The following is a 60,948-nucleotide window of genomic DNA, read 5'->3' as shown; positions in this document are numbered from 1 at the left end:
CTGTCACATGATTCCTGTTACGAGTCTCTGCCTCAGTTTATCAACAGAAAACAGGCCGACCGGAAGGGACTTCACCTTACATTACAAAATAAAACTTTTTATACTCACAAAACACAATAAAGTTCGTTTTTCTCCAGAAGTTTTTCCTCCTTTTCAACAAGTGTTTGTAAGTTTTACTGGATAATTGTTGGATGTAGGGATGAAAATGTTATTTTTGTCTGTAGTGTCTTCAGGTCTTTTCTCATCAGTTTGGTTCTAGTGTTGAACCACACACACACCGTGTGTATAAACCACACACACACACCGTGTATGAACCATAGACAGGACTTGTCAACCTGTTTTCTGGCTAATTCAGTTCAGATTTGTTACGCCTTCATCCAATGTAAAAACCAATGATGGGAATAACACCGTTAAAATGAACAAAGTTATTTTTTCTGTAATTTTTCCTGTCATTAACTTCTGTTCCAATGTTTTAACACCTTTACTGCCAGTCAGATACGGAGTAGGCTATGATTAATAATCTCTTTTTCTCAACTGGGGCTTAAAACAACCAAATGCTTAACATTTCTTTTCCTTCACTGAGTTTAAAAAAAAAACCTTGTGAGAAATGTTCATTATGTCAGAAATGGAGTTTTTCTGGGATGGTTGAAAAATATTCTGACCTCACAAAGAAAGAGATGAAAACTCAACATCTAGACAGAGAAACTTTATATTCCATGTTTTCTGTTGTATTTAAGGTATACAGACCTTTTTTCTTATTGGCTGGATTTTAATCAGAATTTCTGACTGTAAATTTACAGTTTGAACTTGAGCAATTACATTTTTCTATTCAAACTTCAGTTTTGGACTCTTGACATTGAAACAGTGAAAAATAGCAACGAGAACAAATGACTAGACTTCTGGACAGTTTATTATACAAACATTCATGAAAATAATTTCATTTCATAAAACTTTGCGGTTTGAAACTCAGAAGCTTATAAATCTGTGGAAACAGATTTACTTCTGCTTACTTTGGGAGGACATAAATAATGACTTTAGAAGGAGAAGAAAAGCTGATGTCCAGAGGAAGCCTTCTCAGGCTTTTATTGTGACAGGGTGCTGGCTTGTCATCCGATGAATGTCCTCTGGTTTGACGTCCGTGGAGTGGGCTTACATCACGCCGGGAGTCGGTGTTTGTGCCGGGGAGCATGCAGCAACATCTCCTCTGGGCTCCGGCGGTCCAGCGTCTCCTCCCGTCGCTTCCAGCCGCAGACATGTCGCTGTCTCTGGGCTGGCTGTCCGCCCTGGCGGCGGGGCTCTTCTCCGCCTGGGTTCTGCAGAAACTCTGCTTCCCGTACTTCTGGAGGGACCTGCTCTTCCTGCTGAAGGTGATCCGCTACGGAGTGAGGCTGGAACTCTTCAAAGTGACATCCCGGGTGCGCACGGTTCTGGACCGGTTCGTGGAGCAGGCGCAGCGCATCCCGGACAAGCCGTTCGTCATCTATGAAGGAACCGTCCACACCTACCGGGACGTGGAGCGGCGCAGCAACAGGCTGGCCCACGTCTTACTCAGCAAAGTGGGCTTAAAGAAGGGAGACTGTGTTGCCTTGCTCATGAGCAACGAGCCCGACTTCCTCTGCGTCTGGTTCGGCTTGGTGAAGGTCGGCTGTTCGGTGGCTTTCCTCAACACCAACATCAGGTCCAGATCCCTGCTGCACTGTTTCCACTGCTGCGGAGCCAAAACGGTCATCGTGGGTTCAGGTAAAGACTTCCTGATCCAGTCACGTTTAATAAGCTGCTGTTCTTATGCTGGGATGGCTGAAATATTATAAACCAAAGGATTTTTACACAAAATGATGCTTTAATAATGAAATCAGAGGATTAATATCTAGTTAACTGACTGACCGACTGACTGACTGACTGACTAACTAACTAACTAACTGACTGACTGACTGACTGACTTTAAACCAAGTTCTGCAGAGATCATCAGCTGTTACTTCTGGATGTAATTGTGTTTATTAGGCTGCAACGCTTTTTTCCCGATTCGATTTAATTCCGATTTCTTTCGGCGCTGATTTGATTTAAATTGCGATTTTCACAATCCTTTAATATTGCTGATTTTTGTAGATTAAAAACCAAGAAAATGTATAAAACCTTATTTTGCTCATCATTTTTCTTGATTTCAATGAGGAAAAAACAACCCAGCAGCCAGATCATCATTCTGCTGCTATAACGCCCAAGAGGACGAGTAAAAAGATCAATAAAAACAATAAAAATGACAAAAAATTTGATCATGGATCATTTTTATTTATTTGGAAAAAAAATTGATTGTTTTTTTTTTAAACAAAAAAATATTTTAAAATTGTCAAGCAAAAAAAAAAAAATCCAGATTTTCGATTTGTTTATTCAATTTTCCCAACCTGAGTGTTTATTATTCAGTGGGACAAAGAGGTAAAGATGATAAATGAATAATATAGTTTAAAGTGTCTCCTTTTCTGTCCAGAACAACAATTATGAACAAAGTAAATTCTCTGTGAAATGGCAATAAACCAGAACACAGTGATTTCCCAGGATCATCAGGTCTTATTTTATTCCCAGTAAAAGATATGCAGGCTGATAACAAGCTGGATGCTCCCTCTCCTCTTTAGTCTGCAGGACACGCCGTCCCAGTTAAACCAGTCCTGTTACTGACCTGTTCCCAGTGAAACCAGTCATGTTACGGACCTGTTCCCAGTGAAACCAGTCATGTTACTGACCTGTTCCCAGTTAAACCAGTCATGTTACTGACCTGTTCCCAGTTAAACCAGTCATGTTACTGGCCTGTTCCCAGTTAAACCAGTCATGTTACTGACCTGTTCCCAGTTAAACCAGTCATGTTACTGACCTGTTCCCAGTTAAACCAGCCATGTTACGGACCTGTTCCCAGTTAAACCAGTCATGTTACAGACCTGTTCCCAGTTAAACCAGTCATGTTACTGACCTGTTCCCAGTGAAACCAGTCATGTTACCGACCTGTTCCCAGTTAAACCAGTCATGTTACCGGCCTGTTCCCAGTTAAACCAGTCATGTTACCGGCCTGTTCCCAGTGAAACCAGTCATGTTACCGACCTGTTCGCAGTGAAACCAGTCATGTTACCGACCTGTTCCCAGTTAAACCAGTCATGTTACCGACCTGTTCCCAGTTAAACCAGTCATGTTACCGACCTGTTCCCAGTTAAACCAGTCATGTTACCGGCCTGTTCCCAGTTAAACCAGTCATGTTACCGACCTGTTCCCAGTTAAACCAGTCATGTTACCGACCTGTTTGCAGTTAAACCAGTCATGTTACCGACCTGTTCCCAGTTAAACCAGTCATGTTACCGACCTGTTCCCAGTTAAACCAGTCATGTTACTGACCTGTTCCCAGTGAAACCAGTCATGTTACGGACCTGTTCCCAGTGAAACCAGTCATGTTACTGACCTGTTCCCAGTTAAACCAGTCATGTTACTGACCTGTTCCCAGTTAAACCAGTCATGTTACTGACCTGTTCCCAGTTAAACCAGTCATGTTACCGACCTGTTGCCAGTTAAACCAGTCATGTTACTGACCTGTTCCCAGTTAAACCAGTCATGTTACCGACCTGTTCCCAGTTAAACCAGTCATGGTACTGACCTGTTCCCAGTTAAACCAGTCATGTTACAGACCTGTTCCCAGTTAAACCAGTCATGTTACTGACCTGTTCCCAGTTAAACCAGTCATGTTACTGACCTGTTCCCAGTTAAACCAGTCATGTTACTGACCTGTTCCCAGTTAAACCAGTCATGTTACTGACCTGTTCCCAGTGAAACCAGTCACGTTACTGACCTGTTCCCAGTGAAACCAGTCACGTTACTGACCTGTTCCCAGTTAAACCAGTCATGTTACCGACCTGTTCCCAGTTAAACCAGTCATGTTACCGACCTGTTCCCAGTTAAACCAGTCATGTTACCGGCCTGTTCCCAGTTAAACCAGTCATGTTACCGACCTGTTCCCAGTTAAACCAGTCATGTTACCGACCTGTTCGCAGTGAAACCAGTCATGTTACCGACCTGTTCCCAGTTAAACCAGTCATGTTACCGACCTGTTCCCAGTTAAACCAGTCATGTTACCGACCTGTTCCCAGTTAAACCAGTCATGTTAATGACCTGTTCCCAGTTAAACCAGTCATGTTTCTGACCTGTTCCCAGTTAAACCAGTCATGTTACTGACCTGTTCCCAGTTAAACCAGTCATGTTACCGACCTGTTCCCAGTTAAACCAGTCATGGTACTGACCTGTTCCCAGTTAAACCAGTCATGTTACCGACCTGTTCCCAGTTAAACCAGTCATGTTACCGACCTGTTCCCAGTTAAACCAGTCATATTACTGACCTGTTCCCAGTTAAACCAGTCATGTTACTGACCTGTTCCCAGTTAAACCAGTCATCGTACTGACCTGTTCCCAGTTAAACCAGTCATCGTACTGACCTGTTCCCAGTTAAACCAGTCATCGTACTGACCTGTTCCCAGTGAAACCAGTCATGTTACCGACCTGTTCCCAGTTAAACCAGTCATGTTACAGAGCGGTTCCCAGTTAAACCAGTCATGTTACTGACCTGTTCCCAGTGAAACCAGTCACGTTACTGACCTGTTCCCAGTTAAACCAGTCATGTTTCTGACCTGTTCCCAGTTAAACCAGTCATATTACTGACCTGTTCCCAGTTAAACCAGTCATGTTACTGACCTGTTCCCAGTGAAACCAGTCATGTTACTGATCTGTTCCCAGTTAAACCAGTCTTGTTACTGATCTGTTCCCAGTTAAACCAGTCATGTTACTGACCTGTTCCCAGTGAAACCAGTCATGTTACTGACCTGTTCCCAGTGAAACCAGTCATGTTACTGATCTGTTCCCAGTTAAACCAGTCATGTTACCGACCTGTTCCCAGTGAAACCAGTCATGTTACTGACCTGTTCCCAGTTAAACCAGTCATGTTACTGACCTGTTCCCAGTTAAACCAGTCATGTTACTGACCTTTTCCCAGTTAAACCAGTCATGTTACTGACCTGTTCCCAGTTAAACCAGTCATGTTACTGACCTGTTCCCAGTTAAACCAGTCATGTTACTGACCTGTTCCCAGTTAAACCAGCCATGTTACGGACCTGTTCCCAGTTAAACCAGTCATGTTACCGACCTGTTCCCAGTTAAACCCGTCATGTTACTGACCTGTTCCCAGTTAAACCAGTCATGTTACTGACCTGTTCCCAGTTAAACCAGTCATGTTACAGACCTGTTCCCAGTTAAACCAGTCATGTTACTGACCTGTTCCCAGTTAAACCAGTCATGTTACTGACCTGTTCCCAGTTAAACCAGTCATGTTACCGACCTGTTCCCAGTTAAACCAGTCATGTTACCGGCCTGTTCCCAGTTAAACCAGTCATGTTACTGACCTGTTCCCAGTTAAACCAGTAATGTTACTGACCTGTTCCCAGTTAAACCAGTCATGTTACTGACCTGTTCCCAGTTAAACCAGTCATGTTACTGACCTGTTCCCAGTTAAACCAGTCATGTTACTGACCTGTTCCCAGTTAAACCAGTCATGTTACTGACCTGTTCCCAGTTAAACCAGTCATGTTACCGACCTGTTCCCAGTTAAACCAGTCATGTTACAGACCTGTTCCCAGTTAAACCAGTCATGTTACCGACCTGTTCCCAGTTAAACCAGTCATGTTACCGACCTGTTCCCAGTTAAACCAGTCATGTTACCGACCTGTTCCCAGTTAAACCAGTCATGTTTCTGACCTGTTCCCAGTTAAACCAGTCATGTTACAGACCTGTTCCCAGTTAAACCAGTCATGTTACTGACCTGTTCCCAGTTAAACCAGTCATGTTACCGACCTGTTCCCAGTTAAACCAGTCATGTTACTGACCTGTTCCCAGTTAAACCAGTCATGTTACTGACCTGTTCCCAGTTAAACCAGTCATGTTACAGACCTGTTCGCAGTGAAACCAGTCATGTTACTGACCTGTTCCCAGTTAAACCAGTCATGTTACTGACCTGTTCCCAGTTAAACCAGTCATGTTACCGACCTGTTCCCAGTTAAACCAGTCATGTTACTGACCTGTTCCCAGTTAAACCAGTCCTGTTACTGACCTGTTCCCAGTTAAACCAGTCATGTTACTGACCTGTTCCCAGTTAAACCAGTCACGTTACTGAACTGTTCCCAGTTAAACCAGTCATGTTACCGGCCTGTTCCCAGTGAAACCAGTCATGTTACCGACCTGTTCCCAGTTAAACCAGTCATGTTACCGACCTGTTCCCAGTTAAACCAGTCATGTTACCGACCTGTTCCCAGTGAAACCAGTCCTGTTACTGACCTGTTCCCAGTTAAACCAGTCATGTTACTGACCTGTTCCCAGTTAAACCAGTCATGTTTCTGACCTGTTCCCAGTTAAACCAGTCATGTTTCTGACCTGTTCCCAGTGAAACCAGTCACGTTACTGACCTGTTCCCAGTTAAACCAGTCATGTTACTGACCTGTTCCCAGTGAAACCAGTCACGTTACTGAACTGTTCCCAGTTAAACCAGTCACGTTACCGACCTGTTCCCAGTGAAACCAGTCATGTTACTGACCTGTTCCCAGTTAAACCAGTCATGTTACTGACCTGTTCCCAGTTAAACCGGTCATGTTACTGACCTGTTCCCAGTTAAACCAGTCATGTTACTGACCTGTTCCCAGTTAAACCAGTCATGTTACTTACCTGTTCCCAGTGAAACCAGTCACGTTACTGAACTGTTCCCAGTTAAACCAGTCATGTTACCGGCCTGTTCCCAGTTAAACCAGTCATGTTACCGACCTGTTCCCAGTTAAACCAGTCACGTTACTGACCTGTTCCCAGTTAAACCAGTCATGTTACCGGCCTGTTCCCAGTTAAACCAGTCATGTTACCGACCTGTTCCCAGTTAAACCAGTCATGTTACTGACCTGTTCCCAGTTAAACCAGTCATGTTACCGGCCTGTTCCCAGTGAAACCAGTCATGTTACCGACCTGTTCCCAGTTAAACCAGTCATGTTACTGACCTGTTCCCAGTTAAACCAGTCATGTTACCGACCTGTTCCCAGTTAAACCAGTCCTGTTACTGACCTGTTTCCAGTTAAACCAGTCATGTTACTGACCTGTTCCCAGTGAAACCAGTCATGTTACTGACCTGTTCCCAGTTAAACACGTCATGTTACTGACCTGTTCCCAGTTAAACCAGTCACGTTACTGACCTTTTCCCAGTGAAACCAGTCCTGTTACTTACCTGTTCCCAGTTAAACCAGTCATGTTACTGACCTGTTCCCAGTTAAACCAGTCATGTTACCGACCTGTTCCCAGTTAAACCAGTCACGTTACCGACCTGTTCCCAGTGAAACCAGTCACGTTACTGACCTGTTCCCAGTGAAACCAGTCATGTTACTGACCTGTTCCCAGTGAAACCAGTCATGTTACTGACCTGTTCCCAGTGAAACCAGTCATGTTACTGACCTGTTCCCAGTTAAACCAGTCATGTTACTGACCTGTTCCCAGTTAAACCAGTCATGTTACTGACCTGTTCCCAGTGAAACCAGTCACGTTACTGACCTGTTCCCAGTTAAACCAGTCACGTTACCGACCTGTTCCCAGTTAAACCAGTCACGTTACCGACCTGTTCCCAGTTAAACCAGTCACGTTACTGACCTGTTTCCAGTTAAACCAGTCACGTTACTGACCTGTTTCCAGTTAAACCAGTCCTGTTACTGACCTGTTCCCAGTTAAACCAGTCATGTTACCGACCTGTTCCCAGTTAAACCAGTCATGTTAATGACCTGTTCCCAGTTAAACCAGTCATGTTTCTGACCTGTTCCCAGTTAAACCAGTCATGTTACTGACCTGTTCCCAGTTAAACCAGTCATGTTACCGACCTGTTCCCAGTTAAACCAGTCATGGTACTGACCTGTTCCCAGTTAAACCAGTCATGTTACCGACCTGTTCCCAGTTAAACCAGTCATGTTACCGACCTGTTCCCAGTTAAACCAGTCATATTACTGACCTGTTCCCAGTTAAACCAGTCATGTTACTGACCTGTTCCCAGTTAAACCAGTCATCGTACTGACCTGTTCCCAGTTAAACCAGTCATCGTACTGACCTGTTCCCAGTTAAACCAGTCATCGTACTGACCTGTTCCCAGTGAAACCAGTCATGTTACCGACCTGTTCCCAGTTAAACCAGTCATGTTACAGAGCGGTTCCCAGTTAAACCAGTCATGTTACTGACCTGTTCCCAGTGAAACCAGTCACGTTACTGACCTGTTCCCAGTTAAACCAGTCATGTTTCTGACCTGTTCCCAGTTAAACCAGTCATATTACTGACCTGTTCCCAGTTAAACCAGTCATGTTACTGACCTGTTCCCAGTGAAACCAGTCATGTTACTGATCTGTTCCCAGTTAAACCAGTCTTGTTACTGATCTGTTCCCAGTTAAACCAGTCATGTTACTGACCTGTTCCCAGTGAAACCAGTCATGTTACTGACCTGTTCCCAGTGAAACCAGTCATGTTACTGATCTGTTCCCAGTTAAACCAGTCATGTTACCGACCTGTTCCCAGTGAAACCAGTCATGTTACTGACCTGTTCCCAGTTAAACCAGTCATGTTACTGACCTGTTCCCAGTTAAACCAGTCATGTTACTGACCTGTTCCCAGTTAAACCAGTCATGTTACTGACCTTTTCCCAGTTAAACCAGTCATGTTACTGACCTGTTCCCAGTTAAACCAGTCATGTTACTGACCTGTTCCCAGTTAAACCAGTCATGTTACTGACCTGTTCCCAGTTAAACCAGCCATGTTACGGACCTGTTCCCAGTTAAACCAGTCATGTTACCGACCTGTTCCCAGTTAAACCCGTCATGTTACTGACCTGTTCCCAGTTAAACCAGTCATGTTACTGACCTGTTCCCAGTTAAACCAGTCATGTTACAGACCTGTTCCCAGTTAAACCAGTCATGTTACTGACCTGTTCCCAGTTAAACCAGTCATGTTACTGACCTGTTCCCAGTTAAACCAGTCATGTTACCGACCTGTTCCCAGTTAAACCAGTCATGTTACCGGCCTGTTCCCAGTTAAACCAGTCATGTTACTGACCTGTTCCCAGTTAAACCAGTAATGTTACTGACCTGTTCCCAGTTAAACCAGTCATGTTACTGACCTGTTCCCAGTTAAACCAGTCATGTTACTGACCTGTTCCCAGTTAAACCAGTCATGTTACTGACCTGTTCCCAGTTAAACCAGTCATGTTACTGACCTGTTCCCAGTTAAACCAGTCATGTTACCGACCTGTTCCCAGTTAAACCAGTCATGTTACAGACCTGTTCCCAGTTAAACCAGTCATGTTACCGACCTGTTCCCAGTTAAACCAGTCATGTTACCGACCTGTTCCCAGTTAAACCAGTCATGTTACCGACCTGTTCCCAGTTAAACCAGTCATGTTTCTGACCTGTTCCCAGTTAAACCAGTCATGTTACAGACCTGTTCCCAGTTAAACCAGTCATGTTACTGACCTGTTCCCAGTTAAACCAGTCATGTTACCGACCTGTTCCCAGTTAAACCAGTCATGTTACTGACCTGTTCCCAGTTAAACCAGTCATGTTACTGACCTGTTCCCAGTTAAACCAGTCATGTTACAGACCTGTTCGCAGTGAAACCAGTCATGTTACTGACCTGTTCCCAGTTAAACCAGTCATGTTACTGACCTGTTCCCAGTTAAACCAGTCATGTTACCGACCTGTTCCCAGTTAAACCAGTCATGTTACTGACCTGTTCCCAGTTAAACCAGTCCTGTTACTGACCTGTTCCCAGTTAAACCAGTCATGTTACTGACCTGTTCCCAGTTAAACCAGTCACGTTACTGAACTGTTCCCAGTTAAACCAGTCATGTTACCGGCCTGTTCCCAGTGAAACCAGTCATGTTACCGACCTGTTCCCAGTTAAACCAGTCATGTTACCGACCTGTTCCCAGTTAAACCAGTCATGTTACCGACCTGTTCCCAGTGAAACCAGTCCTGTTACTGACCTGTTCCCAGTTAAACCAGTCATGTTACTGACCTGTTCCCAGTTAAACCAGTCATGTTTCTGACCTGTTCCCAGTTAAACCAGTCATGTTTCTGACCTGTTCCCAGTGAAACCAGTCACGTTACTGACCTGTTCCCAGTTAAACCAGTCATGTTACTGACCTGTTCCCAGTGAAACCAGTCACGTTACTGAACTGTTCCCAGTTAAACCAGTCACGTTACCGACCTGTTCCCAGTGAAACCAGTCATGTTACTGACCTGTTCCCAGTTAAACCAGTCATGTTACTGACCTGTTCCCAGTTAAACCGGTCATGTTACTGACCTGTTCCCAGTTAAACCAGTCATGTTACTGACCTGTTCCCAGTTAAACCAGTCATGTTACTTACCTGTTCCCAGTGAAACCAGTCACGTTACTGAACTGTTCCCAGTTAAACCAGTCATGTTACCGGCCTGTTCCCAGTTAAACCAGTCATGTTACCGACCTGTTCCCAGTTAAACCAGTCACGTTACTGACCTGTTCCCAGTTAAACCAGTCATGTTACCGGCCTGTTCCCAGTTAAACCAGTCATGTTACCGACCTGTTCCCAGTTAAACCAGTCATGTTACTGACCTGTTCCCAGTGAAACCAGTCATGTTACCGACCTGTTCCCAGTTAAACCAGTCATGTTACTGACCTGTTCCCAGTTAAACCAGTCATGTTACCGACCTGTTCCCAGTTAAACCAGTCCTGTTACTGACCTGTTTCCAGTTAAACCAGTCATGTTACTGACCTGTTCCCAGTGAAACCAGTCATGTTACTGACCTGTTCCCAGTTAAACACGTCATGTTACTGACCTGTTCCCAGTTAAACCAGTCACGTTACTGACCTTTTCCCAGTGAAACCAGTCCTGTTACTGACCTGTTCCCAGTTAAACCAGTCATGTTACTGACCTGTTCCCAGTTAAACCAGTCATGTTACCGACCTGTTCCCAGTTAAACCAGTCACGTTACCGACCTGTTCCCAGTGAAACCAGTCACGTTACTGACCTGTTCCCAGTGAAACCAGTCATGTTACTGACCTGTTCCCAGTGAAACCAGTCATGTTACTGACCTGTTCCCAGTGAAACCAGTCATGTTACTGACCTGTTCCCAGTTAAACCAGTCATGTTACTGACCTGTTCCCAGTTAAACCAGTCATGTTACTGACCTGTTCCCAGTGAAACCAGTCACGTTACTGACCTGTTCCCAGTTAAACCAGTCACGTTACCGACCTGTTCCCAGTTAAACCAGTCACGTTACCGACCTGTTCCCAGTTAAACCAGTCACGTTACTGACCTGTTTCCAGTTAAACCAGTCACGTTACTGACCTGTTTCCAGTTAAACCAGTCCTGTTACTGACCTGTTCCCAGTGAAACCAGTCATGTTACTGACCTGTTCCCAGTGAAACCAGTCATGTTACTGACCTGTTCCCAGTGAAACCAGTCATGTTACTGACCTGTTCCCAGTGAAACCAGTCATGTTACTGACCTGTTCCCAGTTAAACCAGTCATGTTACTGACCTGTTCCCAGTTAAACCAGTCATGTTACTGACCTGTTCCCAGTTAAACCAGTCATGTTACTGGCCTGGTTCCAGTTAAACCAGTCATGTTACTGGCCTGTTCCCAGTTAAACCAGTCATGTTACCGACCTGTTCCCAGTTAAACCAGTCATGCTACCGACCTGTTCCCTGTTAAACCAGTCATGTTACTGACCTGTTCCCAGTTAAACCAGTCCTGTTACCGACCTGTTCCCAGTTAAACCAGTCATGTTACCGACCTGTTCCCAGTTAAACCAGTCATGCTACCGACCTGTTCCCAGTTAAACCAGTCATGTTACCGGCCTGTTCCCAGTTAAACCAGTCATGTTACTGGCCTGTTCCCAGTTAAACCAGTCATGTTACTGACCTGTTCCTAGTTAAACCAGTCATGCTACTGACCTGTTCCCAGTTAAACCAGTCATGTTACCGGCCTGTTCCTAGTTAAACCAGTCATGCTACTGACCTGTTCCCAGTTAAACCAGTCATGTTACCGGCCTGTTTCCAGTTAAACCAGTCATGTTACTGACCTGTTCCCAGTTAAACCAGTCATGTTACTGACCTGTTCCCAGTTAAACCAGTCATGTTACTGACCTGTTCCCAGTTAAACCAGTCATGTTACTGACCTGTTCCCAGTTAAACCAGTCATGTTACGGACCTGTTCCCAGTTAAACCAGTCTGAGAGAAGACCATGGTCTTCGTCGACTGCTTGTTAGGGTTCATTATGAAAGCAAACCTCTGCAGAGGTCAGTCAGGTCGCCTCTGTTGCTACGGAAACGAGAAACATCAAGTTTCCAGTCAACAGATTCCTTCATCTGCTCTGAAAAGCGGGTCCAGTCTTCAGAGTGGAGATGGAGGGTAGAAATGTTTGCTTCACTCCGAGGCTCCTGCTGGTGCAGCTAATAGGACTCACCACGCTGCAGCCATGTGACAGGACGGCAGGCCGGGATCATTACAGCTGGACCAGGATGCAGGAAAGTCAGGAACTTTTCTTCTCCTGCTCAAGTTCTCTCTGTTTATGTAAGCAGCTCACGTGTCTTCCTGACACAGATGAGCATCAAACTACAGACCATCAGAGGCCAGAAGTGGTCGTTCACAGCAGCTGCAGGAAGTTTAAACACATTTTCCTCCAACTTACTGCAGGTATCGTTGCAAAGATCCGCAGACTTCTTATAAAGCTGCTCGATTATGACAAAAATTATAATCAGGATTATTTTGACTAAAACTGAGATCTCGATAATTTAACACAATTATCCAGTATTTATAAACAACGCTGCGCATTGTGGTGTTCTAGACTCCGTGTCGTGCATTATAACCATTTAATGGACGGTTCCGAGTTGTTTAAATCGCTTTTACCGCTTATATAGGAACTATTTTATGTTTTATACCAAACAACCGCTGTCAGGCTGCAGCGCGTTTCTCTCATTCACCTGTTAAAAGACGGCTGATCTGAACCAGCTGGTTAACGCGTTGCTATGGTAACGCCCCGTAACGGAGGGATATTACAGTGTTTAACTGGCCGAACTATGTATAGGAGAATAATGCAGCCAGTTGTCACTGACAATGGTATAAACTATGTTTCGGTGAACTTCCACAACCTACTGCAGTTATTCTACATTGACCTGCAGCCGGAGCCGACTGAGACTGGCCGCCTGGGAGTGCTTTAGGACGGGAGAGGCTCCCGCTGCTCCTTCCTTACAGTAACTGCAGAACAATATGTGCCTTCAAGTCAGTCGCCAAAACACCAGAAAAGTCTCTAATAACTCCAGTAAAAGCTGCTAGATTTGTCGCTTTTAACAAAAAAAGTCTCCAGATTTAGCGAGAAAGTCTCCAAGTTGGCAACAGTGTCTGAATGAAAGCAAAGCGGCTGTGGGAGGAGTTTACAGCACAGCGCTGCAACGCCAGAGACGCTCGATTAGCAGCTGAAGACAGCAGGAGAGGAAACTGCAGAGAGAAAAATAATCACACCCTTTTAGTTTTATGGTCGATGGAAACCCAGATCGTACTGAGATTAAAACCCCATTAATCGCCCAGTCCTACCTTCTTATGGACGCAGGTCTGAGGGTAAAAGAAGATGAAGCAGATGATGATGCACGGATGTGTGACGGATTAAAGGCTGGATATCACCACTGATCAGTTACATTCACATCAGTCCCAGTTCCTTTCACTTACAGATATTTATGTGACAACATCATTTTTCTTGAATACTAAAGACATTCTTAGATAAGTGTTTTTGTAAAACCATAACCCCGTTACATGACTGTGAAAATCAGGTCTGGGAGTAATCAGATTACTGTAATGATAATTGGACATGTGGTCTGAACTGTGGGGTCGGGTAGGCAGGGAGTCGCTAATGATGGACACACAGATGATCATTTATGTATGTAGGCGGGTGAACTGAAACAAAATCAAGATGTAAGACACCAATAAAAACTAAATGATTCAGCAGCCGTCTTCAGACTCTCCCAGTTAACTTTATATGTCCTGACAACCAGCAGCATCTTCCTGAAAAGAAAGACGGGGATATTGTTGAGGCCTGTCTGGCGGCATCATCCTGACGGTGCGCCGTCGGCTAGTTGACAGCGAAGCATCGGTTCATTACTTCGCTGTGAAAGTTCGGAGGCCGTAACGTAAAAAGGCAGCGCAGCTACCAGCTGTTTTACGTAAATGATTTTATTTTGGAAACTGACTGTATGTGCGATGATATGAGAGCAAACAGCAGAATGAATTCAGTAGGGGGCGTGGCCTTGGCTGTAATCCAGCACAAGGTGAGTTACCTGTGCAGCTTCTCCACCTGGCCAGGAGGAGGTGCTGTTTGGTCATTTTATCGCGCTATAAAAAGCACTAAATGCCATTAGTTTTAACTCGATAAATATTACAAGCTATTGAAAATTATAACATAAAAGATTATGTGAAAATAATAATTTTAAAAGAAAGTTGAAAAAATATTTTTTAAAAAACTAATAAAAATGGAAAGATTCAGTTTATTCTTTTCTGCCGTGGGTCGGCACTGTTTTCCCGACTGCACACCTCTAAAAATCAGATCTGGCGCGTCTTCATACACTTCTAGGAGAATGTGTCAAAGGCGGTTCACTTCAGGTTAAATATGTGCACTGACATCACTTCCTGTTATTTTCAATAAACTATTGTAAGAAAATGGAAAAGTCCATGGTCTAACATGCTAATGTCAGAGCTCACGGCCTTGGCATTTAGCTGTTAATGTGCGAACCATAGACCGTATATGAAAAATGGACGGAGCCTCCGGCGGTTAAAAATGAAGTCTATGCAGAAGTGCATAAAACTGCAGTTCCCCCTTCATCCACTAGGGGCTGTAAAACAGATCAAATCCCCATAGACTCCCATGTTAAAAAGACCAACTTCACAGCAGGAATAAACATGTTTAAGCAGAAATAAACATGTTTACAGCAGGAATAAACACGTTTACAGCAGGAATAAACACGTTTACAGCAGGAATAAACATGTTTACAGCAGAAATAAACATGTTTACAGCAGGAATAAACACATTTACAGCAGAAATAAACATGTTTACAGCAGAAATAAACACGTTTACAGCAGAAATAAACACGTTTACAGCAGGAATAAACATGTTCACAGCAGGAATAAACACGTTTACAGCAGAAATAAACATGTTTACAGCAGAAATAAACATGTTTACAGCAGAAATAAACATGTTTACAGCAGGAATAAACATGTTTACAGCAGGAATAAACACGTTTACAGCAGGAATAAACACGTTTACAGCAGTAATAAACATGTTTACAGCAGGAATAAACACATTTACAGCAGAAATAAACACGTTTACAGCAGGAATAAACATGTTTACAGCAGAAATAAACATGTTTACAGCAGGAATAAACATGTTTACAGCAGGAATAAACATGTTTACAGCCTGGTTCAAAAATCCATTTTAGGTTTAATAGGTCAGGTTTCATGACAACTGTGGGGGGAGGGAACTCGTCCGTTTAAAAGTAATTTAATCTTAAAATTCGGCACATTTAGGGGCGTGTCCTTTTGATTGACAGGTACCTGATCTCCCGCTTCAAGTCAGAAGAACGTAGAACAACCGCGGTTTTAGCTGGTTAGCAACGTGATCTAGCTTTAGCCCGCTTACCTCCGTTAGCTGGTTAGCTCCCGTTATCTTGGTTAGCTTTTAGCTACAGAAAGCTCGGAGTTCGCTCAATGTCAATCATCCACCATGACGCTCACAGCCCCCCTCTCAGCTCCACCTCTTTGCCCATATTTGTATTTTCTGGGCGAGACGACACGCATGTCCCTGCCAAGATGGTGATGGTAGGAACCGCCCACCGAGCTTCAATTCAGCTCTTCAGAAACCTACGGGTGACATCACGGAGGCTCCGCCCATCTTTTTATATACAATCTATGGTGAGAGCCTATTAGCATTAGCTGTTAATGTGGGACCTACAGTCTTAGCGTTAGCCGCTAAGATGAGACCTGTGGTCTTACCGTTAGCTGCTAATGGTCTTTAAGTGGGCTGAAGCAGCACAAAAGCCTTTCAGTTGTGTTTACAATCAAAGATCTCCCCAGGAGTCATATAAGAGTGTGGCTGATGTCACAGGAAAAGGAAATGTGCGCTCAGAGGTGTATCCAGGAAATCTTTAATGGGGTGTTAAATCAAGAGATATCACTGATGGCTAAGTTCATTGCTTGGTCAGAATCAGTGTGTGATACATGTGGATTCTTGGTTATCTGGATAAGACTGAAAGACGAGTCATCACACCAAGAACTATGAAGAGACTCTGATCTGGTTCTACTATGGTTCAGTGGAAATCATTGGTTATACGACCACATAAAAGTGGTAGAAAAAAAGTCTGTTTTTGTCTGAAAGAAACTTAATTATTTAATTAAAAATTAAACCAGACACTGGCCTCCATGTGGAAATTTGACCAACAGTGTTCATCATACCATAAAATAAAATGTGGAGCATCTCAACCCTCTGCCTTTGCTCACCGATCTCTGCTGAGGCCTTCACAGGTGTGATGTAAGTTCAGAGAACAGTCTGAGTGCATTTTGTTGTGGTCTGAGGACCCAGTGAAGCCGTTTATTATTCATAAAGCCGCTGTCGGTCCATCTCTACAGCTTCTCCATCATTCCAGGCTGGACGTTAGAGCTCCTCTTCACATCTGTGAGAATCAAGAGTCTCTCTGTCAAATGCTCAGAGCACCATAGAACCGGTTTTCTACCTGGTTCTGGTGGAGCTTTTCTGTCCTGGTCCTGATGGGGTTTTCACACTTTGCCTGAGATAATTTTAAATGAGCTTTGGTCCAAAGATTACAGCAGTGTTTCAGGATCCTGTTCACACATGGCTTCTTTCTGCACGATGGAGCTCTGACCTGCATTTGTGAAATACTTCTTGGGTCCACGCAGTGATTTCCAGCAGAGAATCATGTCTGCTTTTAATGCAGAAGAGCCAGCCTTATCCCCAGAATACAGGGATTCCTTCTGATTCTCTTAATTGTTGAGAGTATTTTTCTGAAGAAGTTATTGATAAGGATCTGAAAATCGTTACATTTCGGTTTTATTTACATCTTCCAGAGAGACCTGACTTCTTTTTGGTTTGGGTTTGTAAATGCTTCAGACCAGGAAACATTCTGGCGTTTTGGTTTGGGTTTGTAAATGCTTCAGACCAGGAAACATTCTGGCGTTTTGGTTTGGGTTTGTAAATGCTTCAGACCAGGAAACATTCTGGCGTTTTGGTTTGGGTTTGTAAATGCTTCAGACCAGGAAACATTCTGGCGTTTTGGTTTGGCTTTAGAGGTGAAACATGGAGCTGGAGGCTGAAGCTGAGTTCAGTTCAGATAAGAAGCAGATAAAACAGTGGAGACTGTGTCAGAGTCTACGGTGTGGGAACAAGGCGAGGCTGACGGCGTGGATGCAGCAGAACAGGTGGAGCCAGCATGGCAGGAATGTTTCTTCGAGGTAATAGGAAATGGAAAACAGAGATACATGTGTATCTCAGAGACAAAGACACAAATACAACCTGGTAAATGACAGGAAACAAAAACGGTTCTGGACACACCTTTTCCTCCACATAATCTGTTTTTTACACACCTAACACACTCTACCTACCATCCACACTCGTTCCTACTCCTGACAGAAACAATGGAGCAACTTCACCAAGAGGCAGATCTGGTTCATTTAACAAACCCAAAGAAAATGCATACATGACTTTTTATAACGTAAAAATCAGGACAGACCATTAAAGGAACCAGTTATTTACTAAGAGATGTATAAACATTATTCAGTGTCCGATCTGTTTTTATTTATCTCTGGAAAAGAAAGGGATTTAATAAAGAACAATAAAAATGAATCTTTTCATCATGAAGGTTGCTGTACAGGAGGCAGCATGAGATACATGTTTGTACCAGTTCGGACCAGTTTATACCAGTTCAGATCAGTTCAGATCAGTTCAGATCAGTTCGGATCAGTTCGGACCAGTATGGACCAGTTCGGACCAGTATGGACCAGTATGGACCAGTTTGGACCAGTATGGACTAATTCGGACAAGTTCGGACCAGTATGGACCAGTGTGTACCAGTTCAGACCAGTTTGGACCAGTATAGACTGGTTGGGACCAGTATGGACCAGTTCGGACCAGTTCGGACCAGTTTGGACCAATATGGACCAGTTCAGACCAGTTCGGACCAGTTTCTGTCAGTTTGGACTAGTATGGACCAGCCAGATCACCCATCATGTCTTGCTCTTGCTGTTTTGTAGTGAAAAGTTTTCTTCCAGCTCAAAACAAACTCAGCTAATGTGTCTCATGTGAGTTTGAACCTGTGGATTATAGACAGTGACTTCTGGAAGTTTCCTGAGTCCATGCAGTGATTTCCAGCAGAAATCTGCTTTTAATGCAGAAGATCACAAGCATACAGAGATTCCTTCTCTTTATTGGACACCCGTCCATGTTTTCTTTTTACAGACGTGTTGCTGCATCAGATTCACAATCAGCTCATACTTTACATCAAATGACAAAATGTCTCAGTTTCATCATCTGACGTGTTTCATCTCCTGCTGGGAGGAAAATATGGCCGGATGGATTTATTGGTTTTATTTCCATCTGGTGATTTCTGCAAACTCTTCACTTCTCTGTATGTTGTAAAAGATTTAGTTAATCATGGTGGAGGTCCTGAAACCTCCACCGTCACCACCGTCCTCTACCGTCCTCCACCGTCCTCCAACTACCTCCACCGTCCTCCACCTACCTCCACCGTCACCACCGTCCTCTACCGTCCTCCAACTACCTCCACCGTCACCATCGTCACCACCGTCCTCTACCGTCCTCCACCGTCCTCCACCGTCCTCCAACTACCTCCACCGTCACCACCGTCCTCCACCGTCACCACCGTCCTCCAACTACCTCCACCGTCACCACCGTCCTCCACCGTCACCACCGTCCTCCAACTACCTCCACCGTCACCACCGTCCTCCACCGTCACCACCGTCCTCCAACGTCACCACCGTCCTCTACCGTCCTCCACCGTCCTCCACCGTCCTCCAACTACCTCCACCGTCACCATCGTCACCACCGTCCTCTACCATCACCACCGTCCTCCAACTACCTCCACCGTCACCACCGTCCTCCACCGTCACCACCGTCCTCCAACTACCTCCACCGTCACCACCGTCCTCCACCGTCACCACCGTCCTCCAACTACCTCCACCGTCACCACCGTCCTCCACCGTCTCCACCGTCACCCACCGTCACCACCGTCCCCACCGTCACCACCGTCACCACCGTCACCACCGTCACCACCGTCACCACCGTCCTCCAACTACCTCCACCGTCACCACCGTCCTCCACCGTCACCACCGTCCTCCACCGTCCTCCACCGTCCTCCACCGTCCTCCACCGTCTCCACCGTCACCACCGTCTCCACCGTCCTCCACCGTCACCACCGTCTCCACCGTCCTCCACCGTCTCCACCGTCCTCCACCGTCACCACCGTCCTCCACCGTCCTCCACCGTCACCACCGTCTCCACCGTCACCACCGTCTCCACCGTCCTCCACCGTCCACCACCGTCTCCACCGTCCTCCACTGTCCTCCACCGTCTCCACCGTCCTCCACCGTCACCACCGTCTCCACCGTCACCACCGTCTCCACCGTCCTCCACCGTCACCACCGTCCTCTACCGTCCTCCAACTACCTCCACCGTCACCACCGTCACCACCGTCCTCCAACTACCTCCACCGTCACCACCGTCCTCCACCGTCACCACCGTCCTCCAACTACCTCCACCGTCACCACCGTCCTCCACCGTCACCACCGTCCTCCAACTACCTCCACCGTCACCATCGTCACCACCGTCCTCTACCGTCCTCCACCGTCCTCCAACTACCTCCACCGTCACCATCGTCACCACCGTCCTCTACCATCACCACCGTCCTCCAACTACCTCCACCGTCCTCCACTGTCCTCCACCGTCTCCACCGTCCTCCACCGTCACCACCGTCTCCACCGTCACCACCGTCTCCACCGTCCTCCACCGTCTCCACCGTCCTCCACCGTCACCACCGTCCTCCACCGTCCTCCACCGTCACCACCGTCCTCCACCGTCTCCACCGTCCTCCACTGTCACCACCGTCTCCACCGTCCTCCACTGTCCACCACCGTCTTCCACCGTCACCACCGTCCTCATGAAGACATGAGGAAGGATAAGTTCCACTGCTCTATGACACAACTTTAGGTCAGAGTATCTGTTGGGAGAAAGTTTTACATGCTGCAGACTGGTTCCACGGGTTTTATCTCTGTGAAGGTAGAAGAAATAAACTGTCCGCTTGTCTCCATCTCTCAGATTTACTGGAAAGTCTGGACAGCACTCTGTCCAGCCTTCTGGAGGACAACATTCAGGTGTGGACCATGAAGGACCAGAGTGGACACACGCAGGTCCACACGCTGCTGGACAAGCTGGACGCGGCGTCCGACCAACCTGTTCCTGCTGTGCTGCGAGCCACCTCCTCCCTGAAGACCCCCACCTTGTACATCTTTACCTCTGGAACAACTGGTGAGCCTTGTGAAAAACCAGTAAAGTGGAACTGGACATTATTAACAGTGGTCCAGTTTAACGTCTGACTGTAACTGGAATTTACATGTAAAGTGTTTTACAAACTGCGTGTTTCACTACTTTTACGTAAAGTTCTGGAAAATATTCTTCATATTAACTAGAATCGTCTCTTATTCATGCAGAACAAGAAAAATAAAGTGTTATCTCTTTGAAGAATCATAAAGTTGTATCAGTGTGCTCACTATCTGTCTGTAAACATCAGGGCTGAGTGTGTCCACAGAATACGTGGTAACCACACTGATAATGGTTAATGATCAACCGGTCTGGGTTTTACTGTGTAAGACGTCCAGATTGTTGTAGTGTAACAAGTTTCCACCGGGGGCAGAAGACCAGATACGGATTAGATATAACATGTGATTAAACAGGCCTCAGAAACAGAATGAATCAGATATCAGGCATTAAGGAGTTAATTTATTTTGTTTTTCCCAGGACTCCCGAAGGCTGCAGTCATCACTCACCTCCAGAGCCTGAAGGCAGCGGCTGGATTTTGGGCATTTGGAGCAACTGAAGATGATGTGATTTACATCCCTCTGCCGCTGTACCACAGCGCAGCATCTCTAATCGGAATTGGAGGAACCATTGAGTTGGGTATGTCTCTGCTCCCACTGCATGTGGTAATCCTGGACAATAGCACAGGCCTCGGTCCTGGGTCTCCTGTTGTTCTCTGTTTCCATGCAGTTTCATATAAAAGGACATTTTTATGCTGATGACTCTCAGCTGTACATGCTAATAAAACCCACAGATACCAACTGCTTTATAACTCTCCTAGTTTTTCTCCATGACATAATGTCCTTGATGGACCAAAATTAGCTTCTGTTGAGTTATGAAAAAGTTAGAATTAAGTTTATTCCCACAATTCTGTCCCTGCTTTTTTTTCTAGTCGAGCAAATTGTTCAGAAAAAATCATGCAAACTGCTGAAATCTGGCAGACATAGTTTGGTCTAACCTTTAGTTTTGATGCTGAGGACAAACATGGACTTCAGTGTATTTTTTCCAGCTAAAATCAGCTCATTTCTTTACGCTGCTGACTTATAAGACTTTCTTTGGTTTTTTTCTCTTGTTAACTGAAAACTCTGCAGAAAGACTCATTACTGGTTAAAAAAGCACGATTCCACCAATCTCACGCTGCTTCCCTTCACTGACAGTCCAGTTCAACCCAACTCATACTACTCCAGTAAAAATCTAATTATTTAAAAAAAACAATTTATGACAATAAATATTACTTTACTTATCCTGGTTGGGAAATTTACCCATGTCAAGATGTGCTTGAGAGCGGTGGGATGTCCTGTTTAGCAACCCGGTTAAAGGATTGTTAAACGGCCTACAGTGGTTCACGTATATATATATATATGTATATATATATATATATGTATATATATATATATATATATATATATATATGTATATATGTATATATATGTATATATATATATATGTATATACATATATATATATATATATATATATATATATATATACATGTATATATATATATATATATATATATATATATAAATGTATATATATATATATATATGTATATAAATGTATGTATATATATATATATATATATATATATATGTATATATATATATATATATATATATATATGTATATATATATATATATATATATATATGTATATATATATATATATATGTATATATGTATATATATATATATATATATATATATATGTATATATATATGTATATATGTATATATATATATATATATATATATATATGTATATATATATATATATATATATATATATATATATATATATATATGTATATATATATATATATATGTATATATATATATATATATATATGTATATATATATATATATATGTATATAAATGTATGTATATATATATATATATATATATATATATATATATATATGTATATATATATATATATATATATATATGTATATAAATGTATGTATATATATATATATATATATATATATATATATATATATGTATATATATATATATATATATATATATATATATATGTATATATATATATATATATGTATATATGTATATAAATGTATGTGTAGATCCTTTTGACAGGTCATTTCATTAGTAGCTTGCGGCTGAAAAAGTGTGAGCACCCCTGATCTAGATGTTGTGTTCTTGTGTCTTCTGGTTTTGTGGAGGTGTCTTTGTTATCTGGACCCAGTGAGATGTGAGCTCAGGTCCATGTCAGATATGGAGGAGGAAGCTGTAATCAGGGGCTGCAGATGAAGCCCGCCGCTGACCACAGACCAACTGCCAAATTATGTGACCCCTCTGAGGACCTGCTGTTTCACTTCAACAAGCACTTTAATGAGAGGCAGGAACACTGGAGGTTATTATGGACAAGTTAAGAATTGTTCCAGATCTTTGCTGCTTGGTTTCCACATCATACAACCAGCCACACTTCAGGCTGCAGTTTTGTTCAGTGAACCTGATTCCAGGAAGGGTTTCTGCAGCAGATAGAGTTCCAGTGTGATGCTGCTGTCCCAGAATGAGCCTGAAAAGGCAGCAGGTTCCAGACAGACATGTTTCTGCATCAGTTCCACGAGGTCAAAGGTCAATGACCTTCATTGGTTAACAGCAACATCCCAACGAAGTGAGCAAACACTGGTGAGGCTGATGTCCTGAACTGTACTGAACATGTTTAACCTTCATCGCCTAAAGTAGGACAGAGGTTCTGACTGTCGGACCTCCTCACTTCTTTATAAAACAGGTTTCTTTGACCTGGATGGAAAATATTCTGATGTTAGGGAAAGATGTCAGGAAGCAGCCGAAGATCAACAAGTGATCAGAAAGAACATGATCCTCAGAGGGATTCCTGATCGTTCCAGATGGTTGGAATATTTCAGGTACTGGAACAAGGCAGGGTGCTTCCTGGACAGAACACATGACTTCTTGTCTGATTCCGTCTGGGGATGAAAAAGGTGCTGAAGAGTCCAACATGTGGGACTGAGCAGGTTTCAGAACCATCTGGTCCTGCATCCAGTTTCTCCAGTTGTTTCTTCTACTGACTGTAGGAGACAGACAGGCTGGAGGTGGAGACGGAGGACGTCTCAGGAGACAGACAGGCTGGAGGTGGAGACGGAGGACGTCTCAGGAGACAGACAGGCTGGAGGTGGAGACGGAGGACGTCTCAGGAGACGGACAGGCTGGAGGTGGAGACAGAGGACGTCTCAGGAGACAGACAGGCTGGAGGTGGAGACGGAGGACGTCTCAGGAGACAGACAGGCTGGAGGTGGAGACGGAGGACGTCTCAGGAGACAGACAGGCTGGAGGTGGAGACGGAGGACGTCTCAGGAGACAGACAGGCTGGAGGTGGAGACAGACAGGCTGGAGGTGGAGACGGAGGACGTCTCAGGAGACAGACAGGCTGGAGGTGGAGACGGAGGACGTCTCAGGAGACGGACAGGCTGGAGGTGGAGACAGAGGACGTCTCAGGAGACAGACAGGCTGGAGGTGGAGACGGAGGACGTCTCAGGAGACAGACAGGCTGGAGGTGGAGACGGAGGACGTCTCAGGAGACGGACAGGCTGGAGGTGGAGACAGAGGACGTCTCAGGAGACAGACAGGCTGGAGGTGGAGACGGAGGACGTCTCAGGAGACAGACAGGCTGGAGGTGGAGACGGAGGACGTCTCAGGAGACAGACAGGCTGGAGGTGGAGACGGAGGACGTCTCAGGAGACAGACAGGCTGGAGGTGGAGACAGAGGACGTCTCAGGAGACAGACAGGCTGGAGGTGGAGACAGAGGACGTCTCAGGAGACAGACAGGCTGGAGGTGGAGACGGAGGACGTCTCAGGAGACAGACAGGCTGGAGGTGGAGACGGAGGACGTCTCAGGAGACAGACAGGCTGGAGGTGGAGACGGAGGACGTCTCAGGAGACGGACAGGCTGGAGGTGGAGACAGAGGACGTCTCAGGAGACGGACAGGCTGGAGGTGGAGACAGAGGACGTCTCAGGAGACAGACAGGCTGGAGGTGGAGACGGAGGACGTCTCAGGAGACAGACAGGCTGGAGGTGGAGACGGAGGACGTCTCAGGAGACGGACAGGCTGGAGGTGGAGACGGAGGACGTCTCAGGAGACGGACAGGCTGGAGGTGGAGACGGAGGACGTCTCAGGAGACGGACAGGCTGGAGGTGGAGACAGAGGACGTCTCAGGAGACAGACAGGCTGGAGGTGGAGACGGAGGACGTCTCAGGAGACGGACAGGCTGGAGGTGGAGACGGAGGACGTCTCAGGAGACGGACAGGCTGGAGGTGGAGACGGAGGACGTCTCAGGAGACGGACAGGCTGGAGGTGGAGACGGAGGACGTCTCAGGAGACAGACAGGCTGGAGGTGGAGACGGAGGACGTCTCAGGAGACGGACAGGCTGGAGGTGGAGACAGAGGACGTCTCAGGAGACAGACAGGCTGGAGGTGGAGACGGAGGACGTCTCAGGAGACGGACAGGCTGGAGGTGGAGACAGAGGACGTCTCAGGAGACAGACAGGCTGGAGGTGGAGACAGAGGACGTCTCAGGAGACGGACAGGCTGGAGGTGGAGACGGAGGACGTCTCAGGAGACAGACAGGCTGGAGGTGGAGACAGAGGACGTCTCAGGAGACAGACAGGCTGGAGGTGGAGACGGAGGACGTCTCAGGAGACAGACAGGCTGGAGGTGGAGACGGAGGACGTCTCAGGAGACAGACAGGCTGGAGGTGGAGACGGAGGACGTCTCAGGAGACAGACAGGCTGGAGGTGGAGACAGACAGGCTGGAGGTGGAGACAGACAGGCTGGAGGTGGAGACAGACAGGCTGGAGGTGGAGACGGAGGACGTCTCAGGAGACAGACAGGCTGGAGGTGGAGACAGAGGACGTCTCAGGAGACAGACAGGCTTGAGGTGGAGACAGAGGACGTCTCAGGAGACGGACAGGCTGGAGGTGGAGACGGAGGACGTCTCAGGAGACGGACAGGCTGGAGGTGGAGACAGAGGACGTCTCAGGAGACGGACAGGCTGGAGGTGGAGACAGAGGACGTCTCAGGAGACAGACAGGCTGGAGGTGGAGACAGACAGGCTGGAGGTGGAGACGGAGGACGTCTCAGGAGACAGACAGGCTGGAGGTGGAGACAGACAGGCTGGAGGTGGAGACGGAGGACGTCTCAGGAGACAGACAGGCTGGAGGTGGAGACGGAGGACGTCTCAGGAGACAGACAGGCTGGAGGTGGAGACGGAGGACGTCTCAGGAGACAGACAGGCTGGAGGTGGAGACAGACAGGCTGGAGGTGGAGACGGAGGACGTCTCAGGAGACAGACAGGCTGGAGGTGGAGACAGACAGGCTGGAGGTGGAGACGGAGGACGTCTCAGGAGACAGACAGGCTGGAGGTGGAGACGGAGGACGTCTCAGGAGACAGACAGGCTGGAGGTGGAGACAGACAGGCTGGAGGTGGAGACGGAGGACGTCTCAGGAGACAGACAGGCTGGAGGTGGAGACGGAGGACGTCTCAGGACAGTAGCTGACAAACTGTTGGGACGTAGCAGGAAGGGAGACATGGCCGAAGGCTCCACAGTCAATGCATTTGGACGCCGCCGCCATAAATCCGAAGTTCCTACCTGCAACGACCGCAGACGAAACTCTGGCAAATGTTTTTCATTCATGCAGTCATCGGTGTCAAAGACCGTTCAGACTTCTGCGCCTCTGAAAAATATTTGTCCAAATTCTAGTTTGGACTTCTGTTGCAACTTTCTCCAGAGTTGACATTTGTGTGTCGTCCACCTGTCCAACTCCCAGGACAAACAGAGCTCAGTGGGACAACCTGTATGTTTGGGTTCAGACCTCACTTCAACCTGACTAAACCTGATTCCAGGAAGGGTTTCAACAGCAAACAGTCCTCCAGCGGGACGTTGCTATCAGGATGAAGAGGGCATGTTTCTGCAGCTCTTCCACACGTTACCAAAGGTCAGAGGTCAGTGACCTTTGATAGTTCACGGCAGCGTCACAGCAGACTGAGTAAACACACCTTGATGTCCTGACAGGTGGAACCAAGAACCTTGAACACACGTGAACCTTTAGATCAGGAGGATCAGACTCGTCCTAGTCCAGGTACAACATACATCTGGTCTCCAGTGAGTTTGACCAGTGCAGTACCATAAAGTACTGTTTAGTACAAAGTACAAGTACATGACGGGTATTTACATTTAATGAACTCAACTGAACCTGGTTGCTGGGATGAGCTCCGGCTTCCTGCAGCCCTGGACTGGAACAAGTGGTTAAGAAACTGAATGGATGGATGAAGTCAAATTTAAAGTTATTATTAAACAGAATCGTGAACAAACTGAAATTTCAACTATATCTCACCTCAGTTACACTTTTACTTTATTTGATTTATTTATTCAAATTTATTTATTTTATTTGATTAAACGACACTTTTCGAACTAAATGTCAAATTAAAATTTATTACATTTTTTTACTTGCATATTATATTTGACATTCATTTAAACATTTATTCCAGCTTCCAGATTGGCATTTATTTATTAAAAAAGCAAATATTTTATTCCAGGTATCTGCAGTTAAAAAATCTAGTATTTCACATGATGATCAGAGTAACTTTCCCACATCTAGAAGTTATTTTAAATCTACATACGTGTACATTTTCATATGAGTGTGATGATCCTGAACTGACTTACAGCAACATACAAACTAAAGTCACGTCTAGAAGAGCTGAACGTGTCGTGCTGGCTTGTCGTGTGATGAGGGAACGTTTCCGTTTCTCCTCCTGCAGCGCCCGTCTGATGCGCTGATACTCAGCATGCAGGGGATGAGAGGGATCTGCATTAGTCTGCAGGACAGAAACAGCTCTCCACAGGTTGACCTACGACCTCAGAGCAGATGTTTCTGAATCCTGGACAGAGAGTCCACAGAGCCATACTAGACCTCCATAGAGCAGGAAGGGTTAGTACGGTTGCGTTGCAGAGGATCTAGCTGCTGGCTCCAGACCTGAGTTTCATCAGGAAGTAGATCCTCTGCTGTACTTCGTTGCAGATGAAATCCACACGATGGGACCGTGAAAGGACAATGTTCACGTGCGTTCCCAAACATTTAAAGAGGACCTTCTGTGTCTTGGTGGGATTCAGCACGAGGACATTCAGTCACACCACATCGCTTCACTGCTCACGCCATCAGGGAAGGCGTTTCCCCTCCTCAGTCAACCGGAGCCGTGTCATCAGAGAGTTAGATGAGATGGTGGTCAGGAGGTGGGACTCCACTGCTGGCTGCGACCCGGGTGGAGCGGGCGGTGCTGACCCAGCTGCACCAGCTGCTGTCTGTTGGTGAGGAAGGAGCGACACCAGTGAATGGGATGGAGATTAAAGTCCAACTGCTGCGTTTAGGAAAGAAGTATATCTGTTTTGACTCTATTGAGTGCAGAGACACCAGCTATGATCTGCCAGCAGATTCCAACTCTTTAGAAAACTCATCCAACTCATTGAGAAAACCTGAATCATTTTCTCATGTTTTCTGTTGAATTATACCGTAGTCCAGCAGCACATCTCCAACCTCCCCTGTCTGGTCCAGATTCCCACAGAGAAGCTGTGATTCATAATAAAACCCTCTCGTTTAGCCTCATTGGAAGGACATCAGCTGGTGACTAAAAGCAGCAAACTCAACCCTAAAATAATTCTGTAACTAAGTTATTTCCTCGTGAATGATTCCCCCTGGGCTGATCAGAGCAGACGAACAGGAAAATTTAGGTTTTATATAGAAGTCTGACAACAGCAACAGGACCTGGATCAGTAAGTCTCAACGACAAGCTGCAAATGTGGATCCAAATCAGACTTTTTTGCCATTTCTAGTACCGGGTCGGACCTCTGTGGTAGATTCACCAAAGTTCTAGAAACATTACTCATAGGCTGTGCTCCGTATTGACATGAAGACACATGCATGATGAGAATCTCCCGTTCCACCTCATCATGATGAGAATCTCCCGTTCCACCTCATCATGATGAGAATCTCCCGTTCCACCTCATCATGATGAATCTCCCGTTCCACCTCATCACCATGAGAATCTCCCGTTCCACCTCATCACCATGAGAATCTCCCGTTCCACCTCATCACCATGAGAATCTCCCGTTCCACCTCATCACCATGAGAATCTCCCGTTCCACCTCATCACCATGAGAATCTCCCGTTCCACCTCATCACCATGACAATCTCCCGTTCCACCTCATCACCATGACAATCTCCCGTTCCACCACATCATGATGAGAATCTCCCGTTCCACCACATCATGATGGGAATCTCCCGTTCCACCTCATCACCATGACAATCTCCCGTTCCACCACATCATGATGAGAATCTCCCGTTCCACCTCATCACCATGACAATCTCCCGTTCCACCACATCATGATGAGAATCTCCCGTTCCACCACATCATGATGGGAATCTCCCGTTCCACCTCATCACCATGACAATCTCCCGTTCCACCACATCATGATGAGAATCTCCCGTTCCACCTCATCACCATGAAAATCTCCCGTTCCACCACATCATGATGAGAATCTCCTGTTCCACCTCATCACCATGACAATCTCCCGTTCCACCACATCATGATGAGAATCTCCCGTTCCACCTCATCACCATGACAATCTCCCGTTCCACCTCATCACCATGACAATCTCCCGTTCCACCTCATCACCATGAGAATCTCCCGTTCCACCTCATCACCATGAGAATCTCCCGTTCCACCTCATCACCATGAGAATCTCCCGTTCCACCTCATCACCATGAGAATCTCCCGTTCCACCTCATCACCATGACAATCTCCCGTTCCACCTCATCACCATGAGAATCTCCCGTTCCACCACATCACCATGACAATCTCCCGTTCCACCTCATCACCATGACAATCTCCCGTTCCACCTCATCACCATGACAATCTCCCGTTCCACCTCATCACCATGACAATCTCCCGTTCCACCTCATCACCATGAGAATCTCCCGTTCCACCACATCATGATGAGAATCTCCCGTTCCACCTCATCACCATGACAATCTCCCGTTCCACCTCATCACCATGACAATCTCCCGTTCCACCTCATCACCATGAGAATCTCCCGTTCCACCTCATCACCATGACAATCTCCCGTTCCACCTCATCACCATGAGAATCTCCCGTTCCACCACATCACCATGAGAATCTCCCGTTCCACCTCATCACCATGAGAATCTCCCGTTCCACCTCATCACCATGAGAATCTCCCGTTCCACCTCATCACCATGACAATCTCCCGTTCCACCTCATCACCATGACAATCTCCCGTTCCACCTCATCACCATGACAATCTCCCGTTCCACCTCATCATGATGAGAATCTCCCGTTCCACCTCATCACCATGACAATCTCCCGTTCCACCTCATCACCATGACAATCTCCCGTTCCACCTCATCATGATGAGAATCTCCTGTTCCACCTCATCACCATGAGAATCTCCCGTTCCCCCACATCACCATGAGAATCTCCAGTTCCACCTCATCATGATGAGAATCTCCCGTTCCACCTCATCACCATGAGAATCTCCCGTTCCACCACATCACCATGAGAATCTCCCATTCCACCTCATCACCATGAGAATCTCCCGTTCCACCTCATCACCATGAGAATCTCCCGTTCCACCTCATCACCATGAGAATCTCCCGTTCCACCTCATCACTATGAGAATCTCCCGTTCCACCTCATCACCATGAGAATCTCCCGTTCCACCTCATCACCATGAGAATCTCCCGTTCCACCTCATCACTATGAGAATCTCCCGTTCCACCTCATCACCATGAGAATCTCCTGTTCCACCTCATCATGATGAGAATCTCCCGTTCCACCTCATCACCATGAGACTCTCCCGTTCCACCTCATCATGATGAGAATCTCCCGTTCCACCTCATCACCATGAGAATCTCCCGTTCCACCTCATCACCATGAGAATCTCCCGTTCCACCTCATCACCATGAGAATCTCCCGTTCCACCTCATCACCATGAGAATCTCCCGTTCCACCTCATCACCATGAGAATCTCCCATTCCACCACATCACCATGAGAATCTCCCGTTCCACCTCATCACCATGAGAATCTCCCGTTCCACCACATCACCATGAGAATCTCCCGTTCCACCACATCACGATGAGAATCTCCCGTTCCACCTCATCACCATGAGAATCTCCCGTTCCACCACATCATGATGAGAATCTCCCGTTCCACCTCATCACCATGAGAATCTCCCGTTCCACCTCATCACCATGAGAATCTCCCGTTCCACCTCATCACCATGAGAATCTCCCGTTCCACCTCATCACCATGAGAATCTCCCGTTCCACCACATCATGATGAGAATCTCCCGTTCCACCTCATCACCATGAGAATCTCCCGTTCCACCTCATCGTCATGGTGGAGATGATGTGAGCTTTGTGACATGGTGGATTATCTTGCTTGAACCATTATCTGCTTCCAGGTTGGACGCTCTGTGTTCAGAGATGCTATTCTGTATACCTTATTTGGAGCCACCCGTTGTCTTCCCATCATCTCCACTGTGCTACGTTCAGTCACTTAAAGTGTCTCTATGATGAACATTTCAGTCTAATTTATTTTAATATGCAAGTCCAGCAGGGCAAGAAATAATCAAGCATTTTTCACAAACCTCTTCAATCGTGTTGGATCGATCCTCTCAGATCAGCCTCTGCCAGAAACAAGCTAACAGAGAAAGCTCTGCCCTCTGTCCTGCGGGCTGTGTCTGATTGGTCAACTGCTAGGAGTCGTTATACTGAGCAGTGAAGGTGGGCGTGGCTTTATTCTCGTGAACATGCACAACTTACAGAAGATGACCAATCACTGAGTTCCTCCCCCGGCACGTCACTAAAGTTTTGAAGTGGAAAAAACTTTAAAACCAAAAGGGTGTTCTCAAAAACATTAGCAGCTAATGGTAAGATGCTTCCACATTTTTCTGGCAGGGAAATGACAGGAAGTTGAACATGTGGAACTCATAAAGTAGATTTTGGATATCATGGTATTACAGTGGAGCACTTGTTGGTCCATTGAAATAAATCCAGTAGCCTAAACTGCAAACCAGGAGAATATTTCTGGAGAATCTGGTGGGTGTCTATTAAGAAGTTGTTTCTGGGTAGATTTCATTCTAGGTTCCATTCCATTCTAGATTGCGCCGTCTGATGGCAGCAAATTGTAGTACCTCTGAATTTCTATCTTGATTTTTTCTTTTAAAAGTATAAAGTCTTCTCACATAGATATTACCTCAAATTAGGTCTTTTTTTTCCTGAGGATTTCATGCCGGTTCGGAGGGTGTGTTGCAAGGAGGATTTTTTTTTGCATATTTTTGGCTCTTTCAAGACTTGTTATGATGAGTCTCCATGGCAACAAAAGACTTGTTTACAATCGGGATCAACTGATTAATCTCTCCCAAATCAGGATTATCAGTAAAACAACACATCGAATCCCGATGGAGTTGAAAAGAAAGAGAAGAGGATGCAGAGCGGGAGTGAGACAAAAGAGAAAGCGATGGAGATTTAAACCATTTCTCCCGACCGTCCTCATGGGTAATGTGAGATCGCTAGCTAACAAAACGGACGAGCTCGAGATGCTAACAATGTCTCAGAAAGAATACAGAGAGTACAGTATTATGTGCTTCACCGAGACATGGCTGCATGAACACATCCCTGACTGTAATGTGTCTGTACCGGGCTTTAAAACGGTCCGTGCAGACCGCAGTAGACAACACAGCGGAAAGCTAAAGGGTGGTGGAATTGCAGTGCTGGTTAACCAGCGTTGGTGTCATCCTGGACATGTTACTGTCAAGGAGAAGATATGCACAAGGGACATGGAACTGTTAGCTGTGAGCTTCCGTCCATATTATTTACCCAGAGAGTTTAGCTGTGTTATTCTGGTAGCGGTTTATATAATACCTGGTACCGCACCAGACACAGCCTGTGACGTCATCAGCTCCGTCGTTGCTCGGCTACAAACACAGCATCCAAACTCATTCATGGCGATCTCCGGAGACTTCAACAACGTCTCCCTCTCTGCAACTCTACCAACATTCCAGCAGTTTGTCAGCTGCTCCACCAGAGAAAATAAGATGTTGGACTTATTTTATTCAAATAATGGATACAGTTGTATCCTGCAACACAGTGCACAACACAGGGATGAAACAACAAAGTGTGTTCAGTGAGAGGCTTCTTCAAGTCCGCTGTAAGACTGAAAGATACAGAAGATCATTCCTGCCAGCAGCCATCAGCCTCCGGAAGAAGACCTCCTCTAGTTAATTATTATTATCTACTACAATATTGAATTTCCCTTTGGGGATTAATAAAGTATTTTTCATTCATTCATTTCTATTTCATTTCCAGGTGAAAACTCATTAATTTGCAGAGTAATCCTGGAGCATCATTGGATATCTCATTGGTACTGGTATTTTACTAACATTGGGTATCTCCAGGTTACTGATTCACACAGAGCCTGAGTTTGTTTAAGCTATATTTCTGGGTTTAATCACCAAGAGTGATCTCTCAGAGTGACCTTATATTCATAAAGTAACAGGGGTGGATGTAAATGTATACACTTGCAGCTTGCTTTAGCTAAAATAAAATTTAAATCTCACTTTTTTAAAAGAACGTCTCAATTTTCATGTATTGAGGATGTTTTTTTTTTGTTTGTTGCATCATGAGTGTAAGCTGAGGTTGAGTTGTTATTACTGTAGCGGGACACATCCAGAGGAGCCTGTAAAACTGCAGCAGGTGAATACAAACATGGTGAATACAGGGTGTGTAAGTGGGGATGCTAACGCGTCCATGAATCCTGACATGCTCTGTTTGCTGACAGGGGCCTCCTGCGTCTTGAAGAAGAAGTTCTCGGCCTCACAATTCTGGAGCGACTGCAGGAAACATAACGTGACCATATTCCAGTACATCGGCGAACTGTGCAGATACCTCTGCAACCAACCCAAGGTAATCCTCTGATCCTGAGACAGTTTGCTTCTAAACATCTGCTTGCTTCTCTTTTTCTGAATTTATGAGACTTAGAACGAACTTCTGTTGTTGTGAGTAATAAATTTTATAAATCTATAAAAAGCAGAAATGCGTTCTTTGTTTTTGGCTGGTGATGACTTCAAAGCTGGAGTTGCATGGAGCACTTTTCATCCAGTCAGGATAAAGTGAGTCATATAAACATCTCAGCTGATCTGATCGCTTTCTGTTGCAAGTTTAAAGGTTATTCTGCATCTTGGAACAACAAGGTGTTCATGCAATATCCATCTTCTTCAGGTTCCTCTAGGAAAAAATCTTCTCCTGAATTATTCCACATCATATCAAATCGTTCTCCACAACCAATTAGATCATTGGGTCTATTGTCAGGGGAAGTCCCGGATTGAGTATCCCTGTGAGAAACAAGAACTTCTTGTTCTCGAGGCCACAGAACAAGAAATAAGTTTGTTTTGTTTCGGTTCATCCTCCATGGGAGGCTTTGTTTGTGACGGTGTGGGGATCACTGCGGGTAGATATCTGTGTTTCTATGAGCAAACACCAACTGAGCCAGTTATTTCATATTTAAGGACAAACTTGATACCTTGCAAGGTGGATTGTGCATGTAGCGTAGTCCATGTCTTTAAATACAACGTGTATGTAATCAATCTGCCCATTAAAACTCTGTTTAAATCTTAAAAATCATTAAAAATTAGGGCTGTGACGATAAGCTTTTGTCCCGATTCAATTCCGATGTTTTGGGTGCCGATTTGATTTGAATTGCCATTCTTGCTATTCTTTGATATTGCTGATTTTTGTAAACTAAAAACAAACCAAAAAAAAATGATAAAACTTTTTTTTGCTAGTTATTTTTCTTGATTTCGGTTTGGAAAAATCACCACAGTAGCCAGATCATCATAATGGTGCCATAATGTCAAAAACGTAAAGTAAAAAGATCAATAAAAACAATAAAATAGACAAAAAATCAAAAAGCATAAAATCCCAGTCCCCCCCCCCCCCCATTAAAAATCTGTTCAACCTGCAACACAGAAGCAGACGCTTCACGCTTTTTCCGCACCTCAAATGTCTGACAAATCAGACGAGAAGAAAAGCCTGTTCGACTTCATGAACGAGCTGCACGCTCGATGTTCTCCATAACGTCCACGAAAACAAAATGACGTCATTTTGTTGTCGTGGCTTCTCGTGGAGGACGGAACAGTGTTAAGCTACAAGAACACACACATCTGAGACAGATGTCTCCTTCTGTCATTAAAAAACACCAGTTTAGATTTAATCACAACTTTATGGAAAGCTTTAAAGGACAAAAGAATTGAAATAGAAGTGACAGTAATAAAAGCAAATTGCAGGGAAATATGAGTAGTTCCACAGGAGTTCAGGCTGGATGTGGTCTGGGAGACTGAAGCGTCCCGCTCTGTGGGATTACTTGTCTCCATGCGGCCATGCTAATGTGTTGGCGTGACGTGACGTCAGAAAATGCTCATGTACTGCTGCTTCATGAGCGACTCAGCCACCGAATCAGAGCTGAGAACAACTTTCCTGTCTCTGCTGTTTATGAATCCATTCAGCACTGTGACAGGAAGAGGCTTTGTGCTGCGCCCTCCCAGTATGGACACAAACACAGTTAGCGGGCCAAGCTGGACCCTCTTCAGACTGGACTCAAAGTCCTCTTTGTCCAAACTGTCTTTGTTTTGTGTCTGTGTGGGTGGATGGCTGAATGAACGTCCTCACTGCTGATTAGAAAATTAAAGATGTGAACATGTAGTGCACAGAAGCACCTTTTTCACGTGGTGAAAGTGTGCAAACACATGTGCTGCAATTCCTCTGTTCGCAGCCAACAGGCAGCTGTTCTGTGGACGGGGGTCTTTCTTCCATCAGGAATGAAAACGTGAAAAACTTTTAGAACATTCTCGGCTAGCAAACCTGAGAAGAGACAAAGTCCTCCTCGGTGAAGACAGAGAGACTTTCTGCAGGACGTTACGTCATCCAGGGTCAGAGGTCACTAAATGCATCTGTTAAAATCCTGCTGTTGATGCACGTCCCTACTTTCACGCAGAAAGTTTACATGATAGTTTGGAAGTTTAAAACAACTCTACATCGTTGCACGTTTACATCATAGAAAGTGTCGTTACATGTTCTAAACAATAATACGCTGCTGAAACACTTTTACCAGGAAAACAATGTTAAAAACCTTTTACAAGTTCTGGAAACACAAAAACCAGAAGTCTCATTTAGAAAACATCGCGTAGGGTCTATATTAACAGTGTACGTAAGCAGGAAATGACATAAGCCAAAAAGATTTATAAAAACATGCACACGCACCCCTACAAGCAATTTCCACCTTAAAAATTCACCCTTCCCCCTTAAACGTTTGCGTCCAAGGTTCCGCCTCATATTCCGTCCTCTCCACGTCCACATTCAGCCGCATGCGGTTGATGGAACGCTTCTCGTGAATAGTAATGTGTATTTAAATGAGCAGCTGATTAACATTAAGTCCTGGTTTACGATGACAAACATGGAGAAATAGCAAAGAAATGCACTTCCACCGAGGCAGACAGCGATGTGCCGGTGATTAAGGTGGAAAGTTGAAAAAATATCTCGTTTAATAGCTGCAGCAGTGGCGTCTGGAGGAAGATGGCTGATAAAGGCTGCTCTGCAAAATCAGATAAATAATTCATGAATTAAAAGAAGTTAGAAATTCATTGAGTAATTTGTGTGATGTAATGTCCAACATTTCAAACACATTAAAGAAACTTGGTAAAAATGTTTCTATTAAACATGACGTATAAGTCCTTGTATCGTTTTAATGGAAATAAATTAGTTATAAGTGGAATAAATATGAGTAATGTTAAGCATTGTGCATTAATGCCTTCAGCAATTGTTGCACAGAAGAACTGTCTGCTTCTGGATTATAATGGTACGTTCCACATGTCTCGGACTTCCAAATCGATCCAAATCGGTCGAGAGGAGGCAACGTCATTACCAAGTAGTTTCTTGTCCGTCTGAAATCTGAAATACATGATATGTTGTCAGGATTCTGTTTCTTGTTGTGTTTCTGTGTTGTATTTATCATGTTTTCTGTCTGCTGCTGTGAAGTCAGTTTAGCTCAGGGTTGTGACAGATTTTTCCCTCTTCCAGACAGAATTGGATCGTGTTCACAAGGTGCGAATGGGAGTTGGGAATGGGCTGCGGCAGGATGTTTGGCGGGACTTCCTGAATCGCTTTGGGGACATTAAAATGTGTGAAGTGTACGGCTCCACCGAGGGAAACCTGTGTTTCATGAACCACATCGGCAGGATTGGAACAGTCGGCCGCTCCAACTTCTTCTACAGGGTGAGTGTCTGCAGGTGCTCTGCAACCAGGTGTGATCTGCAGTTATCAACTCAATGATGCTTTAAGGATTTTTTACATCTTTTGAGTTTAGACACATGCACCGTTGTTATGCATTTGTTGGAAAGTCTTAAAAGATGCCTGGTAGCCTCAGTGGCAAACAGCTGAGGCTAAAAACAACATGTCTCCATGCTAACTGGCGTTAAAAGGTTCAGATTCTACAGGCTGAGTTAGAAATATAAAATAAAAACAAACTAAAAAAAGAATTAGAACGGTTTGACATTTTAAGGGAAACAGGCTACAATGCCAGCTGTGACACATGCTACTACACAAGTTACGACACAAGTTACGACGCAAGTTACGACACAAGTTACGACGCAAGTTACAACACAAGCTTATGACACAAATTAGGACACATGTTGCGTTGCAAACTACGACACAAATTACAACACAAGCTGTTATACAAGATATAACAAAAGTGGTGACGCAAGTTACGACACAAATTACGACAGAAGTTACGACACAAATTACGACAGAAGTTACAACACAAGCTGCGACACAAGCTACAACACAAGTTACGAAACGCTACAACACAAGTTACGAAACGCTACAACACAAGCTGCGACACAAGCTACAACACAAGTTACGAAACGCTACAACACAAGTTACGAAACGCTACAACACAAGCTGCGACACAAGCTACAACACAAGTTACGAAACGCTACAACACAAGCTGCGACACAAGCTACAACACAAGTTACGAAACGCTACAACACAAGCTGCGACACAAGCTACAACACAAGTTACGAAACGCTACAACACAAGCTGCGACACAAGCTACAACACAAGTTACGAAACGCTACAACACAAGCTGCGACACAAGCTACAACACAAGTTACGAAACGCTACAACACAAGCTGCGACACAAGCTACAACACAAGTTACGAAACGCTACAACACAAGCTGCGACACAAGCTACAACACAAGTTACGAAACGCTACAACACAAGCTGCGACACAAGCTACAACACAAGTTACGAAACGCTACAACACAAGCTGCGACACAAGCTACAACACAAGTTACAAAACGCTACAACACAAGTTACGAAACGCTACAACACAAGCTGCGACACAAGCTACAACACAAGTTACGAAACGCTACAACACAAGTTACGAAACGCTACAACACAAGCTGCGACACAAGCTACAACACAAGTTACGAAACGCTACAACACAAGCTGCGACACAAGCTACAACACAAGTTACGAAACGCTACAACACAAGTTACGAAACGCTACAACACAAGCTGCGACACAAGCTACAACACAAGTTACGAAACGCTACAACACAAGTTACGAAACGCTACAACACAAGCTGCGACACAAGCTACAACACAAGTTACGAAACGCTACAACACAAGCTGCGACACAAGCTACAACACAAGTTACGAAACGCTACAACACAAGCTGCGACACAAGCTACAACACAAGTTACGAAACGCTACAACACAAGCTGCGACACAAGCTACAACACAAGTTACGAAACGCTACAACACAAGCTGCGACACAAGCTACAACACAAGTTACGAAACGCTACAACACAAGCTGCGACACAAGCTACAACACAAGTTACGAAACGCTACAACACAAGCTGCGACACAAGCTACAACACAAGTTACAAAACGCTACAACACAAGTTACGAAACGCTACAACACAAGCTGCGACACAAGCTACAACACAAGTTACAAAACGCTACAACACAAGTTACGAAACGCTACAACACAAGCTGCGACACAAGCTACAACACAAGTTACGAAACGCTACAACACAAGCTGCGACACAAGCTACAACACAAGTTACGAAACGCTACAACACAAGCTGCGACACAAGCTACAACACAAGTTACGAAACGCTACAACACAAGCTGCGACACAAGCTACAACACAAGTTACAAAACGCTACAACACAAGTTACGAAACGCTACAACACAAGCTGCGACACAAGCTACAACACAAGTTACGAAACGCTACAACACAAGTTACGAAACGCTACAACACAAGCTGCGACACAAGCTACAACACAAGTTACAAAACGCTACAACACAAGTTACGAAACGCTACAACACAAGCTGCGACACAAGCTACAACACAAGTTACGAAACGCTACAACACAAGCTGCGACACAAGCTACAACACAAGTTATGAAACGCTACAACACAAGCTGCGACACAAGCTACAACACAAGTTACAAAACGCTACAACACAAGTTACGAAACGCTACAACACAAGCTGCGACACAAGCTACAACACAAGTTACGAAACGCTACAACACAAGTTACGAAACGCTACAACACAAGTTACGAAACGCTACAACACAAGCTGCGACACAAGCTACAACACAAGTTACAAAACGCTACAACACAAGTTACGAAACGCTACAACACAAGCTGCGACACAAGCTACAACACAAGTTACGAAACGCTACAACACAAGTTATGAAACGCTACAACACAAGCTGTGACACAAGCTACAACACAAGTTATGAAACGCTACAACACAAGTTACGAAACGCTACAACACAAGTTACGAAACGCTACGACACAAGCTGCGACACTTGGGTTACAATGTTTTCATTCCACGCTGAAATTTATCTGACCTGCCAGTGTTCTCTCGGTTAGTATAGCTCGCCGGATTAGCATACCACCAGTTCACATTTGGAGGTTTCTTTGTTGGGTTTGGCTTCTTTATGGAAACAGCTTATCAGTCTAACCCAGCTGTTCCCCAAATCCCAAAAAGGCATTTCAGAAGACTTTAATAAACTGTCATCTGGTTTGCTATTTTGACAGGTATGCCAAGCTGATAGAACACCGGTTTATCTTCACCTTCATGTTTAATAGAAAGTAACGACATTGAGGGATGTTAACGCTGAATTAATTGTAGCGGGAAACACTGCGATTAACCGTAGAGTTAAGTAATGGTTAGGTAATGGTGACGTCTTGCTCAGACCCGTCACCTGATATACAAACATGATGACATAATAATAAGAAGCTCATGCAAATGTTAATATTCAAGTTTTTTTTTTAGTGTTTGATTACTGATCAGGTCTTTGTGTAATCCTGTACTCCCGTGTAAATGTCCGGGTGTATAAATCATGTGTCGCCTGAATAATTAGCAGTGTTGATGAAGCTGCTGTGTAAGTCTGTGTGGACGGTCGGGAGGATGAGCAACCAACGGGGCTTATCTGTGGATATTGTCAGTATTAGCTGCAGTAAATCCTGCCTGCAGCGAGAGCTGCTGTTACAGAGGAGTTACAAAAGACCAGCTCCCATGTATTTAGCTGTAATCTCTGACCCCGGCTATCCTCAGACGGCCTCTCCTTCCGATCCACAAAACCTTATAAAATATTCTTATTTAATAGTAGAAAAATATAGACATACAATCATCACACGTCCAGTTTTGATCAACAAAATCATTAAATTTCCTATTCAAATAAACTTCTACATTAATTTATGTCTACAATAAAAAAAACAAACTGTTTTTTTATGATTTCATTATTGCTTCTGATATAAATGAAGACGAGCAGACGGTTTGAAACGTAACATTCAAGGCTTTGTGTTCCACACTCTCCTCCCCGTCTCGATCTTACACCGAGGATTTACCTTATTCTAACCTATAAATAGCTCCAAACACTCATCAGAGCACTTCTTGCAGACTAAGGCTGAACTCGGTCATGTCAAAGTGTTTCATGTAATCAGTCCACCAATGGGAGCCAATAAAACTTCTCCATCATGTTTATTGCTATTTTTTATGTTTTCAAGAGAAGAAACTTGAATCTTAACCCTTTATTTTCACGCTAAGAAAAGACGCTCAAAAGGTTTTTTTTATTTATTTATTTTTTTTATTTCATTCTTTCATGGGATTACATAACCACACCAACTGGTGGAGAAGGTTTATTTCTACATATCATTAGTGAAATGAATAGTGACCTCAGGGCAGGGAGTTCACCCTCTACAGCACATAGACCCTGTCTGAGTCCTCCAGGTCTACATAGACCCTGTCTGAGTCCTCCAGGTCTACATAGACCCTGTCTGAGTCCTCCAGGTCTACATAGACCCTGTCTGAGTCCTCCAGGTCTACATAGACCCTGTCTGAGTCCTCCAGGTCTACATAGACCCTGTCTGAGTCCTCCAGGTCTACATAGACCCTGTCTGAGTCCTCCAGGTCTACATAGACCCTGTCTGAGTCCTCCAGACATTAAATCATGAGCAAAACGAGCTGAAATGTTTCTGTTTGACTAGAAAATCTCTGGATTCTCCAAAGTTTTGTGTCCAATAATTCTAAATTAAACGTTTTTTATTCCCTTTGTTGCCTCACATGAAAGACAAATCAACGTAAAGACTGGCAGATCCGTTAGTCGCTGACGGTTGGCCACTGTCTGATGGCGTTCAGATGTCCGTCTGCTGTGAGTGTCAGGTAGCAGGTTACCACGGCAACAGTAGGAAGGTTTTCAGCCTGAACTTAAAGTAAGCGAGGCGGCCTAGTTTTGATTGAGCCTGAAGATGAATGTGCGATTAGAGGTAAAAAGTGGATAAAAAGATTAATCTGTAATGGTTTATAGAGTTTTATCTGTAGAGTTTACTTTAGTCATACATGGATGGAATAAATGCTTCCTGTTCAACCTGAAGACAAGTCATAGTTAAAAAGTACTGATAGGAAAAGAAAAGACGGCCTTATTTAGAAGAATAAAATAATGCGACGATCAGGATGATGTCTGTAGTGACCTACAAGGTCCGGCTCCATGATGATAAACCTGTCATGCAGTAAACAGTCTTTATGCTCTCCATAGCTCCTCTTCAAGTATGATTTGGTGAAGTACGACATGGTCAAGGACGAGCCGGTGAGAGATGAGCACGGCTTCTGTCAGCGAGTGAAGATGGGTAAGACCTTCAAGCCCAAACATTTCCTTCAGTCTCTGGCTGAAGTTTTAACCAGAGACGTCTTGTTTTTCAGGCGAGACGGGCCTCCTGCTGTCCAAGGTGAGCGCCCTCAGCCCGTTCTTCGGCTACGCTGGAAGCAAACATCTGACTGAGAAGAAGCTGATGAGGAACGTGTTTGTGAAGGGCGACGCCTACTTTAACACAGGCGACCTGATGGCGGAAGATCAGGAGGGGTTCATCTGCTTCAGAGACAGAGTGGGAGACACCTTCAGGTACAGGCTGGTCACCAGAACAAAGATGCTTCAAAGACCACTAAAAATGTCCCAAAGCTAAAAATGTCCCAAAGCTAAAAATGTTCCAAACCTAAAAATGTCCCAAAGCTAAAAATGTCCCAAAACTAAAAATGTTCCAAACCTAAAAATGTCCCAAACCTAAAAATGTTCCAAACCTAAAAATGTCCAAAACCTAAAAATGTCCCAAAACTAAAAATGTTCCAAACCTAAAAATGTCCCAAAGCTAAAAATGTCCCAAACCTAAAAAAGTCCCAAACCTAAAAATGTCCCAAACCTAAAAATGTCCCAAAACTAAAAATGTCCCAAACCTAAAAATGTTCCAAACCTAAAAATGTCCCAAACCTAAAAATGTCCCAAACCTAAAAATGTTCCAAACCTAAAAATGTCCCAAACCTAAAAATGTCCCAAACCTAAAAATGTCCCAAACCTAAAAATGTCCCAAACCTAAAAATGTCCCAAACCTAAAAATGTCCCAAAACTAAAAATGTCCCAAACCTAAAAATGTCCCAAACCTAAAAATGTCCCAAAACTAAAAATGTCCCAAACCTAAAAATGTCCCAAACCTAAAAATGTTCCAAACCTAAAAATGTCCCAAACCTAAAAATGTCCCAAACCTAAAAATGTTCCAAACCTAAAAATGTCTCAAACCTAAAAAAGTCCCAAACCTAAAAATTTCCAAAACCTAAAAATGTCCAAAACGTAAAACTGCAGATGCATAGTTTTACCCGGAAACAGAAACGATGGAGAAGAATCCTCCACAGCAGGTTTTAACCTCCATTCTCCTGTTGGACAAGATCTCATGAGAATTACAGCTTCCGTGTCTAAACACCGTCCAGTTGAAACACTTTCCAATCGTATTTGTACTTTATGGAAATGTTTGAAATATTGTTTTTATTTTACAAGAAGCTGAAAAGGAAAAGCAGCGACTTTCTCATCGTCGTCCCAGCTCTGCAGCGGTCATTCATATCTGTGTTCATTTCTAATATCAAAATGTTGATTACATGTTGATTTAGAAAGTATTTCACAAGAAGAAAAAAAAACTGCTCTCAGCGCCCTCTGGTGGCCAGATGACTATCTGTATAATTCCTGTTTCTGCCTACAAAGCAAAATAAGTCAATTTGATGGAATTTGGTTTTAAAAAAAAGTCAAATAATTTTCTAACACATGAAATTCTGCCATTAGAGAATCATGGTTTTAAACTGGAATGACTGTGAGATTTAGATATGGATAAATAAATCCCAAACAGACTGTGTGATACTCATAGCCCGTATAAGAAAAATGGACGGCGCCTCCGGCGGTTAAAAGTGAAGTCTATGCAAAAGTGCATAAAACTGCAGTTCCCCCTTCATCCACTAGGGGCTGCAAAACAGAGTGAATCCCCATGGACTCCCATGTTAAAAAGACCAACTTCACAGCAGGAATAAACATGTTTACAGCAGAAATAAACATGTTTACGGCAGAAATAAACATGTTTACAGCAGATATAAACATGTTTACAGCAGGAATAAACATGTTTACAGCAGAAATAAACATGTTTACGGCAGAAATAAACATGTTTACAGCAGATATAAACATGTTTACAGCAGGAATAAACATGTTTACAGCAGAAATAAACATGTTTACGGCAGAAATAAACATGTTTACAGCAGATATAAACATGTTTACAGCAGAAATAAACATGTTTACAGCAGGAATAAACATGTTTACAGCAGATATAAACATGTTTACAGCAGATATAAACATGTTTACAGCAGGAATAAACATGTTTACAGCAGAAATAAACATGTTTACAGCAGGAATAAACATGTTTACAGCAGATATAAACATGTTTACAGCAGAAATAAACATGTTTACAGCAGGAATAAACATGTTTACAGCAGAAATAAACATGTTTACGGCAGAAATAAACATGTTTACAGCAGGAATAAACATGTTTACAGCAGAAATAACATGTTTACGGCAGAAATAAACATGTTTACAGCAGGAATAAACATGTTTACAGCAGAAATAAACATGTTTACGGCAGAAATAAACATGTTTACAGCAGGAATAAACATGTTTACAGCAGAAATAAACATGTTTACGGCAGAAATAAACATGTTTACAGCAGGAATAAACATGTTTACGGCAGAAATAAACATGTTTACAGCAGATATAAACATGTTTACAGCAGAAAAAAACATGTTTACAGCAGGAATAAACATGTTTACGGCAGAAATAAACATGTTTACAGCAGGAATAAACATGTTTACAGCAGGAATAAACATGTTTACGGCAGAAATAAACATGTTTACAGCAGAAATAAACATGTTTACGGCAGAAATAAACATGTTTACAGCAGATATAAACATGTTTACAGCAGGAATAAACATGTTTACAGCAGAAATAAACATGTTTACTGCAGAAATAAACATGTTTACAGCAGAAATAAACATGTTTACAGCAGAAATAAACATGTTTACAGCAGATATAAACATGTTTACAGCAGAAATAAACATGTTTACAGCAGAAATAAACATGTTTACGGCAGAAATAAACATGTTTACGGCAGGAATAAACATGTTTATGGCAGATATAAACACGTTTACAGCAGAAATAAACACGTTTACAGCAGAAATAAACATGTTTACAGCAGAAATAAACATGTTTACGGCAGAAATAAACATGTTTACAGCAGATATAAACATGTTTACAGCAGAAATAAACATGTTTACAGCAGAAATAAACATGTTTACGGCAGAAATAAACATGTTTACGGCAGAAATAAACATGTTTACAGCAGGAATAAACATGTTTATGGCAGATATAAACACGTTTACAGCAGAAATAAACATGTTTACAGCAGATATAAACATGTTTACAGCAGAAATAAACATGTTTACAGCAGAAATAAACATGTTTACGGCAGAAATAAACATGTTTACGGCAGAAATAAACATGTTTACAGCAGGAATAAACATGTTTACAGCAGAAATAAACACGTTTACAGCAGAAATAAACATGTTTACGGCAGAAATAAACATGTTTCCACTCCTGCTCTCAGCGAAGGCGGACGCTTCTATCTGCGCTCCTGTTTCCTCCCTCTCCTCCCGCTCTGCCCTGTGACTTTGTCCTGTCTGACTCTGAGCCTCTTTTTACATCTCTTTACTTCCACTCAAACTAAACAGAAATAAACATGTTTACAGCAGAAATAAACATGTTTACAGCCTGGTAAAAAAAATCTTTTTAATAGGTCAGGTTTACCTTCATGACAACTGTGGGGGGAGTGAAATTTTTCTAACTTGCCCGTTTAAAAGTTTTTTAAAATCTCAATACATTTTGGGGCGTGTCCTTTTGATTGACAGGCTACCCGATCTCCCGCTTCAAGTCAGAAGAACGTAGAACAACCTCGGTTTTTAGCCGGTAAACAACGTGACTTAGCTTTAGCCCGCTTACCTCCGTTAGCTGGTTAGCTCCTGTTATCTCCAGGTTAGCTCAGTTAGCTCTTAGCTACAGAAAGCTCGGAGTTCGCTCGATGTCAATCATCCACCATGATGCTCACAGCCCCCCTCTCAGCTCCGCCTCTTTGCCCATATTTGTATTTTCCGGGCGAGACGACACGCATGCCCCTGCCAAGATGGTGATGGTAGGAACCGCCCACCGAGCTTCAGTTCAGCTCTTCAGAAACCTACGGGTGACGTCACGGAAGCTCCGCCCATCTTTTATATACAGTCTATGGTGATACTCCATAAAAATAATAATGCAAATAAATCACGTTTTTGTTAATCTATTACATATTCAGGACTCTAATCACATTTAAAATGACATCCCCTCTAATATTTATAATATGGATCATAATTCAGGTTTTGAGTTTTTGTTATAATGTAATATTTCAAATAACTAAACTATTTAAAATGTCAAAATTTAAAAAATGATTAAATGTTTAATAGTTTTGAGCAGGTCAGAAGTTTAAATGAAAAGAATGTATGTTTGGTGGTTTTATAGCGTTTTGCTTGTGTGTGGACACTGGAAGCTGAACTGGTCCAGACCTTTCACCATAACGAAACACTAGAGGCCAAAAACTCTTCACTTCTTCATCTCTGCTGATTTCAGATGGAAGGGTGAAAATGTGGCGACCACGGAGGTGACAGAGATCCTCGGACTGGTGGATTTTATTCAGGAAGTTAATGTCTACGGAGTGGAAGTTCCAGGTAGACGCAGCATCCTCTTCCTGCAGAATCATTAGTAGCTCATAGTTTTACCAGTAAATCAGCTAATGATGAAGAACTGGAGTGAAAACGCAACACTGACCTGTCTGGTTCCCAGGACACGAGGGCAGAGCAGGAATGGCGGCCCTGATTATTAGACCTGGACTCACGTTTGAAGGGAAGAAGCTGTTTGAACACGCAGTGAGGGATCTACCAGCGTACGCTCGCCCACTCTTCGTTAGACTTCAGGTGAGAAAGCAGACCGAGTTTCATAGTCCTGATCTAATATTATACTTATATCACATAGAAGGTATAGACGGACGGACGGACGGACAGACGGACAGATATGAAATGAAAGATGAATATTAAACAGTCTAATTGGGGCTGGAACGAAGGACCTCCTGAACCTCTCGGCCCTGCATGGACCAGAGATCAGTCTCTCTATGATACAGTTGAGGGTTGTCATGACATGCATTTGTTTTGAAATGCCACCTGTTGGTTCTTGCTTGTAAAAGTCTCTGAGCTCTTATTTTGAAAGGAAGTTCAGGAGTTCTGGAACAGGAAACAGGAGATACCTTGCATTGATCCACGAAGCACGCTCTGCATGCCTCCCAATATGTTTGTGCTTTTTTGTCCCTTTAAACAGTCAATGAACAGAAAACTGATGAGCAAAGCTTCTGGAATCTCTGGAGGTCAGAGGTCATCGGAGCTGTTAGCTGTGGGTCAAGTTGGGCACAACAAGGACAGAACAAGGATAATTTACTGATAAATATATGATAAATGTTGGTTTTAAAGGGCTTTAGAAATGAAATGGTTTGGGGACTTAGGCCCAGACCTAAGATCCCACCTGCCAGGAGTAATCCAGATCTAGATCAATCTAGAGCCAAACCGTGGTTTGCAGGTGGTTACACACACAGACTGTCTGCTCGTCCTTTTGAAACCTGGTAAAATGTAGATGCAGGTTTGATAGATCACATTGCAGCTGCTAAATTCATATTGTAACATTTTCTCCTCCCAACACAAAACTCATGTTATATATTCATGGTGGCAGACGTACGAACTGGATGTAGAACTGCTTTGCAGACATGAAGCAGGGACACACCGGAACTCCAGTATGTTCCCAGTAAATCAACTGGAGTCAGAGACGTCTCGTGTGTGTCTAGATGAATAAACCTCCTGCAGCATCATGCTGAGGCACTGGCTGACAGCGTCTTGTGGACTCGACAGTTTTCACGCCAGCGTCTGATGTGTGGGGGTGGGCAGCGTCCATGGCTCCACACTCCTCCTGCGGACGGCGACTTTCCCCTCCAAACTAATCTCTGGCGTCTTGTTTTCCCTTCCCTGAAGTGTCTGATGAGACACGCTGACAGCATCTGTCGTCTGCGCTGCACGTTCGCCACCGGTAGTCGCCGTCCGTCGCCACACAGTTCTCCAGATCCGCTGAGTCTAGCAGGTCTGATAGTTGGTGCCATTTAAGGGTTAAAAACAAATAATGTTGTGTCCAGTAGGCGTGTGGGGAGGCCAGGACGGGTGATGTGCACCTTGCCAAGCCGCTGCTCTTCGGTCCAGCTGTCGGCCAGTCAGACGGCGACAGAGGATACGAGGAGTCCGAGCAGGATGGAACAAAAGCATCTGATTGTTTGTGCGGTTTGAAACGACGGCTTTTAGAAATGGTTGTAAGGAACCCTGAAACAGCAGATTAGACCCGAACTCCCATGCAAACACGCTTCTTCCAGCCGTTCCCTGCAGGGATCTTAATGTCTGGAAGACTGTTTACCTGCATCTTCTACTTAATGTGTATGAAACGGAACAGAACTGAAGGACAGACAGACGTGGAACGTGGACGTCTCTGGACCTGGCAGGCGTCAGGATTACGATCAGATTAACTCTGAAGACATGTTTAGACATGACATGAATCTCAGACTATTCTGTGTGAGCCAGCTGAACAGGAAAACGCGCTGATGTGATGGATATAAAACACATCAGAGATGCAACGTGAAGCTGCTGCCGTCTGGTGTCGTTCCGCCCTAAAGCTGCTTGTGTTTGTGTCTTCCCTCTCAGGAGGTGATGGAGATGACCAGCACCTTCAAGCAGCAGAAGTTCCAGCTGGTGCAGAGCGGCTTCAACCCCTCAACCATCTGTGATCCGCTGTATGTGTTGGACTACCAGCAGAAGAGCTACGTTCCTCTGACAGAGCAGATCTACCAGAGCATCGTCAGTGGAGAGAGGAAGCTGTAGAACTCCTCAGCGGGAGGGAAATAAGCTGCACGTTTCGCTGTGGGTTGATAAAAAGCCATCACCCAAGTCTGCGAAGAGGAGCGTGTTGATGAGCTGACTGGAAACACTGGAAGTTATTCTCTTCTTCTAGAAGAAAAACAATGAACCTGAATCAGACACTGAACTGGTTTCACGGTAATTCAGTTAATTTACCTCCTAAAAACAAAGGTGCTTGTTGTGGTGAATGAAGTCCCTCCATATGAAGCAATAATACAACCCTTTTAAAAACTCTTAATGGGACCAGTCAGGGCGTTTCTGGATGCACTTTTCCATGTGATGGGAGGACTGGTTTCCACTTCATCCTTCACTGGTCAACATGTCCAACGTTACCACCTCAACCCCTAAAAGTTGTGTCACTGTGTAAAATGTGATGTCATGTAAATCATCATCACATTTTATTTCCAGTAAAACAACACATCAGATGATAAATATTGTGGAACAATTTCCCAAAAGTTTCCACAAAGTTTGAGAGAATCAGAAGGAATCTCTGTATGCTGGTGACGTTCTGCGTTAAAATCAGACATAATTCTCTGGAACCCAGTGCATGGACTCAGGAAGACTTCCAGAAATCCACACATGCAGGTTAAGGCTCCATCATGAAGAGAAGAAGCCAGATGGGAACCGGATCCAGAAACGCTGTCGTTACATTTACAATCAGCTCATATTTTCATCCGATGATAAAATGTCTGTTTTTACTGATATGCTTGTCTTCTAGTGGGAATAAAATATGAATTGATGAGATTCTCCTCTTATTTTGTCCTGATTTTTGGTGATTCCTTTTTATGGTTGGACAAAACTATAAATCCAGATTATATGTTGTCATCAAGCAGGCGTTTTATAGGTTTAATGATTAATAGATTAAATAAATCAATTTCTTGGACTTTCCTGGAAAATCCTGGAATAAGAAAGGATTCAAACTGGTTTAAATTGTTTGATGATATTTAAAACATTTGTAAATGTGACACAGATATGAAATAATAGACTCTGATAATAACGAATGCAATTACTCCATACGCGCGCGCGCGCACACACACACACACACACACACACACACACACACACACACACACATTGAATTTACCAGTTTCATCAATTATCAGATTGAATTTTCCTCTGAAATTATTTTGTTTTTCATTTGATTTCCATTTATTGAAGTCAGATCGGTTCGGGTGAACCTTCTACATAATCATGTTCTCCTCCTACATAACCATGTTCTCCTCCTACATAACCATGTTCTCCTCCTACATAACCATGTTCTCCTCCTACATAACCATGTTCTCCTCCTACATAATCATGTTCTCCTCCTACATAATCATGTTCTCCTCCTACATAATCATGTTCTCCTCCTACATAACCATGTTCTCCTCCTACATAACCATGTTCTCCTCCTACATAACCATGTTCTCCTCCTACATAACCATGTTCTCCTCCTACATAACCATGTTCTCCTCCTACATAATCATGTTCTCCTCATACATAATCATGTTCTCCTCCTACATAATCATGTTCTCCTCATAAAGTAACACATTCTACTCATACATAACCATGTTCTCCTCATAAAGTAAGACATTCTTCCCATACATAACCATGTTCTCCTCCTACATAACCATGTTCTCCTCCTACATAACCATGTTCTCCTCCTACATAACCATGTTCTCCTCCTACATAACCATGTTCTCCTCCTACATAATCATGTTCTCCTCATACATAACCATGTTCTCCTCATAAAGTAAGACATTCTTCCCATACATAACCATGTTCTCCTCATAAAGGAACACATTCTTCCCATACATAACCATGTTCTCCTCATAAAGGAACACATTCTTCCCATACATAACCATGTTCTCCTCATACATAACCATGTTCTCCTCCTACATAACCATGTTCTCCTCCTACATAACCATGTTCTCCTCCTACATAACCATGTTCTCCTCCTACATAATCATGTTCTCCTCCTACATAACCATGTTCTCCTCCTACATAACCATGTTCTCCTCCTACATAACCATGTTCTCCTCCTACATAATCATGTTCTCCTCATACATAACCATGTTCTCCTCATAAAGTAACACATTCTACTCATACATAACCATGTTCTCCTCATAAAGGAACACATTCTTCCCATACATAACCATGTTCTCCTCCTACATAACCATGTTCTCCTCATAAAGGAACACATTCTACTCATACATAACCATGTTCTACTCATACATAACCATGTTCTCCTCATAAAGGAACACATTCTTCCCATACATAACCATGTTCTCCTCATACATAACCATGTTCTCCTTATAAAGTAACACATTCTACTCATACATAACCATGTTCTCCTCCTACATAACCATGTTCTCCTCCTACATAACCATGTTCTCCTCCTACATAACCATGTTCTCCTCCTACATAATCATGTTCTCCTCCTACATAACCATGTTCTCCTCCTACATAACCATGTTCTCCTCCTACATAATCATGTTCTCCTCATACATAACCATGTTCTCCTCATAAAGTAAGACATTCTTCCCATACATAACCATGTTCTCCTCATAAAGGAACACATTCTTCCCATACATAACCATGTTCTCCTCCTACATAACCATGTTCTCCTCCTACATAACCATGTTCTCCTCCTACATAACCATGTTCTCCTCCTACATAATCATGTTCTCCTCATACATAACCATGTTCTCCTCATAAAGTAACACATTCTACTCATACATAACCATGTTCTCCTCATAAAGTAAGACATTCTTCCCATACATAACCATGTTCTCCTCATAAAGGAACACATTCTTCCCATACATAACCATGTTCTCCTCATACATAACCATGTTCTCCTCCTACATAACCATGTTCTCCTCCTACATAACCATGTTCTCCTCCTACATAACCATGTTCTCCTCCTACATAATCATGTTCTCCTCATACATAACCATGTTCTCCTCATAAAGTAACACATTCTACTCATACATAACCATGTTCTCCTCATAAAGGAACACATTCTTCCCATACATAACCATGTTCTCCTCATAAAGGAACACATTCTTCCCATACATAACCATGTTCTCCTCCTACATAACCATGTTCTCCTCATAAAGGAACACATTCTACTCATACATAACCATGTTCTACTCATACATAACCATGTTCTCCTCATAAAGGAACACATTCTTCCCATACATAACCATGTTCTCCTCATACATAACCATGTTCTCCTTATAAAGTAACACATTCTACTCATACATAACCATGTTCTCCTCCTACATAACCATGTTCTCCTCCTACATAACCATGTTCTCCTCCTACATAACCATGTTCTCCTCCTACATAATCATGTTCTCCTCCTACATAACCATGTTCTCCTCCTACATAACCATGTTCTCCTCCTACATAATCATGTTCTCCTCATACATAACCATGTTCTCCTCATAAAGTAAGACATTCTTCCCATACATAACCATGTTCTCCTCATAAAGGAACACATTCTTCCCATACATAACCATGTTCTCCTCATAAAGTAACACATTCTACTCATACATAACCATGTTCTCCTCCTACATAACCATGTTCTCCTCATAAAGGAACACATTCTACTCATACATAACCATGTTCTCCTCCTACATAACCATGTTCTCCTCCTACATAACCATGTTCTCCTCATAAAGTAACACATTCTACTCATACATAACCATGTTCTCCTCCTACATAACCATGTTCTCCTCATAAAGGAACACATTCTACTCATACATAACCATGTTCTACTCATACATAACCATGTTCTCCTCATAAAGGAACACATTCTTCCCATACATAACCATGTTCTCCTCCTACATAACCATGTTCTCCTTATAAAGTAACACATTCTACTCATACATAACCATGTTCTCCTCATAAAGGAACACATTCTACTCATACATAACCATGTTCTCCTCCTACATAACCATGTTCTCCTCATAAAGGAACACATTCTTCCCATACATAACCATGTTCTCCTCCTACATAACCATGTTCTCCTCCTACATAACCATGTTCTCCTCATAAAGGAACACATTCTTCCCATACATAACCATGTTCTACTCCTACATAATCATGTTCTCCTCATAAAGTAACACATTCTACTCATACATAACCATGTTCTCCTCATAAAGTAAGACATTCTTCCCATACATAACCATGTTCTCCTCCTACATAACCATGTTCTCCTCCTACATAACCATGTTCTCCTCCTACATAACCATGTTCTCCTCCTACATAACCATGTTCTCCTCCTACATAATCATGTTCTCCTCATACATAACCATGTTCTCCTCATAAAGTAAGACATTCTTCCCATATATAACCATGTTCTCCTCATAAAGGAACACATTCTTCCCATACATAACCATGTTCTCCTCATAAAGGAACACATTCTTCCCATACATAACCATGTTCTCCTCATACATAACCATGTTCTCCTCCTACATAACCATGTTCTCCTCCTACATAACCATGTTCTCCTCCTACATAACCATGTTCTCCTCCTACATAATCATGTTCTCCTCCTACATAACCATGTTCTCCTCCTACATAACCATGTTCTCCTCCTACATAACCATGTTCTCCTCCTACATAATCATGTTCTCCTCATACATAACCATGTTCTCCTCATAAAGTAACACATTCTACTCATACATAACCATGTTCTCCTCATAAAGGAACACATTCTTCCCATACATAACCATGTTCTCCTCATAAAGGAACACATTCTTCCCATACATAACCATGTTCTCCTCCTACATAACCATGTTCTCCTCATAAAGGAACACATTCTACTCATACATAACCATGTTCTACTCATACATAACCATGTTCTCCTCATAAAGGAACACATTCTTCCCATACATAACCATGTTCTCCTCATACATAACCATGTTCTCCTTATAAAGTAACACATTCTACTCATACATAACCATGTTCTCCTCCTACATAACCATGTTCTCCTCCTACATAACCATGTTCTCCTCCTACATAACCATGTTCTCCTCCTACATAACCATGTTCTCCTCCTACATAACCATGTTCTCCTCCTACATAACCATGTTCTCCTCCTACATAATCATGTTCTCCTCATACATAACCATGTTCTCCTCATAAAGTAAGACATTCTTCCCATACATAACCATGTTCTCCTCATAAAGGAACACATTCTTCCCATACATAACCATGTTCTCCTCCTACATAACCATGTTCTCCTCCTACATAACCATGTTCTCCTCCTACATAACCATGTTCTCCTCCTACATAATCATGTTCTCCTCATACATAACCATGTTCTCCTCATAAAGTAACACATTCTACTCATACATAACCATGTTCTCCTCATAAAGTAAGACATTCTTCCCATACATAACCATGTTCTCCTCATAAAGGAACACATTCTTCCCATACATAACCATGTTCTCCTCATACATAACCATGTTCTCCTCCTACATAACCATGTTCTCCTCCTACATAACCATGTTCTCCTCCTACATAACCATGTTCTCCTCCTACATAATCATGTTCTCCTCATACATAACCATGTTCTCCTCATAAAGTAACACATTCTACTCATACATAACCATGTTCTCCTCATAAAGGAACACATTCTTCCCATACATAACCATGTTCTCCTCATAAAGGAACACATTCTTCCCATACATAACCATGTTCTCCTCCTACATAACCATGTTCTCCTCATAAAGGAACACATTCTACTCATACATAACCATGTTCTACTCATACATAACCATGTTCTCCTCATAAAGGAACACATTCTTCCCATACATAACCATGTTCTCCTCATACATAACCATGTTCTCCTTATAAAGTAACACATTCTACTCATACATAACCATGTTCTCCTCCTACATAACCATGTTCTCCTCCTACATAACCATGTTCTCCTCCTACATAACCATGTTCTCCTCCTACATAATCATGTTCTCCTCCTACATAACCATGTTCTCCTCCTACATAACCATGTTCTCCTCCTACATAATCATGTTCTCCTCATACATAACCATGTTCTCCTCATAAAGTAAGACATTCTTCCCATACATAACCATGTTCTCCTCATAAAGGAACACATTCTTCCCATACATAACCATGTTCTCCTCATAAAGTAACACATTCTACTCATACATAACCATGTTCTCCTCCTACATAACCATGTTCTCCTCATAAAGGAACACATTCTACTCATACATAACCATGTTCTCCTCCTACATAACCATGTTCTCCTCCTACATAACCATGTTCTCCTCATAAAGTAACACATTCTACTCATACATAACCATGTTCTCCTCCTACATAACCATGTTCTCCTCATAAAGGAACACATTCTACTCATACATAACCATGTTCTACTCATACATAACCATGTTCTCCTCATAAAGGAACACATTCTTCCCATACATAACCATGTTCTCCTCCTACATAACCATGTTCTCCTTATAAAGTAACACATTCTACTCATACATAACCATGTTCTCCTCATAAAGGAACACATTCTACTCATACATAACCATGTTCTCCTCCTACATAACCATGTTCTCCTCATAAAGGAACACATTCTTCCCATACATAACCATGTTCTCCTCCTACATAACCATGTTCTCCTCCTACATAACCATGTTCTCCTCATAAAGGAACACATTCTTCCCATACATAACCATGTTCTCCTCCTACATAACCATGTTCTCCTTATAAAGTAACACATTCTACTCATACATAACCATGTTCTCCTCATAAAGGAACACATTCTACTCATACATAACCATGTTCTCCTCCTACATAACCATGTTCTCCTCATAAAGGAACACATTCTTCCCATACATAACCATGTTCTACTCATACATAACCATGTTCTCCTTATAAAGTAACACATTCTACTCATACATAACCATGTTCTCCTCATAAAGTAACACATTCTACTCCTACATAACCAAGTTCTCCTCATAAAGTAAGACATTGCTCTCTTGGACCAGAGTTAGCTACCGCGCTATAGCTGTAACTCCTCATCTGACCAGCAGATGGCGCTACTATACAGCGAAGTGTTTGGTGTTGCAGCGAAGAGGAAGATGAGGAAGCTCAACTCGCTGCAAGAAAACAAACTTTTTCACACAGGAGAAGTTTCAAGTTTCCCTTTGAAATGAGAAGATGGAAGAAAGTAACTGATATAATACAGTCTCATACAGAACCGTGTTCTCATTACACCAAACCATGTTCACTGCATACAGAACCCTGTTCTCCTCATACAGAACCATGTTCTCCTCATACAGAAGCGTGTTCTCCTCATACATAACCATGTTCTCCCCATAAAGAACCATGTTCTCCTCATACAGTAGTGTGTCCTCCTCATACAGAACCATGTTCTCCTCATACAGAAGCGTGTTCTCCTCATACATAACCATGTTCTCCCCATAAAGAACCATGTTCTCCTCATACAGAAGCATGTTCTCCCCATAAAGAACCATGTTCTCCTCATACAGTAGTGTGTCCTCCTCATACAGAACCATGTTCTCCTCATACAGAACCATGTTCTCCTCATACAGAAGCGTGTTCTCCTCATACATAACCATGTTCTCCCCATAAAGAACCATGTTCTCCTCAAACAAAAGAGTGTTCTCCCCATACAGAAGCGTGTTCTCCTCATACAGTACCGTGTTCTCCTCAAACAAAAGAGTGTTCTCCCCATACAGAAGCGTGTTCTCCTCATACAGTACCGTGTTCTCCTCAAACAAAAGTGTGTTCTCCCCATACAGAAGCGTGTTCTCCTCAAACAAAAGTGTGTTCTCCCCATACAGAAGCATGTTCTCCTCATACAGAAGCGTGTTCTCCCCATAAAGAACCATGTTCTCCTCATACAGTAGTGTGTCCTCCTCATACAGAACCATGTTCTCCTCATACAGTACCGTGTTCTCCTCAAACAAAAGAGTGTTCTCCCCATACAGAAGCGTGTTCTCCTCATACAGTACCGTGTTCTCCTCAAACAAAAGAGTGTTCTCCCCATACAGAAGCGTGTTCTCCTCATACAGTACCGTGTTCTCCTCAAACAAAAGTGTGTTCTCCCCATACAGAAGCGTGTTCTCCTCAAACAAAAGTGTGTTCTCCCCATACAGAAGCATGTTCTCCTCATACAGAAGCGTGTTCTCCCCATAAAGAACCATGTTCTCCTCATACAGTAGTGTGTCCTCCTCATACAGAACCATGTTCTCCTCATACAGTACCGTGTTCTCCTCAAACAAAAGAGTGTTCTCCCCATACAGAAGCGTGTTCTCCTCATACAGTACCGTGTTCTCCTCAAACAAAAGAGTGTTCTCCCCATACAGAAGCGTGTTCTCCTCATACAGTACCGTGTTCTCCTCAAACAAAAGAGTGTTCTCCCCATACAGAAGCGTGTTCTCCTCATACAGTACCGTGTTCTCCTCAAACAAAAGTGTGTTCTCCCCATACAGAAGCGTGTTCTCCTCAAACAAAAGTGTGTTCTCCCCATACAGAAGCATGTTCTCCTCATACAGAAGCGTGTTCTCCTCAAACAAAAGTGTGTTCTCCCCATACAGAAGCGTGTTCTCCTCATACAGAAGCGTGTTCTCCTCAAACAAAAGTGTGTTCTCCCCATACAGAAGCGTGTTCTCCTCAAACAAAAGTGTGTTCTCCCCATACAGAAGCATGTTCTCCTCATACAGAAGCGTGTTCTCCTCAAACAAAAGTGTGTTCTCCCCATACAGAAGCATGTTCTCCTCATACAGAAGCGTGTTCTCCCCATACAGAAGCATGTTCTCCTCATACAGTACCGTGTTCTCCTCAAACAAAAGTGTGTTCTCCCCATACAGAAGCGTGTTCTCCTCATACATAACCATGTTCTCCTCATACAGAACCATGTTCTCCTCATACAGTACCATGAGTAACAGCTACAACGAAGCACTGCAGAATAACCATGTTCATCTCATAAAGTTCCCCGTTCTCCTTGTTTTACGTATGAAAACCGGTATGACTCCATGGGTTTTCTGTCCTTCAGATCAGGACCTCCTCCGCTGATCTGTGATAGAAGTCTGATTTAGTCTTTTAGGAGCATAAAGTTGTTCCAGGCTGTGATCAAACCACCTGCTGCCTCGTCCAGATAAACAACCATGATGTTTGGTGTGATGTAAAGTTCAGCCCCCGGTTGGAGCTGTGCATGCTCCAGCTGGAAGAATAACTGCTGGTTGTCCTTCTGAGTGTGTTCGCTGACAACAACAAGCTGCAGCTTAGAAGCAGAGTAAACTTTCCACTCTGCAGTGTCCCTGTGACACTGACCTTCGTGTCAGGATGGATTGTTTCAATCAGAATACAGAATTTCTCCACATCAGTCCAGATTTAGAAAACAGCAAATAATTCCTCTTTGGTTGGAAACGACAGACCAGAAGAAACAGCAGTTTTCCATTTGTAATGTCTGCTTTTTCATTCAGGTTTTATTCATATAAATTCTGTTCCACAAGCACTGTTTACATCTTGTCTTCATCATCATCATCATCATCATCATCATCATCATCATCATCCTAACAACCCTCAGATCTGCCTCTTCTTCCGTCACCTTTGTGTGAAGTGTGGACCAGATCCCGGTCTCTCTGATCCTGCCGGCTGGTTATTGCAGTGGTTTCTGGGAATGTGAGCCCCCTGCTTCAGCTATGTGCTAATAGACTTACACTGATCTGAAAGGTCAAAGTGACACCTGAGCCTGATGTTTCTCTCCTCCCTGCAACATAAGCCAACCTGGACTTTCCCTCACTTTTCTACAGCTTGTTAAAGACTTTACGCTCCACATGTTAAAAATATCAATGACATGTTTCATGGTTGGATCTGGACACGGATTTCAGCTGAGTTCCTGAAACACAGGAAATTATTTTATTTCCTGCATGTTTTTCATCTTTCCAAACATTTTAATTATTCAGAGAATCATTCTTTATGGGGATTGTTATTAATATTTCACCTGCATGTGTATTCTTCATTTTACTCCCCCCTAACACGTTAACACATGTTCACTGTTCTGAATTTCATTGTTTTTTATGAGTGTGTAAGACAAACATCTTTACCTGCATGCTGCTTGTGATGGTAACACACTTGTTTGGTGTTTGAATGCATCTCTGCAAAAACAGCAGCTTCAATGAGCTGATCGACGCAGAAGAAATGAAATGTTCTTCTTTTTCTCAATAAAATTAAATTAAATTAAATTAACCCTTTCGTGCATAGTGGCCCTACATTGGACACCTATTTACAAGCTTTTATCTTGCATTTTAATAAATGAGGATGGTATTTTTGTAAATAAATTTTTAGTGAGTCATCCAATATGTTTCTACTCATTCATTCATTCATTGATTTTCCAAACCGCTTAATGCAATTCAGGGTTGCGGGGAAGCTGGAGCCTATCCCAGCTGGCTTTGGGCGAAAGGCAGGGTACACCCTGGACAGCTCGCCAGTCCATCGCAGGGCATGTTTCTAATCATGGGAGATTAAATAAATATGTGATATAATTGACCATAATGTAGTTATGCATGCTTGCCTTTGTGATAAACAGGAAAAGAAAATGATACAGCTTAATTTAATGGGAAGATTTACAGAACATAATTATGATTAAATACAATTCTACAAATATTTTATAGAATACGTTAAAATAAATAAATCATAGTAAATTCTAAATATCACTGATAAACAAAAAAGTTTAGCATATTTCTGTAGAGGTAAAATACTGTGTTGAAAAAAAGGTTGCGTTCATTTTTATTCATTCGAGTATTAAAAGGGTTAAAAACAGAAAAAATACAATAAAATAGAAAACAAGTTCAATAAAATTTGGCTACAAAACTGTAAGATTTTTCATCTCAAGATAATGTTATTTATTCCTCATCCCAACCGCTCAGTCTGATGAAGGGTGGTGGGAAGCTGGAGGCGATCCCAGCAGTCTGCGGGCGAAAGGCGGGGAACACCCCGGACAGCTCGCCAGTCCATCGCAGGATAAACAAAACAAAGTCAAATAAAATTTAGTTAAAGTTTTTGCAAAATATAGTGTGAAAACTTTTAAATTGATTTTTATTAAGTTTACTGATACTTTTCTGCCTGTAAAGATACTTTTAATATTCAGCATCTTTACAGGCACAGTCCTGATGCTGGTTTTCATCGTTGTTTACAACCCATCTGTCGTAACCTTCAACCAGGAGAAAGATCCAGTCCCTTCCTACACCCTTCTGCATGACTTCCACCCCCTCTGGCACTCTGGACCCCGCACCGGGCAAATCTCAGCTCTTTAAAGGTGTTTTTAACTAACTCTGGTGCACTTTCACACACACACACACACGTGATCCAGCCGCGTGGATGCATCTGAGTCTGTGGATCTGCTGATTCCTGCAGATCTGCAGTGGAAGGTCAGGTATGACATCCACCTGCAGCTGGAGATGATGGCAGCAGTCAGACTGAAATGTCACACCACCCTGCTCTCTGAAAGGCCACAAATATGATCAAAACAAACAGAAGACTGCTGATACATAAACTGCAGCACACCTCCATCCAACATGGCACTCTGCTGGAAAGTCAGGCCAACCGTCCGATTCGTCCAGATAACACGTACTATCACAATACTCCGCCGCATGACGACGACGACGGCAGGTCCAGGCGGGAGATGCAACCAAGTTAAAAACAGGACTTTTATTTCCGACATCTAAATCTTTACATGGTACTACATCACACCATCCAGTTTAACCAGTTCATCTCCTCTCAACAGCTTCACAACAACATGTTTATCCACAGAACGCACCACCCGGACCAAACCCCACATCTTCAAGCTTTTATTCATGTAAAATCTGCTTTTCTTTAAACTTTCATTTCATTCACTTTATTGTTTCTGATACTTTTGTAAATATTTCACCCTCACCTTCATACAGCTCAGATATGATGAATTTAACATACAGTCGACTTCCATGAACATAATGAACCCTTAGGTCATCTGGGACTTTTTTCTGTCTTTTTAGGACATTTTGATAACTTTTACAGACAGAATTTCTAGGTGCAGCCGAGGGGTTGAGGGGATCCGACTTGGTGGCCTCAGGATTGGGTCCCTGCTTTTTGCAGATGACGTGGTCCTGTTGGCTTCATCTGGTCGTGATCTCCAGCT

General features: G+C 43.4%; 1 protein-coding gene across 1 annotated transcript; it reads left to right on the top strand.

Annotated features, from left to right (window-relative positions):
* Positions 1-1,253: 1,253 nt before the first annotated feature.
* slc27a6 (solute carrier family 27 member 6) lies at positions 1,254-49,406 on the top strand (the record flags this gene model as incomplete). The annotated part of the gene is made up of 10 exons (XM_079257121.1): positions 1,254-1,740; positions 20,450-20,659; positions 21,149-21,307; positions 33,612-33,736; positions 36,905-37,099; positions 41,941-42,031; positions 42,105-42,303; positions 46,417-46,514; positions 46,630-46,760; positions 48,573-49,406. The coding sequence occupies 10 exons, from the start codon at positions 1,254-1,256 to the stop codon at positions 48,747-48,749; spliced, it is 1,872 nt and encodes a 623-aa protein (XP_079113247.1). The 3' UTR covers positions 48,750-49,406.
* Positions 49,407-60,948: the final 11,542 nt, after the last annotated feature.

Source organism: Telmatherina bonti, assembly GCF_933228915.1.
Source record: "Telmatherina bonti genome assembly, chromosome: 17".
Classification (NCBI taxonomy): domain Eukaryota; kingdom Metazoa; phylum Chordata; class Actinopteri; order Atheriniformes; family Telmatherinidae; genus Telmatherina; species Telmatherina bonti.
The sequence above is the reverse complement of the archived record's forward strand: the minus strand, read 5'-3'. Positions and strand labels throughout refer to the sequence as shown.